Source organism: Chenopodium album, chromosome 25, assembly GCF_948465745.1.
Source record: "Chenopodium album chromosome 25, dcCheAlbu1.1, whole genome shotgun sequence".
In the NCBI taxonomy this organism is placed as follows: Eukaryota; Viridiplantae; Streptophyta; class Magnoliopsida; order Caryophyllales; family Amaranthaceae; genus Chenopodium; species Chenopodium album.
Genome location: NC_137858.1, coordinates 18,461,369 through 18,533,457, shown reverse-complemented (window position 1 = coordinate 18,533,457; position 72,089 = coordinate 18,461,369). Strand labels below are relative to the sequence as shown.

At 38.5% G+C, this 72,089-nt stretch overlaps 4 protein-coding genes across 4 annotated transcripts; 1 reads left to right on the top strand and 3 right to left on the bottom strand.

The window, feature by feature from the left end:
- Positions 1–33,278: 33,278 nt before the first annotated feature.
- On the bottom strand, positions 33,279–34,874 carry LOC145615295 (CBS domain-containing protein CBSX3, mitochondrial-like). The gene is made up of 5 exons (XM_081670359.1): positions 34,450–34,874; positions 34,278–34,359; positions 34,088–34,161; positions 33,883–33,943; positions 33,279–33,778 (listed from the first exon to the last, which is right to left on the bottom strand). The coding sequence occupies exons 1-5, from the start codon at positions 34,708–34,710 to the stop codon at positions 33,636–33,638; spliced, it is 621 nt and encodes a 206-aa protein (XP_081526485.1). The 5' UTR covers positions 34,711–34,874; the 3' UTR covers positions 33,279–33,635.
- A 253-nt stretch (positions 34,875–35,127) lies between these two features.
- LOC145613298 (uncharacterized) lies at positions 35,128–37,259 on the top strand. The gene has a single exon (XM_081668379.1). The coding sequence runs from the start codon at positions 35,260–35,262 to the stop codon at positions 37,084–37,086; it is 1,827 nt and encodes a 608-aa protein (XP_081524505.1). The 5' UTR covers positions 35,128–35,259; the 3' UTR covers positions 37,087–37,259.
- Positions 37,260–37,356: 97 nt separating this feature from the next.
- LOC145613299 (protein BRASSINAZOLE-RESISTANT 1-like) lies at positions 37,357–39,034 on the bottom strand. The gene is made up of 2 exons (XM_081668380.1): positions 38,611–39,034; positions 37,357–38,502 (listed from the first exon to the last, which is right to left on the bottom strand). The coding sequence occupies exons 1-2, from the start codon at positions 38,875–38,877 to the stop codon at positions 37,813–37,815; spliced, it is 957 nt and encodes a 318-aa protein (XP_081524506.1). The 5' UTR covers positions 38,878–39,034; the 3' UTR covers positions 37,357–37,812.
- A 5,288-nt stretch (positions 39,035–44,322) lies between these two features.
- On the bottom strand, positions 44,323–47,019 carry LOC145613834 (uncharacterized). The gene is made up of 3 exons (XM_081668878.1): positions 46,687–47,019; positions 44,930–46,635; positions 44,323–44,770 (listed from the first exon to the last, which is right to left on the bottom strand). Exons 1-3 carry the CDS (start codon positions 47,017–47,019, stop codon positions 44,323–44,325), a joined length of 2,487 nt encoding a protein of 828 aa, XP_081525004.1.
- Positions 47,020–72,089: the final 25,070 nt, after the last annotated feature.

The following is a 72,089-nucleotide window of genomic DNA, read 5'->3' as shown; positions in this document are numbered from 1 at the left end:
GTGTGTATTTTGTTATTAGAAAGAGGTTCGAGGCATCAAAGTGAGTAATTTTTACTCTATTCTTGTAGAAAACATGTTTAGACTTTATTAATTCCTAGTATCATGTTAGGATGTTTTTATTGCTTTTAATTAGTATCATGTTTAGGTTGCTTCCTATTCTTTCTAAGATCATGTTAGTATCATGTTAGGGATAAAGCTTTGATCTTTATTGTTTAGTGACATGCTAGAATTTGTTATTAATCTTGTTAGTATCACGCCTAGGATCTTGCTATTATTATTAAACTTTAATTTATTGTGTAATATGATTATGATGATTGTTATGATTATTAATTGTTTTTATTATGTTGCTTGATCTATATTGTTGTTATTGCTTGATCACGCCTTTTATGTAGGTTTAAACAGAATTTGTATTTGAAATCACGCTTGATAAGATAATTTATAATTTGGTTTAGGCTAATATGATTTTAATTCAAGTGATCGCCAATAATAGTTTTGTTTGTGCATTAATATTCAACCAACATAGATTAAATAGGTTTAGGGTTAACTTATTAATTGCATGTTAGTCAGAAAGCGCACATGAATACGAGTAGAATAAAGTAGAGGCCTATTTTAGGGTGGGTTCAATCTCTTTTAGATTGGATTCGTACTCTCATCCCTGAACATCCAGTCATGGTTCCAGACCTATTGGAGTTAACGATCTCATGGATCGTTAAGGGGTGTAACCTTCACGCTGTGAACGGTTTACAAGTTCCTAAAACTTGTTGGCGACTCTTTTACTCTAGCTTTTTTCCCTTTGGACGCCACCATGCTTAAGTGCATGATCATAGTGGGGTTCAAGTTTGGGATGCTTGAAATATTCCCTTTAGGAGGCAACTTGAAACTCCACGAAGACAATCCCATGTTTTCAACCTTAGAATAAATCCATCTTTTTGGCAGCCCTTTTGAGCCTCATCAATTGAACCTTACTTATTCAACCTACATTATTCCAAACCTTGGGATGGGAATAATGTAAAGAGATACAAATTGAAAATTGGGGGAATGAAACATAAGAGCAGGATGAAAAGTTATTCTAAAACCAAAAAGGAAATATCCAATGCAAAAGAAAAAAAAAAATCATTCAAAACCCAAAATCAAACTTGTCAAGAAAAGAAAAAGAAGATGAAAAACAGAGAGAGAGAGAGAGGACAAGGAAAAAGAAACCTAATGTAGAATATCATACGAAGTAAAAAAGTTTTAATTTAAGAAGCACCAATAGTAAGGGATCGATTATAGGAGTATACTTGAGCATGTCCATTCTTCATAACCCCAAGCCTATCCACGTTACAACCTTGGAGAGGCCCTTCTTGAGGAAGACCATAACCATGTACCAAAATCATCATTCTACAAATATAAGCACCTTAGGCCTTTGCAAATATGGACCTACTATTGAGTTGTTATGCCCATACATAAAATGCATGAAGTATTGAGTAATGTTTACAAAATCATATATAATAATCATATAATTTGGATGATTTGATAGCCATTGGCTTGATTACATCATTTTAGTAAAGCAATCGAATCAAACTAAATTCGATGCTTTCTATATCTTTTGCCAAGAAAAATAGGATGACTATCACTTTCAAAAACAATCATCTTATTCTCTTTTAATAATAGGGTTATTTATTACCAAGTTGATTCATGTACTATATACATTGCCTAGAAAGAAAACGAGTTAATACAGTAAATTGATTTGATATATCGACAGCCTTGACGTCTACTTTAGATGACTTTTAAAAAAACTCTTGAGCATTGGTCTTCTCACTTATCATCAGCAACTAATATGTCCGCCTGCGTGGAATATCTTCATCCTCTCTAAGCGAGGAATATTGATTGATAATGATCGCTACATGAAAATATGACCGGTATCGCTATTATACATATATCTACTGCCAAGTCATCAGGAGGATCAACTATTAAGTCAATAATCCTTGCTTTTTGAAAACATGTCTAATTTTCTTTCTTTATTATTCTATGGAAAATTTGGATTTCCCTTCATTTTTTATGAAAATCCGTCTTTTTTGTTCATTTCTTTTTTGGGGGGTGAGTTGGGATGATCCCTCTCGTTGGCAAACTAAAACTCCAAAAATGGTAACAAATTTTTGCTCTTTAGTGGCTCAAAAAAGCCGTGACATCCCTACTTCCCTCTATTTACAAATTTGAACACGCTAATTATGTTACTAAATCAATGTCATGCAAAGCTTATTACGAACCATCATAATAACTTTAAATGATAAAGGGAAGAATATTACTTCCTACTTGATAAAACAATTCTTGATAAACATATGTGAAGTCCCACAAAATGGAAACGCAAATCTTGGGGCTTTAAATGTGAGAACATCTCCTAACATACGTATACATGAATTCTAAAAGCCACCAAAGTCTACACTTGGGGGCTACAAAAATATCGGTTTCACCTTAACTTTCGTTTTGAAATGATACCATATTTTGGAAAGTGATTTGAATTATTTATTAAACTATTCTTACACTCCATTAAACCAAAGTCTGATAATACTCATTTTCAAACTAAGGTGCTTGTTTAATTGGAAGAACTTCACTTTCAATTAGCAAAATATGACATATACTAAAAAAGGAGATGTTCCAGGTGTGAAGAGTGTAATAACTTATGTGTCTAACCTCTTTTCCGTTGTACTTTGCCCTCTATTTATAGGTGTACGATATCCTTTGTGGAGAGTTCAACCTAGGCAACCCTGCGGACTGACTCCATCGGGCTAATGAGCCCCTCATAGTTGCTTTCTCGGCCATGAGTGCGCACCCTGGGGGCTGGGCGATAGTTTAGTGGGAGCTATCCTATGCAGGAGATATAAAAAGATTAGATATATAAGTGTTTGCTCATATTTTCATATCTTTTTTTAAAATAAGTTTCGAATTATAACTTACCTTCATCAATTTTGGACAAAAAGTCACACGTACTCAATTATGAGCTAGGCTTTTCTTTCCATTTTGGGTCCGGTTTCGAAAATAACATATGTTGATTTGCTTTATTTTCAAAACAAAATTTCATTTATTGGACCCTCTTTAAATTTTGAATTCTTGTTCGAACATGTTTCTTACTCTTAAAAAATACTAATAGTCTTTAAAATTCCCTTTCTGAATTTTGTTTCATTTTCTCAAAATAAATAAATTTTCTCATTTTTCATAACCTTTTGGACAATACATGTATTCGAGCTTGTTCTCGCCTAGTCACCCTGCGAATATTGGCTTAGGATGGTAAACGAATCACATACAAGACCAAAATCAAAGATTGATAAGAATAAAGAAAATATTTGATGTTGTAAATGAACTTTGAGAATAAATTCACCGCAATGATCTTTACAAACGTTTAGACATTAATTAGGTAAAGATTACTAAACCTTAACTACAATTGTTTTAAGTTTATAAACAAGCAAAGAACTAATTTGCTTCCTTGAAACATGACTTTAACTAAAATGCATAAGCCATGTCATTGTCCTGAATATCTCAAAAAAAAAAAAGGGATATATACATAGGTCCATTTCAATATCACGATTATATGAATGGCTTAAACAATAGCAGGTCATTAGAACTACCCCAAATTGGGGGGCTCTAATCCTTGAGAAATAGTAAGAATGTGCATAACCCGACACTTGGGGGCTCCAATATCCATAATAAACAAAATGAGATATTCATGTCATTCGAGAATCGCCTAAACTATAAATGGTTTACATAGATCTTGAGCCTTACAATTTTCAAATGCATCACAATGATTTATTTCCTTTGAAAAATAAGTTTGCAGTTGAACTTGGCCATAGTACAAGCTACATATTCGAGCCATTTTCAAGTTCAACTTTAAAAACTAATCTTAGTGCATAATTGTTGTTTCAATAGTTCAATTTACTGTAAAGATTAGAGAGTACGACTAGTATAGAGCAAAAGAAACAAAATCATGAGTATCAAAACAATAAAGAACTCAAATACATACAACATGCTTGCTCATACATACGAAATTTTAATACTCAAACATTCATCATGAAAATTGTATCAAGACAATTTATTAACATAAGACAAACAATTTCATAAGTTAGAATGTAAAAGAATCATAAGTTCAAAATTAAGGGGTCTTCATTTTAAATTCTCAGTTGTTGCATGAATGGAAAAAAAATTAAAAAATTGGAATTTCGCAAAGAGGATGATATCTACTTTCCCGAGCTTCAATCAGTAACAAAATTTGAACTCAAAAGAAAAAAAAATTCGAAAGTGGCGAAATAGAGGAAAAAGTTGAACAACATTTCATTTTCCCTCTTTTTTGTTCTAACGAATGACCAATATTATTAGACTTAGAAAATTTCCTTTGTTAAAACTATGAATGGTCGAAAATGACGAGGGGAAAACTAGTTCGTTGGACTAATCCTCCCTAAGCCAAACAAATTTATAACCACTCAACTAACCTAAATACAAGTATAGAGGTAAGTCAAGGGTCGAACCACAAGGAACGGTTATGTTCTAGTGTTCTCGATGAGTGCCTAAGCTAGGTCAAAGTTTAAGGATAGAAGGTGACACTAACGACTACTAAAATGAAGAAACCAAACAAATAAGCGCTAGGGAATGGGATCAACAAGTAATCATGACAATTGTACAACTCGGAAATACATGCAAATCATCGGTTGCGAAGACTAATGGCAAGCTCAGTCAAAAGAGTCAACTAGCTATTCTCCTAGAGGTCAAACAAGCGTCAACTACGAGAGACTCTAGCTGGGAACGTCACAAACCAACTCAATTGACAAATGCAAGCCACAAATCAATTGTCCGCATCAATGTGAACTTACAATGCAATCTAGCATAATTCTCAAGGCCTAATCGAATTACACACATGAAAACTGCCATTAATCACTTTAATCTCAACAATCAATCAACACAATTCCCAAATTAAGAACAATCAATCAATCATACAAGTTTCACCCTATCCCTAGCCAAACAACTACTATAACAACATCATCAAATCAACAAACAACTAAAGAAATCAAGAATCAACAAAATATCAAAATCAACTACTTTAAACAAGCATCAAATAACAAAATCAAATCAAATCGAATCAAACAAACATGAATTAACTAATCAAAACAATAAATGAGATAAAGTTAGAAATGCTCATTGATAATAGAGAATATCTTCAACACAATTGTCACCCTTGCATCTTCAATATCTCAATCACTATTGAAATTCCTCACTTTTTCTCTCTTAAATATCTACTCCTAAACTAACCCTAAAACTAGAGAGAGAAGCTCTCAACTAAGCTAAGAATATGATCCAAATCTAAAATGAAACTTGTTTCTAAAATCGGGGTTATAAAGGTATTTATAGAAGGTGCGAAAACAAAAACCCAGCAAGGCAAAACCCAGGAATCGCGCCCGCGCGGGCAAGGAGGCGCGCCCGCGCCCGCGCGTTTCTTGGTTTCTTCGATCTTCTCTCCGTTTCGTGCGTTCGCTAAGGTCTTCGAGCGGACACGCGATATGATGATGATGAACACTAGAAGTGGCAGTCCCAAAAAGCCCTTGAAAGTGGGTTCAATACCCCATCTTCATGAGAGCACGGCTTGAGAGCGCAAGAGCTAGGACTTGGAAGATCCACCTTCTTGCATCTTGAGTTTTCCTATTGTCATGAGCTTGCTCCAAAAGCTTCCTCTACCTTAGTAAATCACCAATATCAAGACCCGAACCTCGTAAAATACCTAAAACCAAAAAAATAGAGCAAATAAAGGAGAAAGGACTAGAAAAACCATAGAAATGCACAAAAGCTACAAAATAAGAGAGGAAAGGTAAAACTAAGACCAATTAAAAGCATAAAACTAAGCATTTATTAAGCATGAAAGCCATTAAAGGAAGGTGAAAACTATCTAAATGCTCAGCAATTGGGTGTCATTTATGACACCCATCAGAAAACAATTTAAACACATTAGTTTAATCGTTTCCAAGATCCTAGTTGTTATCATAATAAAACGAAACATGGGATTTTTAGACCCATTTCAAGCAACATGAAAGGGTCTAAATCTTAGAAACAAATTAGTCATCGAAGTCATCTAACACTGGGAGCTACGACACTCAAAAATATTAAAAGGGGGCTCAAAAGCCCAAAATATAGCAAGATTATACCAGTTCGATGATGTTTTTCAAGAATTTCCTAAACTAACTAGTTTGGTGCAAATCTTGAAATCATAGTTTTATAAGTGAATAATAAGAACTATCGGTTACTGTTATCATTGATAAAACCAATTTTGCACCTTAAGCATGACAAAAATAAACATGAGCCGCAAGAACAATTTCATGCCATTATCAAAGTTTAAATTTTGTTCATAATTTTAGTGCATAATTGTCGTTCCTTCTTTCAATTTACATTAAAATTTACAAGTATCGTCCACATGAGCGAAAAGAAAAAATTTCAAGCACAAATTCGAAATTAAATAAAGAAAAACACGCGTATGCTTGTATATGCTTGTACAAGATCAATACTTTACCATTTCACATGAAATTTGTTGTAGTATATATTTTAAACATGTCACGACAACATAGAACAAACAAGTCAAATCGAAAGCCCCCAACTTCTAAAAGTTAGGGTTCTTCATTTGGCTTTCTCCATTTTATTGGCCAAGTTCAATGTTTGGTATAATCAAAGGAGAAAGATTTACTTTCCTTAGCTTCAAACGACAAACAAAAAAAAAAAAAGGGAAAGAGATTGAAAATGGCAAAATATGAGAAGAAGAGAGTGAGCTGCAGATCACGCTTCTCCAACTCTTTTTACTAATTTAAATGTTGCGCACAACACATCACGTTGCACGTGGCATCCCAGCGCAATCTAGTTTTTTACGTGCACCTGGCACAGCGACCCACTAAGTTGCGCGCGAATACTGGTTACTTAAAAGACTAGTACTCTGTTTTTTCCAATGGTTTTATGCGTTGTTAGACGTAATAACGTGCAAATCATTAAAATCCTTTTAATCGTTTTGCATCCAGTAGTTCTTTTCTTCTTTGATAATTTGCATCATCCTGCATGGACATCGTGCTTTATGCCTGCCCTAAGCATACATTTTGGATGTCTTTCGTAAAAGTGTCTTAAAGTATTCCGTAGACAGATTTGGAATTTTATTACACTGACTTTGGAAATGTCACATTTTTTTCTTTTTTTTTGGCGTGCAGAACAAAAAAGATGGCTTATCGTACATCATATAATTATATGGCGTATGTGCTGCGTTAAATTGCATATTAGCAACGTGATTTACCTTCCGTAATGAAAAACGGTAGAATTTCTATACAAACTTTAGGCGTTAGCTTAACGAGTCGACAAGCGTGTCAAACCATTGGGAAACAAACACTTCCCGATTGGAAGCAAATATGGTTATCTAGTAAGCATTATGGCTTTACCGGACAGTTAGGATGTCGTCCACCCCCTGTATAAAGAGCGGCATGGCAAAGCCACACCTATTTAGACACGTACCCGCAGTTGAGACGCGTGTTTTCATCTTGTGGACAAACTACTGAGGGAGTTGCCGATTTTCTCATCTCTCACTGGATTTGGATATATACCTCCAATCCTGAGACATGTATTTCTATCTTATGGACATCAAATATTTGTTTTGACAATCAAGAGAGTGTTAATCTTTTATTCAGGTGCTAGGCTACGAATGCCGAAGCATACCACATTTTTCCTCTTTTACTTTTTTAAAATCATGGACTAAAGTTTCAATTGCATATTGAGGGACTTTAGACCGCCGATGAAATATTATGAGGGTATCATCTAGAGCTGTCAATTCGGGTAAATGGGTAAGGTTTGAGTCGGGTTTGTGTGGGTCGGGTCATCTCGGGTCGGGTCAATACGGGTTAATGTAAGGACCTATGTGGGTCGGGTTCGGGTTGGGTCATGCTTGAGTCGGGTCACGTCGGGTCATACATCTTTTCGGGTTTGGGTCGGGTTTAGGTCGGGTCAATAAAAGGTCGGGTTACATTCGGGTCGGGTGAAAAACAAGTCGATTAAATTCGGGTTTTTACGGGTTTAAATGAGTTAGGGTCGTGTTCGGGTTCGATTCAAGTCGATTATTTTCGAGTTATAATCAGGTCAGGTCATTATCGGGTTTGAGTCGGGTTCGGTTCAAGTCAATAATTTGCGGGTCATAATCAAGTCAGGTCATTATCGGGTTTGAGTCGGGTTCTATTCAAGTCAATAATTTGCGGGTTATAATAATCAAGTCGGGTCATGTTCAAATTCGAGTATCAAATATTGGATTAATAGGGTTTAAGTTTGATATCAGGTCGGGTCATATTGGGTCCAGTTACATTTTTTTTAATTTTTTAAAACTCCAAATTAAATTACGTAATTTAAAACATTTTCTGAAAAAAAAAATATTAAACAGACAAGTGAATAATAAAATTTGAATTCCCTTAAAAATAATAATAAAAAAAAAAGATAAGTCAAGTAAGATGAGAAAGACCTGCTATTGTCTGGGTCCTGTGTATTTTTATTTTTTTGTTTATTTATTTTTTTTTTGGCTGCTGTCCAGTTCAGTTTTTCTTTGACGAGGATTATGCAAGAGATAAGTTAAGTAAGATGAGAAAGGCCACTTTTGTTTTATAATTGGAATCCATGTTAATAAATTGAAAAAAGCAAACTCAATAGTCAATACGGAGTACTCTTTTTATCCTAAAAATTCCTAAATCCTTAAATTCTAGTTAGTAATAGGTCGAGTTTAAATTCGGGTTGGATCAATAACAAGTCGGGTTGAATTTGGGTCGGGTCAATAACAAGTCGGGTTGATTTCGGGTCGGGTTTAAATTCGAGTCGGGTTAGGAACGGGTCGGGTTGAACTCGGGTCGGGTTAGTAACAAGTCGGGTTGAATTCGGGTTTTGACGGGTTAAATCGGGTTTGGGTCATTCTCGGGTTCGAGTCGGGTTCGGTTTAGGTCAATAATTTACGGGTCACATTCGGGTCGGGTCCTCCCTAGGTCGGTTCATGGTCGGGTTCGGGTCTCAAATACTCGGGTCAACTCGGGTCTAGGGTTGGTTTCAGGTCCGGTTAGGTCGGGTTCGGGTCACCATTTTTTTCGGGTTCATACGGGTTAGGGTTAGGGTCGATATTTCGGGTCGGGTCAACTTTTGACAGCTCTAGTATCATCCTCTTTACTCTTTTTAAAACCAATATATTCTTATAACATGACATTACCCAGGACAACCTTAACTTGTAAAAGCATTTTATACTTGCATAGGGTCAATCTAGATTCTTTAATGCACTAAATCTAGAAAATTCTTTTTTGGTGTTAATTAGCAACTACTTGTCTTGAACATTTAGCGAATTGAGGATAGTTTCGACATTCTCAACACTACTGAAAGGTTCTTTATCTTTAAGGAACTTCGCAGAATGAGTCTCGAATTTATTTCGTTAGCTACTTTGATCATCGTCTATTCTAGACTCAACCAAAGTGGGGGCTAACTATAAACACCTACTTTTAGCCTCTTGTCCTGATAGGAAGTGCGATGATGTTATTAAAACCCGCAAGCTAGATCAAAGTTGAAGTGTTTATGGACTACGAAATGCATTATGTAGTAAGTTAAAACCCATATTTGAGACCAAGTCATCTTAGAGCCTTCTCCGATAAATAACTAGGCCTAAAACATGCTCATACATTTTTAAACTTGATTAATAACGGACCCTAATATGTCAGATGCAATGATTTGATCTAATGGATCTTACATTGTTAAAAACCGAGCCAATAAGATTAACCAACCATCTAATTTCTGTGCAAGGCCTATACAGATGGATAGCCTTTTCAAAGAGTTTTCCAACAGTATATTATAAACCCAATTCCGAGCTAAAATGAAGAAGTTATCATCATAATACTAAACCAGGCCCCTCAAACTGACACCCTTGCACTCAAACAACCATATCTTTTGATACATAACAGATTATAACCTAATTGCAACGGAATTCGAAATTAGACATTTAGAGATTTCAAATGATATCTCATTTTCCTTAATTAGAATTCGCAATCAAAAGTTATGAAAGTTGTAAAAACGTGTTTTTGTATATGGCAAACTACACCGCGAGCAACTGGCAAAGTTGGGCGCACCTGCCAAGCGCAAGTCAAAGAGTTGTGCTAGGCACTCCAGCGCGACTCTGAGATATTTGCGCACCACCTGACGTCGCGGCTCTAAAACCCTAAACATAGATTCCTACGCCTATAAATAGAGATCTTCGTTTAACCTTATACACAATAGAAAAATCAGAATTCTAAACCCTAAATTCTGAAATCCCTAATCTCTTTAGCCCTCTTACTATCATACTACTCTTTCTCTCTCTTTTTAACTACTCTTCAACCCCAATCCATCCATTTGAAGATCTTAGAGGTACGATGAAGGGCCTGTTCACATTTACTGAACTAAGCTGAACTGAACTGAGCTGACTGGAGCTGAACTGAACTGAACTGAACTAATTGGAGCTGAACTGAACTGAACTGAATTAAGCTGAAATAAATATTTTATGAGAGAGGGAAATTAGGAGCTGAAATGAACTGATTGGAGCTGAACTGAACTGAACTGAATTGATTGGAGCTGTGAACTGAACAGAACTGAAATTAAGTAAATGTGAACAGGCCCAAAGAAAGAAGGTCCATCAACATCTAAACGGAGATTTAGCATAAAAGTAGAACGGTTAGTTTCTTGAGCACTTAGATAAATCACTCTTCCTTTCTTGTTTAAATAACTTTAATTGACTAATTAGTGTTGTTTGATCACTTAAAATAAAACTTTAGTTATTTTAATTTTACATAGTATCTTGTGTTAATTAAAGACTAGAATCGGAATAATTAATTATTGTTTTATCAACAACGCCAAGGCGAATCTTGTTTGTTTCATGTTTTTTCACGAATTTGATTAGATAAGAATAACGACATTTGTTGCAGTGTAATATTTATGTGATTAACGCTTTTAAAAAAATTAACGAACTTAGTTTTAGGTATCACATTACGAATATTGTTTGGTGATGAAATTTTGAAAAAGGAAGAGCTAGTAGAGGCCGCACTAGGGCTAGAATAGCGATTCCTCCTAAAAGGAACGTTATGTTAGTACTATTACTGTCAAATCGGTTTGACAGTTCGATTTCGGTTCGATTTGAAATGGGTCGGTTTGAAAACGGTTCAAGTGTCTTACGGGTCAGTTTCAGTTCGGTTTGATTAATTATCGGTTCCGATTTATTCTTGAGCGGTTTTAATTTGGTTCGGGTTGTAAACGGTTCGGTGCAGACGGGTTGCAGTTTGATAACGGTTTGGTGTAAACAGTTTTTATACCGGTTCAAACAGTTTCGGATTGGAAACGGTTTCGAGTTAGAAACGGTTCGGTTCTTTTATGGTTCAGTTTTTTTTAGTTCAATTTATAATTGGTTCAGTTTGTTAACAGGTTCGACTCTTATATGTTTTAACGTTACTCAGATCAGTTGCATTTCGCATTTACTAAATTATGGTTCGGAACGGTTTTTATTTCAAAAAGTCTGTTTTTTATCGGGTCGTTTGGATTTGGGCAATTAAACGATTTTGGTTTGAAATTTGATGTACTTGCTAACCTTTTGCTGGTTAACAAGTTTTATGTTAAGCCCAGACTTCATCACTTCATATTTAGGCATCAAATTATATACAAATTCTCATCGATTTTATAAATACATATCATGTTATTTTCAAGTTTAATCATATTGATCTTACTAGTTTATTACTTTGTGTGCTAAGACCAATGAGTGTAGGTGACATGTTAAGACTTGTGTCATGACCATGTGGCTAGACTATGTGACTAGACTTAAGCAAAGACTAAATTAAGACTTCACGTATATGCATTAAACTGGACAGGCTGTGGTATTTTAGTCATAACTTTTAATCTGTGACTCTGATTGGGACGAAACCAACGCCAAATTAAAGATAAAACTCGGGGCTACAGATCCATAGTTTGTACGACTCGTGGTTCTTCCTAGAACTCCGGCTATGACCAAAACAAGTTGACGCATGTGCAGTATACGGGAATAAAAATCCGGGTTGACTAAAAGAAATTATGACTCGATTTAAGGGAATTTTATTAGTTCAAATTAGTTCAAATTAATTAATTAAACAAAGTCCTTTAGTCATTGGTTAGTTTATTTAGACTTATTTACAAACACAAGTCAAACCAAACGGTTAGTTTAGTCACATATAAGCTATGCACAAGTAAGAGATGCACAAGTAGTTCACATAGTCACAATATGATGCAATGAGTTTGCAACCTAACCATGGCTCTAGTTCTCTAAAGTTCAAGGATATGGGTTAAGTCAAAAAGGTCCATGGTTATGAATCCATATGCATTGCACACAAGCCTGCCGGGAGGGTTGGAGCGAATGGACAGGATTCCGCGAGTTCGTGATGAAATCGAACTCGACTCCATGGTTTGGTGGATTCACAAACTTTACACGTACCCAAATTTGAACTTTGCACATGATAGTGGGATATTCCATTGGGCAGGTGAAGCAGGAACCCCCAAAGGGTTATATCCATATGTAGAACACATATGGGTTCAGAAAAGTGAGAAAAGGACTCAATCAATAAGCAAAATCAAGCCAACAATGCTAGAAATTGTCAAAGCAAGAAGGCAGACTCCTGGCTCGGTATTGGAAGAACTTGGCGCCAGACTACAGGGACTGTCGCTGCAAAAAAGCCTCTGTCACCAAGCGACAGAACTGTCGCCAGGCGACAGAAACTTTTACGGGCGACAAGCCCTGTTTTCTAGACGCTAGTTCCTACATGCCTTGGCAAGTTTCTGTGTTCTTCGAATTTTCAAGATTTCGCATCATCTTTTCGATTCTAGTCATGAAAGATATTTCTCAAATTTCCTACGTGTAAAATTCCTATGGATTGACTCATGGGGTGCTCCCATGAGGACCTTTTAATGCATATGACAATAATGTTAATCAAATCACGCACATGAAATACTTAGAATTTTTCGAGTCTCATCCGCTCATTCTAAATAATTGCCAAAATTAAATAAATTTCAGGAATATAAATAGAAATCCTCCCCAATGGAGTCGCCAAAAACTGTAGGGAATATTTCAAGCATTATGACCCCAAACTTGAACCCCACTGTGATCATACACTAAAGTATGGTGGCGTTCCAAAGGGAAGGAAAAGAGAGCAAAAGAGTCGCCAACAAGTTTTAGGAACTTGTAAACCCAAAAGACAATCCAAAAGGACCATCAACTCCATAAGGTCTTGAACCAAACAGGGTCCAGGGATGAGGGTACGAATCCAATCTACAAAAGAAAGGACCCGCCCTATAAAATAGGCCTCTACTTTGTTCTGCTCGTATTCATGTGCGCTTTTCGAATAACATACAAACATTATATTGAACCTAACCTGTTTATCTATGTTGGTTGAATATTAATGCACAAACAAGACTATTATTGGCGATCACTTGAGTTAAAATCACATTAGCCTAAACCAAATTATTAATTATCTTATTAAGCGTGATTTCAAGTACAAATTCCCTTTAAACATGCATAAAAGGTGTGATCAAGCAATAACAATAAATAAATATCAAGCAACATAAGGATAAAGAATAATAATAAATAATAACGATGATAATAGCATGATAAGGCATAATAAAGCTTAAAAATAATAGCAAGATTCTAGGCATGATACTAACAAGATTAATAACAAACCCTAGCATGTCACTAAACAATAAAGATCGAAGCTTTAAACCTAACATGGTACTAACATGATATTAGAAAAAATAAAGGCACCCTAAACATGATAATAGAACGCATTAAAAACATCCTAACATGATACTAGAAAGCATAAAAACATCCTAACATGATACTAGGAATATTAAACAATAATAAACATGCTTTCTACATTGAAAGAGAGTAATAAGATTACATACTTTGAAGCCTGGTACCTCTTTCTAATAACAAAATACACAAGTTAGTAAACTTCAATGAAAATAATAAAAATTAATTAAATAATTAAATCAAAATCAAATTAAACAAAGTTTTGACTAGATTTGGACCAAACCCTCAGAAATATCAACCTTTCACGTCTAGGGCGAAGGCAACTTCGAACTTGGCTAGGTGTTTCAAGATCTTGTGAATGCGGAATATTGTTTGTAAAAAGGTTGGTTTAGAAATAGAGAGAAAGAATAAGAATTAAGCTATATTGCTTAGAGAGAGAATAGAGAGAATTAATGAAAGTTGATGAAAATTGATGAAAGTTGATGAGAATTGATGAAAGTTGATGAGAATTGATGATTCTGAAAACAGGGATTCGGACCCTATTTATAATGAAAATAGTCCGGAAAAACATAGAATTTGATAAGGAATAAAACTACATGCTGTCGCCAGGAATCGACTCTGTCGCGACGCGACAATGTCTGTCGCGCGGCGACAGACTTGTCGTTTGGCGACAACCTGTATTAGCGTGTTTTCTTCACGCGGAATCCGATCTTTAATCAACTTGATCTACGGAATCCGTACAGAAGATAAAATACGTATTTTTAAGATAATAAAATAATATTTTACTCCAAATAAAAGTCTATTTTAAAATAATTAATTATTAAATCTAATAATATTAGAATTAAAAAGAATCTTCTAGAAACTTCCAGAAAATTATAATTAATCCTAATAGTTTTAGGAATAATAATTAATATTGGGCCCTCCTCTAGATCATTGGGCCGTATTTAAATAATTAACCGAGTCCAGTTTAGTATATTGGTCATAACTTCCTCAATATTCATCAGATGGGCTTATAATATATCGTTGGAAAGGTTTTTTCGAGCCCCATCCAACTACACTATTATTGGACCTTAATTATGGACCAAACTAAACTGGTTTGGCTACTTTCAAATAAATAGAGTTATTTTCAAAAACAGAGAGAAGAGAATTTTAATAAAACTAAACCGCAACACTTGACTTTCAACCACTTTCACCTAATTCGATAATGGTTCGACATGAAAGGCATTCATCACTGGGTTTGGTTTTGGGGAGACACAAATGGGTGTCTACAACCACCCTAACCATATTATTGAAACACCACCGCAACATCAACTATCACCCTTATCTCCCTCTTCGCCGTCGATGGTCTTCACACTCCTCTCCTCACAACCACGTCTCTAGCCACCGTCGCACCGTCACCGTTTTAATTTGTTTTAGGGCTTAAACTTCACCATAATCGAAGCCATGGTGGTCGAATTTGGCTAGAAATTCTAGATCTGAAACCACTATAGCCAAATTCGACTACCAAGCTTTCAATTTCTGAAAAATCTGCTCAAGGACGGTGGTGGTTGTTGGAGTGGTCGATTTCGGTGGTATTTTCTATTTCCTCATTTATTTAATTCAATGGTTGTAATTGTTGCGGTGGTGTTCAAATTGAAAATATGGTGGTTGTTGCATTGTGGTGGAGGCTATATACTTGTAGTGGAGGTTGTTGTTGAGGTTGTAGTGGTGGTTGTAATGGTGAGATGTGTGACAGTGACGAGAAAGGTATGGGTAATGGGTTAGTGACAGGGGTAATGGGTAAGGTCAATATAGTCTTTTAGCTTTCTTTTCAACTTTTCCTTGATAATTGTGCCTAAATAGAGTAGGTCATGTAATAAAAAACAGAGGAAGTATGAAGTAGATTATAAAAGTTTAGTGTATTAATGTATTATTATTGTTCACTATCAGGTTATTAGCTCCTCTTATTTAATCATCAAATTGATATGTCATAATCATGATTTGATGAGTTATTATGACATCAAAATTTCACTTTGATTTGTAGACGATTTGCTTTGTAAGTGGTTCGGTTTATAAACGGTTCGGTGCAAACGGGTTGCAGTTTGTTAACGGTTCGGTGTAAACGGTTTTTACCTCAGTTTAAATGGTTTCGGGTTGGACACGGTTTCGGGTTTGAAACGGTTCGGTTCTTTTTCGGTTCGGTTTGATTTCAATTCGGTTTAGAACTGGTTCGATTTGTTAACGGGTTCAGTTCTTATACGATTTGACATAATTCGGATCGGTTCGGTTTCGTGTTTACTTAAATACAGTTTGGGTCTATTTTCGTTTTTAATCGGTTCGGTTTACATTTAGGTCGGTTGGTTACGGGCAGTTAAACAGTTTCGGTTTGAAATTTAACAGCACTAGTTAGTACCCTCGCTCCTGAACTCATTTTTAGTTTAAGTAGACCAATTTGGGCATGGGTAAACTTATGATTCATGCTAACTATCCCTTGAATCCTACTTGGGAGAAGGCATGAACGAGGTTTATGAGTTTTCCTAAAACTCGCTGGCGACTCCTTACTAGTTTCTTACAAAAAAGTATAATGATAGGATCAACTCTAATTCAAAGGTTTCCCAAACAGTTAGGAATTCAAATCATAATACTTCCTAAAGAAGTTTAAACTCCTAGGCTTTTAAAGGGTCATAGGCATAGAGGAGAAGGATCCCCTACGACGGGCACACCCTCCTCACAAGTCGTTTTATTATTGGAACACCGGTGAAAGGTTATATTATTCTTGATAATTTTTCCATTTTCATTTGAACTTTTACTTTGTGTATTTTCATAATATATACCACATTATTAAATAGAAATACAAATAAATTCAATCAAAAATATGGTATGGCAAATCTCTATTAAAAATTGAAATTATCATTTTTGAACAGTGCTTTTGGATGCATAAAAAAATTATTTAAAAAAATCATGTCAAATTAGGTTGTATTCAGGTTGACCCGAATCCGGAAAATTAGGTTAGGGTTGAGTTTTCTGACCTGAAAAGTTAAACAAGTTAGGTTCCGGTTGGAGATTTTCGACCCGAACATGAACCTGATTGACCAGATCTATTTGACAGCCTTACGTGTCATGACTCTTGACGAAAAGTTAAAATGATAATTGTTGATGTCTCGTGCCCTGACTAATTGTACGGCTTAAGTGTCGTATCGTGACTTAATTAATCGTACGAATTTATGTATTTAATAATGATTTAAATAATTTTTAGTAGCTTTTTAACAATTGAATCCAAAAAATATATCCAAATTTTATAAAAAATAAATCTTTAAACTATATTTATTTTATCCTAAAACATATATCTAAATATATCCAACTCTTTTTTATCTTACTAAAATATATCCAAATAAATCATATGTGTCCTACTGTGGACACCTAAAAATGTCTCCCCAAAACCAAACCCGATGATGAACAACCTTTCACCGCCATTATTGGTCGGGCTGAGTATGTAATCTTTGGAGTGCTTAAATCCATGTTCAATCTCAATACATTTCATAAACCAACCCAATTCTTAGCCCATTTCCCAAAACCATAACTTATTTTCCACATTTCGTGCCTTTAAACCCAAAATAATTCATTTCGTGTCCATTAAAATCATTCATTTCGTGTCCTTTTTATAAAAACGTTTAGATCAGTTTATTTTGGTCCATAATCTGGATCAAATGATTAAATATTTGGATGGGGCTTGAAAAGAGATTTCCAACGATATATTATAAGCCCAAATCCGAGTTATAACGGATAAGTTATGGCCAAAATACAAACTGAGTCCAAACCGAACCTAAGCCCACCTTACCTACGACCCAATGATCATGTGGAGGGTCCAAAGGATTTAATCCCACTCCTAATCCAATTAGGATTAATTGGAAGCTTCTATTAGCTTCTAAACGATCTTAATTATCCTTTTTGAAAAGATAAGATTAAAGCATTTGAAATTGAATAAAACTTTTCTTTTTGAAAGTCCTAATTCTATTCGAATTGAAAGACGTTCAAAGATAGTCAGATATTATTTTCGTGCCTCACTGTTTTTATCTAATTCGTAGATGATTGGATAGCTCTTGAAATTATCTTTTCTTGATTCGACCCCTCTTTTTTCCCTATAAATAGAGGTCATATCTCCCCTTTTTTGAATCATTAACAAGCTTGATCATCAAATTATTCTCTCTTCCTCTCTTCTCCACAAAGAATCATTCTCTCTCCCTACACCAAAAATATTCTCTCCTCTCTCTCATGCTCTAGCCTAAACTCTAGCCACCCTGTTCTCTCATTTTATATCCCTTACGCACTCTAAGGAGTCCATACAATACCCAAATTTCTATACTTAAACCAAGGCGTGAAAGGTAGAATTAACTGAGGGTTTGGACCAAATCAACTCTACTTTTTATTTAATTTAATTTACATTTGATTTATATTTTTATTGAAGTTACTAACAATTTATTCATGATGTAGCAATTCAAGGAAACGCGAAATGTGAGTAATTAATTAATTTAATTACTTATTATTATTTTATATTGCTAGTATCATGATTATTATTATTATTTGATTTGACTAACGTTATTATTGTTGAATTACTTCCAATATTAATGTTGATTCTATTATTATTATTTATGATCACCATATTGCATGTTAAAGGGAATATGTAATTGAATATCACGACTAATAAGATAACTTGGACAACCGGTTTAGGTTCCTTTTAATCTTATTATTAAATCGAAGTGATCGCCAATATTATAGAATAATATGTTGCATTAATATTTAACCAATTTAGCATAATGATAGTTTGGAGCGAATTGAATCTTTGTTTGTATGCCTTTGAGATCGCGGGAATTACTTTTCACAATAAGAATCGAGTAGAGGCCAATACGGGCGAATGTGACTCCATGACTCACTTCGTACCATCATCCCCGATCCTCCTTTCGTGGTTCCGAACCATATGGAGTTAGTAATCTCATGGATTATGAATGGGGTGTAACCTTCATGGGTCAATCGTTGTTGCCTATCGTTGTCCCTTTTCGTGGTTGCCTTTTATGATCCGTGAACGGTTTACAAGTTCCTTAAAAACTTGTTGGCGGCTCCCTACTTTCCTTGTCCCTAATCGTGTCCCTAATCGTATGTGTCAATTCCCACTTCCTATGAGTGCCAAGCATATTCACAACATGCTTTAACGTAGGCACGCTTCGAACGACGCCTACAATTTGGCGACTCCACTGGGGAGGATTCTTGGTTATTTATCGATTTGAGTGATCGGTATTTAATTGAGATGAGTGGAATTTAATTGGCATTGTCACATATTCATATGCATATTAGGTTACCTATTTTTCCACAATAGTACGTGTTCTACGTACGTGGATAGCCCGGGGGATTTAAGCTCTATCAACCCAAAAACGCTCATGGCAATAAGGGTTCATCCGAGTTTTTAAATCCACCCAAACCATGGAGTCGAGTTCGATTTCATCACGAACTCGCGGAGCCGCCCGTTGGCATACACCCTCAAGGGAGGTTGCCTTGCTAACGCGTCCAAACTCTTAACCATGGTACCCTTTGACACCCAAATAAGCTTGACCATAGTAGAACATAGATCTTGACTTTAGGTTGCGAACTTCATTGCATCATTCGTGACAATGTGCTTATTTTTATTTTATTTTTTTCTCTTTTTTTTTTCCTTATCTAACCCTCCCTTTTTTTATTAGAGTCGAGTCATAGATTTTTTTTTTTAATCAACCCGGATTTAATTTTATTCCCGTATACTGCACAAGCGTCAACTTGTTTTGATCATAGCCGGAGTTCTAGAAAGAGTTATGTGTCGTGCTACCTATGGATCTTTAGCCCCGAGTTTTTTATCTGTCATTGAGCGTTGGTTTCGTCCCAATCAGAATCACAGATACAAAGTTATAACCGATATACTACAGCCTGTCCAGTTTAGGTGTCTTTTTAGTGTGCAACCTTTTTATTTTTATTTTTTCTTTCGTGTCAAGCTAGACTTAGCCAAGTCCTTTAATCCGTGTCAACTCGTATAACATAGTATTATAGATTTTTATTTATTTATACCCATGAGTCTTAACTCTTCTAGAATTCTAGTCCTCTTCCTAGTTTCTTGTGTTTTTTTTGTGCTAACCTTAACATGTGTTCTTTGTCTTTGATTGTGGTTGATCTTATTTATGACTAACGGTTGCCAATGGAACGTTTTCACCTAGTAAATAGCATAAACATTAAAATTGGACAAAATTAATCAAGTTAGTTTGTCTTTTAGTCTTCCGTGCTATTTGGTCTTTTGGTCCTTTGTTTTTCACAGCGTCGTCATGTCTAGCCATGCATTCCTACCACGAGTCATAATAAACTCACCTAATCACACATGTTGAGTCGTTGCACACACTTTGTCTTCGAGTAATGCACTATATTGTTTATGATCATATACTATGACCATGCATGCGTCGTTTTCCGTCGTAATAGGAATGAGTTGAGTATTTCCCATTGGTTTTGAAAATTCTTTCATACACTCTTCCTTTCCAATCCGAGTATTGAGTCAATGCATTAAGTGAGCTCATTTTGTTCCATATATAGTACTCGAGTTCAAGAATCACTAGGCAAGAGTTGGAAGAATAAGGGGAACGTCATTCCTTCCTTCTTTTCTTCTAATCAAAGCATCAGCAATAACAAATTTCTTGTCCCTCTTGGCGATAACAAGTAATTCATAAGCATCCATGAAGACGAAGCACAAGGCAAGTTTCCCATACAAGATTTCATACTTTTTTTTCTTCTTTTGTTTCAACCCTTTCCCCTAATGAGTCTGGCATAGGTTCCCCTTATCCATGTGTATTGTCTATGTGTCATGTTTTTTACCTTTTCCATCAATGAGCATTTCTTTCCTTTACTTGATCAAGTCATTCAGCAAAAAAAAAAAAAAAAAAAAAAAAAAAAAAAAAAACAATTGCCGAACTAAACACAAGGTACACCAATGATTTGAGGCACCTTTACAACCCTGTCATTCCCCTTAAACCATTTCAATCACATATCCATTTCTTCATCAACCACTTTGAGCCTCGTCTAACGTTTGGCCTTTATTTCTTCAACCCACATTCACATAACCCTGGGATGGGAAAGTGTGCAATTTGTGTAATATTCAAAAAGCAAGTTCAAATTAAAAAAAAAAGAATAAGTAAATAAAAAAAAAACAATGTCTAAAGGCAAGTGTTCCAATGTCTTTGATATGAACACGTCTCGAATTGCGTCTCTCATCGAGTGCTTGGTACCGTGCCTGAGAAACATGAATGCTAAGTGAGTGATGGACCGCATGATCCGGGATTGCCTACATTGATTCAAATGACCAAAAAAAACAAAAACAAAAAAAAACAAAAAAAAAAAAAAAAAAAAAAAGAAGAAGTTCAAAGCAAAAAAAATATGTGAAAAATAAAACTTGCAAAGTTTTCAAATACACAATTACACATCTCGGGGGGTTTCTCTCGGATCTTGAGCCTTTTATCCCTCTCTTCCTTAAACCATCAGCTTAACCACATTATAACCCTTGAAAGACCTCTTTGAGGTGTACATACACTTGTGCAAAGTTCGGTTAGAGCTACGTTCGGCCTGATTCCTAATGGATACGTAGGCAACCTCACATCGAGGTGCGGCCACATTTATATTTATATCCATGCATGATCGAGTCAAAGAATATCCAATGCTTACCCCTACCCATTTAGAGCTGGACTTGGGGGGCTTGAACCCACATCACTTAGCTTACCCAGCCTAACGAGAGTCATCATCACATCTATTTCCATTACCACAACCTTTGCAGCCAACCTTAGTATCACTTTCACACACTTCACTCACACATACATAGCCATATCATCCTTCCCTTTAAGAACCCTTTATCATGAAACCTTGTTTCAACAATGTTCATGTCATCATCTTTCAAGACAACATTCATTAGAAGAAACATTGTATACTTGCCTAGCTTCCTGACTTGAGCAATATTCATTGTTTCACGCATCGCATAATGTGCTGAGCAACATTTATATATCAAAGATCTGTAATCATGCAAAGCATATCGTGCTTAGCTCCTTGACCTAAGCAACATTCATTATGCAATACACATCGATCACTTCATCTATATACGTGCTTAGCTTCCAGACCTAAGCGACATTCGAGATCATTTTCGTACACCATATATGATGCTTAGCTCTATGACCTAAGTTAATTCATCTATCGTGTCACATGATGTAATTGTCCTTAGCCTCCTGGCCTAAGAACATGTATCATGCATACATTATCTTCAAGACGAGCAGTTCAATCTGACAAGAAGAAAATCCATGCGATTCATTTCTCTTTGCTCAACGAGGAAGTTCAAAACTTCATCCTGTTTTCATGTCTTTTCTTTTGGGGAAGTTCAAAAACTTTTTCAAAATTTTTTCATCGAGGGAAGTTCGAAAATAAATTTTTTTTTCATGTCTTTCTTTTTCGGGAGAAAGTCGGTACCCTCCACTCATGACAAAAATGACGGAAAATTTTTACTGTTGCATCTTCGTTTGCTTGTGTCTGCACACACACTCAAATCATACACACGCACACACACACAATCACAAGCCATACACATGTCATGTCAAGTCGTGTCAAGTCAAACTTGGTCAAATCAGTTGGTCAAGTCAATCATAGTCTACACGAGTCTCTTGGCAAATTTTATTTTGCAGGTCTCAATTACAGCCCACGTCCGGGGACAAGTGGACCATCTACAGCCCACGTCCGGGGACAAGCGGATCATCTATAGCCCACGTTCGGGGACAAGCGAACCAATTACCTCCCACGTTCGGGGAAAAGCGAACCAATTACAGCCCACGTTCGAGGACAAGCGAACCAATTACAGCCCACGTTCGGGGACAATCGAACCATCATCATTTTAGTGATCATCTCCCAAGCGAAGATGATTCACGGCGCAAGGTTCTCGATACACAGAGACTTGCAATTTCATCATCAAACAAGTTTTTCCTCAAGCATGGAAAATTGTCATCTATCGACTTTCCTCAAGCATGGAAAGTATTACCGGTAGGTTTCTTCAAGCATGGAAAGTATTACCGGTAGGTTTCTTCAAGCATAGAAAACTGCCAACATCATCTGTCGACTTTCCTCAAGCATGGAAAGTATCATCCGGTGGATTCCTTCAAGCATAGGAAGCTACCAAACTCATTTGTCACCGATACACTGGTGTCAGATATGCATTTGATCCCTTTACTCTTTTATCTGTGGAACTAACATTTTCTGCAGGTATTGGCGTATACAGAGTGATTTAGGATCGCAGAACATCTAAAATCATTCTCCGTCCCTATCGACTACTTTGACTATCGTTTTTGAAACTGATGTTTCTACAAACTCAGTCAAAGTGGGGGCTTCTGTAGACACCTAAAAATGTCTCCCCAAAACCAAACCCGATGATGAACAACCTTTCACCGCCATTATTGGTCGGGTTGAGTATGTAATCTTTGGAGTGCTTAAATCCATGTTCAATCTCAATACATTTCATAAACCAACCCAATTCTTAGCCCATTTCCCAAAACCATAACTTATTTTCCTCATTTCGTGCCTTTAAACCCAAAATAATTCATTTCGTGTCCATTAAAATCATTCATTTCGTGTCCTTTTTTAAAAACATTTAGATAAGTTTATTTTGGTCCATAATCTGGATCCAATGATTAAATATTTGGATGGGGCTTGAAAAGAGATTTCCAACGATATATTATAAGCCCAAATCCGAGTTATAACGAATAAGTTATGGCCAAAATACTAAACTGAGTCCAAACCGAACCTAAGCCCACCTTACCTACGACCCAATGATCATGTGGAGGGTCCAAAGGATTTAATCCCACTCCTAATCCAATTAGGATTAATTGGAAGCTTCTATTAGCTTCTAAACGATCTTAATTATCCTTTTTGAAAAGATAAGATTAAAGCATTTGAAATTGAATAAAACTTTTCTTTTTGAAAGTCCTAATTCTATTCGAATTGAAAGACGTTCAAAGATAGTCAGATATTATTTTCTTTCCTCACTGTTTTTATCTAATTCTTATATTTTTGGATATCTCTTGAAATTATCTTTCCAATGATATATTATAATATTAATTCCGAGCTATAACGAAAAAGATATGAGCGAAATACGAAACTCTATCCAAAACTGACACCGTCCCACTATTTCGGCCATATCCTTTATTCTAAAAAATATTTTAATCTGATTCTAATTGGGTTAGAAATTAGACTTCAAGAGCTTTCCAACGATATCTTATTCATCTTATTTCAATTTTTGGATCAAAAGATATGATAAAAACAAAAACCGCAAAAACTGTTGTCTATCGCAAGAGTTTTATTCGATTCGAATTCTTATCTTTTCTTGATTCGACCCCTCTTTTTTCCCTATAAATAGAGGTCATATCTCCCTTTTTTGAATCATCAACAAGCTTGATCATCAAATTATTCTCTCTTCCTCTCTTCTCAACAAAGAATCATTTTCTCTCCCTACACCAAAAATATTCTCTCCTCTCTCTCTTGCTCTAGCCTAAACTCTAGCCACCCAATTCTCTCATTTTATATCCCTTAAGCACTCTAAGGAGTCCATACAATACCCGAAGTTCTATACTTAAACCAAGGCGTGAAAGGTAGAATTTACTGAGGGTTTGGACCAAACCAACTCTACTTTTTATTTAATGTAATTTACATTTGATTTATATTTTTATTGAAGTTACTAACAATTTATTCATGATGTAGCAATTCAAGGAAACGCGATATGTGAGTAATTAATTAATTTAATTACTTATTATTATTTTATATTGCTAGTATCATGATTATTATTATTATTATTTGATTTGACTAACGTTATTATTGTTGAATTGCTTCCAATATTAATGTTGATTCTATTATTATTATTTATGATCACCATATTGCATGTTAAAGGGAATATGTAATTAAATATCACGACTAATAAGATAACTTGGACAACCGGTTTAGGTTCCTTTTAATCTTATTATTAAATCGAAGTGATCACCAATATTATAGAATAATATGTTGCATTAATATTTAACCAATTTAGCATAATGATAGTTTGGAGCGAATTGAATCTTTGTTTGTATGCCTTTGAGATCGCAGCAATTACTTTTCACAATAAGAATCGAGTAGAGGCCAATAAGGGCGAATGTGACTCCATGACTCACTTCGTACCATCATCCCCGATCCTCCTTTCGTGGTTCCGAACCATATGGAGTTAGTAATCTCATGGATTATGAATGGGGTGTAACCTTCACGGGTTAATCGTCGTTGCCTATCGTTGTCCCTTTTCGTGGTTGCCTTTTATGATCCGTGAACGGTTTACAAGTTCCTTAAAAACTTGTTGGCGGCTCCCTACTTTCCATGTCCCTAATCGTGTCCCTAATCGTATGTGTCAATTCCCACTTCCTCTGAGTGCCAAGCATATTCACAACATGCTTTACGTAGGCGCACTTCGACCGACGCCTACACCTACTAATAATTAATGGTTACCTATTTGGTGCGACACTTGGCGGAAAATTGGAATGTAAAATTTGATCTTTCATGCCCTGTCTAATTACACACCTTTACATGTTGGTATATAATATTATAAATATTGATTCAATTTAGGCACTTTAATGAGTGACATTTGTATCACTCATTGGCTATCTTCTGTGTTTATTTGTGCTCGTTTTTATAGCCTATTAGCCTATTGATGCTTATATGGTGTGCTTGTTTGTTTGGTGAGAAGAATGTATGTTTGTGTAGGTTTCTTAATGATTTGTATGCATTCCTTTTTTATCCATGTATGTTCTCTCGTTAGTTTCTTTGCCTTTTTGTAGGTTCCATGACAAGTTTTCGAGCTTGTTGGAAGGCATCTTTGGATACGCTTGGAAGCATAGGAGAAGGCACATACCTAAAGAGAGGATAGAAGAAGGGAGTGCATGGCTCTTTCATGAAGTGCGCTAACAAAGCCTTAATGTGCCCTCACCATTTTATGCAATTTTGGAGTTGCTTCCCTCATAAAGAGCAACATGGACACACCAACATGCACGAGTGCGTGTAGCCATCTTCATGTTGGATCAAAGTGAAGAATACTTATGGATCACTGGTTAAGCCACAAAACACAAAAAACTAGCCCGAATAAAAGAACAAAGCCAATACAAGGTCCAATTAACTAAACCCCATCATAATTAGGCTTAAGCCCGTGCTTAAAACCCAATAATGACGGATTTAGGAGCGTCTATTTTAAAATTTAGGCTGCCGCGGAAAATGTCGCGCGCATCTCACAAAGTCGTGCTTGGCAGTCGCGCGCAACTTATTCAGTTGCGCGCGGCACTCCACGCAACTTCTGGAGATGCGCTCGCGAAAGATTCAGAACATCAAAATAATGGAAACTCGAATCTTACCATAAAGCGGCACGCAAGACAAATAGTTGCGCGCACACTCCGCGCGCGACTTATTCACTTGCGCGTGACAGTCGCGCGCAACTCATCCAGTTACGCGCGACACCTGCTGCGGCAGAATGCTCTTAACCCTAAACCTAATCATTCCCTAAAATAAGACCCTAATCCGAGGCTTAAACACACAGAAAGTAACCTAAAATCCTGGCAGAATACTTGTGAACTTGTGCTTCCTAACTCTCTTGTCTTAAACACTCACCCCTTTCGATATTTTGTTACTACGGTGGAGGTTCCCCAACAAGAAGGAATCCACAAGTGTTCTAAACGGAGATCTATCAAAGAGAAGCGGTAAATTCCCGAGCACTTAGTTAAATCACATTTATTTTCTTGCTTAAAAGAACCTTAATTAATCAATTAGTGTTGTTTGATCATCTTTAAAATAATTAATTAATCAATTCCACGTAGTATCTTTCGTTAAATAAAGAATAGAATTGAATAAAATAATTGTTGGTTGATCACTTAAGTCAAGGCGAATATTGTTTATTTTCTTGTTCTTTTCACAAATTTGATTAAATAAGAATAACGACCTTACGATGTAATTCCTACGTGAATTGATGTGTGTAAATAAAATTAACTAACATAGTTTTAGGTATCACGTTGCATATAGGGCTGTACACAGTTTGGTCCGGACCGTAATCAAAATAGACCAAACCGTATTTTAGTGGTTTGGTTTGGTTTACGGTTTATAAATTACGGCTTGGTTTCGATTTTTTTTTTTTGTAAATATGGTTTATGGTTTGGTTTGGTTTTGCAAAAATTATAAACCAAACCAAACCATAAACCAATAAACCATATTTAATATTAATGTAGTTTTTTAAAAAAAATTAATTATTATATATTAAAAAAAATTAAAAAAATAAATGAAAATACATGAAAAATAGATAAAAACTATATAGTCAATACTACTCTATTATTAATTACTATAATAATGTAATACTTCATATGAATATTTATTTTTTGACAAATGTACTATGAATTTTTGTTATGTATTATTTTTATAATGTGTTAGCACTTGATTAGTGGATTGTTATTTTTTATTGTAACTTTGTAGTACAATTTAATCGGTTTGGGCTAATTATTTAAACTTTATTATAAATTAATGAAGTATTATTTGACAATTTTTAGAAAAAAAGTGTAATCTCTTCATAAACCGCACCAAACCGTATTGTTATGGTTTGGTTTGGTTTGGTTTCAATACTAATATGGTTTGTTTGGTTTGAAAAATTGACCAAACCGTATTTTGCGGTTTGGTTAGGTTTGAACTCAAACCGCACCAAACCAATGCAAACCATGTTCACCCCTAGTTGCATATATTGTTTGGTAATGAAATTGTGCAAAGGAAGAGCTAGTAGAGGCCGCACTAGGGCTAGGATCGCGATTCCCCTCTAAAGGGAACGTTATCTTAGTACCCTCGCTCTCGAACTCATTTCTGGTTTATAGACCAATTTGGGCATGGGTAAACTTATGATTCATGCTAGTTATCCCTTGAACACTACTTGGGAGAAAGGCATGAACGAGGTTTATGGGTTTTTCTAAAACTCATTGGCGACTCCTACTTGTTCCTTACAAAAAAGCGTGTATGATGGAATCATTTCTAATTCAAGGTCCCCAAAACAGTCAGGAATTCAAATCCTAGTACACCCTAACAAGTGTAAAGTCCTAGGCTTTAAAGGGCCATGGGCATCTAAGGAGAAGGATCCCCTACGATGGGAACACCCTCCTTACAGTGCGCTACCCCGTATCAACCTGTCAAGCATCAGCGTGCACACGAGCAACGTCGCACACACCATGGCATGGGGCACGGGTGCGCCATGCTTGTGTGCAGGCTCACGGGACCTGCTGCGCGAGTGCACTGCCCCTATTGCGAAGAAGCTTGATTTTTGTGGGTTTTGTTCTAATTTTTAAGGGATTGTATAAATAGTACTTGGCCCGATTTTCTTAGGGTCTTATGCTTATTTTCTTCTAGTTTTCATATCTTTAGCTTGGTGGAGAGCTTCTGTCTCTAGATTAAGATTAGATTAGGATTAGTTTTAGAGAGATAAAGTATGAGATCTTCAATTGTGGAATTGGAGCTTGAAAAACTAACTTGTGACAATCATTCTGGAGATCTCTTTATTAGATCGATGAGAACTTCTCACTACATCTCAATATTTAATGCTTTCTTTATTGCTTTTGATTACTTAATCTCTTAGGTTTAATTAGTTGTTTAATGCTTTGACTAGCTGATTAATGCTTTCTTAGCCATGCCTAGTGAGTAATGTGCTTGTTAGGGAGCTTGGTGATGATTAATTTGTGATGCAAACATGGTTAGGAATTAGTATTTAGGAGTTACTATGATTAAATGCTTTGTTGTGGGTGAGTAAAGCTATGGATCGCCGATAGTGAACCTAGTAGATCTCATCGATCGATTTGTGCTTGTTTGTGCCTCTTAAATTATAAGTATATAACGATAGTGTGAGTTTGTATATTTGGAGTCATCAACCACTATTGATAGGCTAAGGGGTTAGAATTTTGAATCGATGAGCGTGTTAGCTTAGTTCACTATGGCCCTATTCTTTTGAGCTTTTGGGCAGAGCACAGAAGGAGTCAACGAGTAGAGCAGATCTCAGCACAGCAAAGCATAGCAGAGCCGGTTGCAGCAGAGTAGAGCAGAGCATATTTCATTATTATTATTATTATTATTATTATTATTATTATTATTATTATTATCATTATTGTTATTATTATTATTAATATTATTATTATTATTATTACTATTATTATTATTGTTATTCTTATTATTATTATTGTTATTGTTATTATTATTATTGTTATTGTTATTGTTATTGTTATTGTTGTTATTGTTATTATTGTTATTATTATTAATATTATTATTATTATTATTATTATTATTATTATTATTATTATTATTATTATTATTATATCTCAAAAACAAAAGTCATACAACCTACAATAAATTAGTGGGAAGCCGAGATACAATCTGGGGTCCCACTCCTCTAGCTATGGCAAAGCCTACCCTAGTGAAGATATGAGTTGTCGCACGAGCCCCAATGTCTTGCGCCGTTGAGAACCTCTGAACCCGCTTCAATAACGCAACAGCCTCCTTCTCTAATTCCCCAAGAGAAGAAAAGGAGAAGGGAATGAAACCATATACATTCGCCTGACAACGAGCTTCATACTTGACTCGCTTCCGATGAGCCGCATTAGCCATAACCCGTCCAGGAACAAAGTCAAAGGAGAAGACCTTGTGAAATCGACACATACATCACGACCACAATCCCATTAATAAAGAAACACATCGGCAGGTCTGAGAGCCCGTCATTCCCTCCAGAGAATCCTATGTCTACCTCTTTTCTAGCTGAAACCCCATATCTGTAGCAAATATCAACAAGGGTATCCCGAACAACATTATGCCGATGTTTAATACCCACAATACCAGCACACGACACCGCGTGGTCACCGAAAATATCCCCAGTAAAAACCCGAAAACAAGCAAAGCACGGCGTCGAGACAGAGAATAATGGAACACCCATCCAGTAGCATAGGACACATCGGTATGTCTTTGCGTTCGTCGTCTGACCCAACCCAGAAATAGGGACAACCCGTAGCCAAGTAGAGGTGTGAACTCCTTGCTGCAATTTCCACAATGCTGATTGACGAAGAGATACAGAGAAGGTGGATTATGCAGATGTGGTAACCCTTGTGAAATAGATATCTTCTAATTTTTTTCATGAGTTTAGGGGCAGCGACCTCACTAGGATTACTCAAAATGTTAGACTCAACCACTTCATTATACAGAAGCAACGCATCCGCGAAGGCTCGACAAAGACCAACAACGCCAGCATGTCGTAGAAGCTTTGTCTGCAACCCAGCAAACTGTAACCGAGAGGCAAGAAAGGCGTAATTACGAACATCACCTGCGAAACAGACACCAAGTCCGCCAATGCAAATGGTAAGGTGGCAAGCCGCCATTGCTAATCGCCAAACCCAAACCTCGAAGCAGTAACGATACGCTCCAAGGAAGAACGAAGAGCCTTGTCGAAAGTGCGTTGAGCCACCTCAAAAGTACTAGGAGGACAAGTACGCAAAGAAAAGTAGAGTTTAGAAACTCCGGTACATGCCCTAAGCAACAACAACTCACACTGGGGATCATCGAGCTTAGCAAACTTATCCATAGAGCAATGGTCTTGGTCACCCTCTACATTACTAGGTCACCTCCAAAACCGGGATCAGAACTAGCGGGACCACCAAGTAACTTAACACCATGTGAAGGTCGAGCAATATTAGGCAAGACACCCACAAGCCTGCTCCGAGGGTCCTCTAAAGGCTAGAAAACTTCATTTTTTCCACATTATTATTATATTGTTATTGTTATTATTAACACATTATTATTATTATTATTATTATTATTATTATTATTATTATTATTATCATTATTATTATTATTGTTATCATTATTATTATTATTATTATTATTATTATTATTATTATTATTATTATTATTATTATTATTATTATTATTATTACTACTACTACTATTTTATTTTTGATTTTTTTTTGTTATTATTATTATCAACGCATTGTTATTGTTATTATAACCATTAAATACTATTATTAAATATTAATTATAATTATAATAATAATTGTTATGAAATATTAATTATTTATTATTATTATTGTTCTTATTAATATTATTAATTATTATTAAATATTAATTACTTATTATTATTATAATATTTATTATTGTTAATTATTATTATCTTTCTATATTAGTTGTTATCTTTAGTTATTAATTTTTATTATAAAAAATCAATTATTATTATTATTATTATTAAATATTAATTATTTTTATTTTTATTTTTATTATAATTATTGATATTAATTATTTATTACTATTATTAAATATCAATTATTATATAATAATTCAATATTAATCAATATTTTTAAGCAAAGCAGAGCAGATTGAAACAAAGTAGAGCAGAGCATAGCAAGACTCAGCTGAGCAGAGCAGGACTCAGTAGAGCATAGCAGCTCTAAAGAACGGGGCCTATGTCTCCCATATTCTTAATTCTTGATTGAACTTTGCTTTACATGATTAGTTTTAAAAAAAAAAAGTGTTCTCTTTTAGCGTTAGTTTTCACTCCTAAACTCGTATTTTAATAGTTGAGCATTATAAATATTGTTTGATCGTTAGGTGTTTTTTTGAAGTGAAACATCCTTTATCACACTTTAACTTCGATATACAATAATTAGGGTAATATCCAAATATTTAAAAATCTATGCAACATTTTAATTTATTTAAGCACAAATTCTCCAAAAAGGCGAGTGTACTTTAATATATTGTAAAACTGGTTAAAATTATCATAAAAGTATTTAAAGTAACCCTTTACTACAGAAGTTATTATTTTTTTATAAAGGTTGTAAATTACCACCCATAAAGGGGTCTTGTTTTGAAATTACCACCCATTAAAACTTTTATTTTAAATAACCACCCATTAAATTAAAAAACATTTCAGATTACCACCTTTTTTGGAATTCCGGTGGAAAATCCGGTTGAGGGCCCCACCTTATCAACTTCCCTCTTTTTTTTTTTTCATTTCCCTCGACCTAACCTTCTGATTGAAACATTAAACTCAAAAAAACATCTTCTCTCATCAATTTCTTCAACTAATTCATCCAAAACCATCAATTTTTCCCCTTTTTCTTCCTTTAACTATCTATCAACTTTGCAACTACCCCTTAAGGGTTGAATCAGAACCCTTACATTTTTTTTTCTGCAAATTGGGACTCTATTTGTACTTGCATTTGCTGTTGAAGTATCCATCTTGGTGTGTTTTCTGGGGATCAAAAGCGCGTAGGTGAAACTCCTGTCAAATGGTGATGTCAATGGCGAGCTTGAGGTGAGCAATTGGGACCCTTTACAATTTCAGACATGTAGCCTAATTGCAAAAAAACCCCAATTTTAAAGCCCCAAGAACCCTAATTCCAAAATTGAAGAAAACCCCCAATTTTATTACCCCAGGAACCCTAATTCCAAAATTTCAGACATGTACCAGCTGCAATTTGAGGAAGTTTGGATGAAAGTTGGGGCGAAAGTTGTGAATTGATGTTGGATAATTTATAAATAAAAAAAAATCGAGGAGGGAACCATTTAAAAGAGTCAAATTTGCCGTTTTTAGCCGTTATGTGGGGCCCTCAACCGGATTTTCCACCGGAATTCCAAAAAAGGTGGTAATCTGAAATGTTTTTTAATTTAATGGGTGGTTATTTAAAATAAAAGTTTTAATGGGTGGTAATTTCAAAACAGGACCCCTTTTTGGGTGGTAATTTACAAATTTTCCTTTTTATAATAATAAATTTTATCCTGCAAAAAAACTTATAATGTATTAGATTGATCATATTTTATAATATATACTCATGAATTTATACGAAATTACACATTCAAATAAAATTCACACCAATAACAAATTAAAAATTACCATACAAATAGTTAAAGTTACCTTAAACTAGTCGTTTTACAATAAAATTAATAACACCCGTCTTACACAAGACTTATTATTATTTAATACATTTATATCATGAAATTGGATACGTTGCAAATAAATAAAACTGATAAAGTAGATTATCAACAAATTATCAAAAGAAGTATACAACATAAAGGGAGGGGACAAATATTAAAAAGGGAAAGGAAAAGATAAAGGCAAAAGCAATTTGCACTCCTACATTATTGTCTTATTAGTTATTACTCTTAAATAAACTCTTATTATTAATAAAGCACATAAAAAATTAAAAATTAATGAATTTTTGTAAATAAAGTAGGATAATGTATGAATAGAATACTTTCAGAGTGCGAATAGAATTTTCCACAAAATTAAGACTTAGATTTTTTAGGCCCTCAATAACCCCACAAAGGTTAATACATGTATCATTATTGACAATAATGTTAGACAGCTAAATATTATTTGCATGTTGTCAAATTAAATAAATAAATAAATTATTTGCTTGTCACAACTCACAATAGATCATGTTCTGTGTATCAACACGGTCTGTTGGTGAGTGTTATATATAACAAGCCAACTTCTAGGGGCCATGAATCTTAGACAAAGGATCAATTATCCGATTAACAATGCAAAATACAGATTTTATTACAGATTTACAGCTTTTATTTTTGTGCTCATTTGAAGAGTACATTATTTTGCAACCATATTATTACATACATCGCGGTGTAGCAAGCAATCGATTAACTGAAAAAATGCAATTGGAAGCTTTCGGACAACGATTATCCTTAGCTTAAAGCTGCAACTGATGGCATAAGTAAGGCTTTTAAATTCTGAAACATTTCCTCTGATTCGATCCTAGAAGTATTCTCCCTTGATGAATTCGTTGAGCCGCTTCACATCCCCGCCTTGCTGCTCTACTACTGCTCGAACGAGATCCACCATTGATATCATACCAACTATCTTCCCATCTATGACAGGGACATGTCGTATGTGGTTCTCTATGGAATAAATTTATTTAAATCAAATTAACGATGTTTCAACATGTAAATAATATATTGGAAACATTCTCAGAACCATTCTACAGTACCCAAGACCAACTGACCTGTCATTAGCTGCATTGCATGTAGAATGTTTGCATCAGATGTGACTGTTATTAAATTGTCCTGTCAAAAGTAAAATCAAGAATAAAAAACTTTGGACTACTTAAAAGAGTTGGGAGCTCTAATGAAACAGGGTGAAAGTTCATTGCTGGAAATATAGCCCCAACAAATACGACGAAAGTTGCATAAGGAAATAAAATGTATTACCGTTCTGGTCATGATGTCTCCAACCCTTGTATACTTGGCAGGTCTTCCCTCTGCAGCGACTTTCCTGAGATAGTCTTCTCCCCACATCCATGAGAAGCAGTGTTTATTTAACCATTCATATCGAGTACATTTTGAATAAACTTTGTTATTCGGAATAGTGATATAACAGGGGGATTCAGTTATGAAGTACCTCTTTCTGTTATGATCCCTGAAATGAGCTCTTTATCTCCAGGCTTTAGAACCACCAAAGAGCCAATGTCATTCTGTGCCATCTGCATTCAAGACTGTTGTCAGCTGCAGGATACTTTAAATGAAAGTATGCATTTGTAAGAATCTATCGCATCATCACAAAGGATAAATACCTGTGTTACTGCATCTTGGACAGTTTCATCAGCACGGCACCAGAGCCAAGAGCCAGCTCTCTCCCCTCCCTTGGTCATCAGGACATCTGATACTGTTGTATTCTCCAGTCCTTTGTGATTCACCGGAGGAGTGGAAATGACACATCTGAGGCGGGCAAAGACCTTCTTCAGTTCAACTGGATTTCTTCCAAGTGAGTGCTGTAGAATTGATAGCTTAGCTGTCTCTTGACAAGTCCTTACCATCCGATACCATGGTTGCATTTTCGTAAGATAAATATCACCAAAAACTTTGAAGAGATTACAGCAATATAGAGAATTAAAGCTACTTCTAAAGGAAAAACTTGAGTGCCTTGTGCAAATTAACTTGCATATGGTATTACATTCGACACCTTCCTTGCTGAAAGAGAATGCCTCTCAGTATTAAGCATATCCGGACACGCAAGCAAGAAATGAATCACCAAGAGATGTTGATATGATACACAGGAAACCAGATTGAATTAACTGAATGAAGATTTCCAAGACACTCAATCGCAGGCTTACTTGAAAAGATAAGGAGCTAGATCAAACACAAGGGTGGAATCTTAAAGGTTGCAGGTAAAGCATACTTTCTCCTATCTGAGGAAGCAAAGAAGCCAAGCATCAAAAAGGTGAATATAATTAAATCCAAAACGATTACCAAAGTATAATCATACTAATTTATAAATACAAAGCCCTGATGTTATGCTCATCATCACCATATGTAACTAAGCATACAATTCAGATTTCAAAAGATTTTTCTTCTAGTTGGCAATTTAATCTCTCTGTTAATTCATGGCTGGGCAAAGGCAACCATTCCGCTTCAGGCTCCCTTGGTCAGCAGCACCTGCTGCTCCACGTCCTAGCCAAGTGACTCAAGCACCATCTCAGCCACCAGCACCACGGCAAACACCTGCTGCTCCACGTCCCAGCCAAGTGACCCAAGCACCATCTCAGCCACCAGCACCGCGGCAAGCACCTGCTGCTCCACGTCCTAGCCAAGCGACCCAAGCACCATCTCAGCCACCAGCACCTCAGCAAGCACCACCTGTTCCACGTCCCAGCCAAGTGACCCAAGCACCATCTCAGCCACCAGCACAACGACCCCCTTTCCGTCCAGCAGGAGTGGCGCCAGCACAGCCCCAACCACCAACAGCACCACCAACAAGAGAAGAACCTAAATCACCCTCACGACCATCTCAAGGCACATCTAAACCAGCAATACAGCCCCGGGAGACACGACCACCACAGGGTCCACCAGCATCAACATCACAGACTGTCCCTCCGACTCAAGTTACCTCCCGGCCTGCTTCCCCAACACAGGTAAGTTCCAAACTCCAACAAGCGACAAAGGCACTGCCACAGTCACCATCTCCATCACGAGGAGGTGACAAGCCAATTAGGACAAAAGCCACAACAGGGTCACCTCCAACACCTTCTCAAGAAAAGCACTCATCCCCCACAAAGAAACCTTCAACACTCGCAACTGACATTACTCAAAATCCAAAAGACCTCAGAAAGCAAGAAACTTCCCAAACACCTTTAGAAGAACCCAAGCCAGTGCTAGACACAGCAGCTTCACCTAACGAACCCAGAAACCAACCAGCTAATAAAGAGCCTACAATACAACCATCTACCAAGCTATCTGCAGAAGTTTCTAGCCCAAAACAAGAACCCAAACCACAAATAGTAAAAGAATATAATACATCCTACAAACAGCCTAAACAGATACTTAAGGAAAATCATGACAATCCTAAGAAAGAAGCAGTTATTGACAGAAAAGTTATAAGCCCAAAAGCACGAACTATAGAACATCCAGTTGCAGATCAAGACGAGGAGGGACTGCATTCAGAGAAAGAAGTTTTTGACATAAAAAAGGTCTTCAAAATAACTGAAAATAGAGGGCATGATACTGAAAATGAAACCCGAGGTGATGAAAGAGTTGCAAGGTATCCTCATAAGCATGCAAATGCAGGACATAAGCCTCCTTTTCAAAAAGAGATCAAGGAAAACTTGCCAAAGTTAGTGCACAAACAAGGTGCTCAGCAAGAAAAATTCCTGCATCAGAAGCCATTAAGCATTATCACTTTAGCAGGGGAAAACATTGGAGCAACCATGCACCTTAGCTCTGAGTCTATAAACAAAGAGAAGCCAATTCACATTCATAGGGGATACAAGCTCAATTCTGACAGAGCATCTGAAACCACTGAAGGCGAAGGAAGCTCCAGAAAGAGGAAATCTGGAGACACAAACCTCCAAGAGGATTTAGCAACAAAGTCATACGTCAACAACAATGCACAAGGAATAAATAACTCACTCGTCTTCAATAGTTCTGTGACAGAAAGAAACCCTGGTGTCCACGTGGTTTTCACTCGTAACCAAATAGAACCCCAGCTGATACACACAAAGCTAGGTAAAGAGAAGGGAAAGCTCGATACACACAAGGCTGAATTCATCAGCACCCCAGCTGAAAACCTGGCATATGCACCAACCATTAGAAGAAGATGTCTACAAAGTCTCCTCTTGGAGTCAAGTAGCTCCGATCCTGAAAAGCCTCGTCGCCATGGTTGTCGAGTTGGACGCAATCAGAAAAGCAAAGATGGTACAATTAATGTTCTGTAAAAAATGCTGTTAACTACATATCAAAATAATGGGTGCTACTTGACCATAGCACTAGTGAACTCTATCATGTACTGTAAAATATCACATATGATTCAACATGAAATATGATCTTTGAAAATAAAATTAGCATAAATGATAAGTGAATTCAATTGTGCAAAAACAGGCATAAAAAATGACGTCCTTCTGAAGCATTGAAATTAAAAAGAAAGAGTTTGATTCTAATCAAATGCCATAACATAGATTTCTTATCTTGAAACATTGAGTCTACAATAACAAGAGGTAATCCACTTCACGAATGCCTCATAAATACTCAAGAAGAATCAACCTAGGCATGAGTCTACAACTCGAGGTAATCCTCCTCGAAATCGAAAGAAAACTAAACCATCTTATCTACATGTAATGCTTGTGTTAAAACCCCAAGCAACTCAATATATTCTAGTTTCACAGTAAACAAATCAGGCAGAAAAAAATAAATAAAAAAGAAAAAAAATATGGACCTAAAGTATCCATGAAAATTAACACCCTTATGGGCATTAACTCTTAAACTAAAAATTTAACATCCATCATTATCTAAAGCAAACTTCTTGTAGCAAATTAAACCAGAGGGCATTTTGCAATGACAATCCAATCCGAATTCGACCGACTTTCGTTTCATTTCAGACACTTCCAATAGGGTGCTTGGAACATTGTTTGATTGTACTTGATCGAATTCGAGCGACTTTCGTTTCAGTTTCTAGAAGTACCACTTCCAAGAGTGAGTTCAAGATCATCCATTCCAACATCATGAATCCTCTCCCCCTCCCAAGGGGTAACCTGCATACTTTCGGGTTCAGGAGCTCTTGCTCTATCCTCCATTGCATCATTCAATGACATTTTCTGAACCATTGGCCGAACCAAATTAAATGTGGGTGATGTTGGAATTGGAGGTCTCGAAAACCTCTGGAAGCTAATCCATTGACCCGAATCAATCGTAGAGCAGTCAGATTCATCACATTCCGGTATCGTTGGCGGGGTAAAGTTTCGCCGCCTATTAGGACTCGACGGAGCAGAAGCTGCAAACAAGGGGTAATTAAAAGACGCCATAGACTCCTTAGCAATCGCCTCGAAGTTAAAAACCGGCTGTTTCGGAGCAGTTTTCGACGTCGGTGATGACAACAACGGTGTAACAGGAGCACTATTCGATATCCGAAGAGGCGGCAGACTCGACGGAATCGAATTACAAAGGAACGAAAACGGATGAGATTGTGCATTGATCTCATTTCGACTCGGACTTTGAGGAGCAGAGGATGAAGGACTTGGTTGATACGAATGAATTGGACTCTGAAATGCTGATGATAACGGACTCGGTATTTGCGATGAACAAGCACTAAAATTGTTAAAACTCGCCACTATCTCCGGCGGCGGCGGCTTCATTCCCTGAGACACAAATTTCAATGAGATCAAATCCCGTATACATCATTCCGTGCCCGAAAACACGAAAAACAAGCAGATCTGATAAAAAGAGGGACTAAAATTATTAATTACCTTGCGATAAGTGGTGCCATCGGGTTCGACAATCCAACCAGCCTCAGCACAAAGAGCTTTGAGAACTTCATTATTATCACAATGTTTAGGAAGATTGTAATTACCTTGAGCTCTTAACCCTGAAAATATTTTAGCAGCAATTGCTCTTCTCCTTCTCTCTCTCCTCCGATTATTCTCTCTTTCTCTCCACGACGGTTTCCTCCTCGCCGCCGCCGCCGCTGCTCCGCCCACTCCGCCGCTGCCACCACCACCACCCTCCGTCGCCATCTCTCTCACTTTCTCTCGCTAATTTTGAGTTTTATTTTAGAGAGAGAAAGTAGAGAGAGGAAGCAGCACCACGAGGTTTGCGCTGCTGCTGCTTAAGCTTGGTTGGATGTGTGCAAGATTCTCTCTCTTGTTCAACTTTCTCTCTCCTCTTATTACTCTCAATGTCTGCTTCTCTCTATGTTTGCTTTATTGAGGTGCACTTTAGAGAGAGGGATTGGGCGTGGTAGGGTGCATGGTAGTGAGAATGTGGAAGAGTGGTGTTTAACCGTTGATTTGAAGATCAAGGGTTGTGAAAGGAGAGAGAAAGGGGTGTTAGTATGAAAATGAAGATGGTAGCAGAGTAGAGGAGAAGGTGCCACGTGGAGGTACAAATAATTGTCTGGTAATTGTCTTTAAGCGGGGGAGGAGTAGGGTCGTAGGTTGCTGCTGCTACTCTATTTTTTTATACGGAGGATACTGTTGACCTCGCGCATTCTCATGTCTTGGGACCTTCAACTATATTTTATTTTTATCCAACTATAATTACCCACTCCCCATTTCTAATTGTAATACTCCCTCTGTTTTTTTTTTGGGAAATTCTCTTTGATAACACCGAAGTATTTGATTTTCTCAGTGGTAAACAGTTAAAAAACTTATTATCATTGGTAAACTTGTACTATTGTCTACCAAAGATAATTACAATTTTAATTAAAATCTTTAACCATGGTTAGTTTTTGTATTTTTAACAATTAATTTATATTATTTTTTTTTTTTTTTTTGAAAGAATTCATTTATATTATTTTAGTGATGATATAATTTTAAAAAATACAGCCACCCTTCCCCTCCCTAACCGGTGCCACCCCCACCCTTGCTGGCGCCACCAACGCCCAGCCTCCACCTCCGGACAGCGGCGCAGCCCCCCACAACCGCCGGTAAACCCCTATCCAACGCCCTTCCCATTTGCCCCATCTGACATCTTGTCTTCTTCAAGGCTAAATATCAATTTCATTCACACCTTTCATGGTTAATTGCTTCATCTCAACTCTCCCCCACCAACAGCAACCAAAAATGGCAGCGTCACTACTCCAACCACCAAATCGCCACCATCCTTCGCCATTCCTCCACCACCGCCGCTTAAACCTCGCATCACAAGGAAGAAAGCCAAAACTCGCCTTCCTTCGTCGCGACTACGCTAAGCGTCACTACTCAAAGCGAAATTAGGGTTCAAATTAATTCCAATTGTTTCTGTCTGATCCAGACTTCCCCAAGAATTCGGACTTGAGATCCTGATACTTCTATCGGCAAGCTGAGAACCTACACAATGAGAAGAAGTTAGCTAACCCCGGGGTGATCCGGGGATAACCACTCCGATGATAAAGTCAGAAAGTGTTTTAGAAGAGAAGATAAGTAAGAGAGAGAAAGTAGAGAAAGAGAGAGTGAGAGAGTAATTTTTATGCCCCTATTAATGAGGTCTTACCTACTATTTATAATAGCTTACCTTGACAGGTGGCTCTCATCCATGCAGAGCCTTTTGTGCCAAGTGTTGAGCTTCTGTTGCCACGTGTTGAATTTTGGCAGGCCGACATGTCTTCTTTCTGCAACATATCAGCATCTTCTTATAATTATTAAAACCTGGTCGTGTTTTCACAAGATATCGGTCATGCCCAGATATCATCCCATACAATTAGCCCCCCAAGTGAGGACGTATGATCATTCATCATCGTGCTCAGTTTATTGGTAACAAGCTGATCCTAACGAAACAAACTTTGGGTTCCACATCTCATTCTCCAGACTTTTCCTTATGCTGTAAATTTTATTGTAGCAACGTTTCTTGTACTCTGTCAAGTACTGCTTACTAACAAATTTTTATTACTGATCTTGCGATCTTGGCGTTGTCACAATTCATTTTACTTGCTTGATTTGTATCCAGACAAATTAGCTTGTATATATATATTTTTAAGCCCTATATTCTTTTGCTGAGAAGTTTTATATTTGCCTGCTATATTTAGTACTATTTATTATTACTTATGTAAGAGGACAATTTTTGTGCCGTAACGCCGTGTATTGCATTATTTGTATAAACTCCGTCTCCCTCCCCAAGTGACCTTGTATGCCGATAGCTTACAAGGTCATTCATTATAAAATTCCTGGGAGCGAAAAAACTCCGTTTTCCTCCCCAAGTGACCTTGTATGCCGATAGCTTACAAGGTCACTCATTATAAAATTCCTGGGAGCGAAAAAACTCCGTTTTCCTCCCCAAGTGACCTTGTATGCCGATAGCTGACAAGGTCAACTCATTATAAAATATCTGGGAGCGAAAAAACTCGGTTTTCCTCCCCAAGTGACCTTGTATGCCGATAGCTTACAAGGTCAACTGATTTTAATGTGTACGTTATGGTAGTGCAACCGTTTTTCCCTTTTTTTTTTTTTTTTTTTTTTGAGCGGGAAGATTTTACATGTGTCACAAATCCTGCCGTTGCTTTTTGAAAAAATTTACCAATTAACAGCATAATTACCCTAAAGAGGGATGGTCAATCAGATGGGTGGTGGTCGTTATACATCCAACCCCATAAATATACCGTTCATCCTAAACTATCCAGCTGCAAAGGTTGGAAGGATAGGTTTTTCTTTATGTCAGTCCCAGAGGATTTTCCTTTGAGGAGAACTTTTTTCAAGCCTCATCCCCATTTTGATTCAATCCCCGAGAGAGATCTCGGGAAGCATGAAGAAAGGGTTGTCAATCACTTTGACATCTCTGAACATGATGAAGGCGACGGCAAGGTCCGTCTAATTCCTGCGGTGTGGGTGCCGAATGTGAGTTACATTCTGGGCAACGCGCCGTTATCTTGTGTCGGTCTTTGTTGGACTGGCCAGCATGGTATAACTTATCTTTCCAAGTTTTATTATTTTTATTTACCAGTCATTCATTTTCTTATCTTCTCAATAAAAGCAGCATAGTTTACTTGCAACTTACTGTTGCCTTCCTTACCCTTTTGTTGTTGTTTTTTTTTTTTTTAGGTATTGACAAGTTGGACAACAAGTTGCTAGGCTTGTCAGCTGACGGGAAAAGAGTTCTCAGGCGTTGTCCTAAAGCAACCGCTTCTTACGACACCTTAGCCTCAATTTGCGATCGTGCTCCAGCTGTAAGCGCTAAGAGAAGAGCTGAACTAATGGCTGACGACAACGCCAAGAAGAGAAAGCTGACATCCCTTGCCAATCGGCGCGGTGGTGGCATGGCGATTTCGAGCCCTAGACAAGCTGAAGGGCGGGCTGAGAAGAAAAAAGACAAAATGGAGACCGAAAAGCCTCTCTCCCTAAAGCAACCAAAAGCCCTGAAGCCATCGTTAAGAAGGTTATTCAAGGGATCGAAATCGAGGACCTCACTACCGCTGAGTCTCCTCGTCAACCACAACCAACCACTACCGTTGTTGCTCCCACCACTGCTGGGTCTGACTCAAGTATTCCAGATTTAACATATCGGTCCAACCAGTGGATAGAAAGAGTTTCCGGCCGGTTTCCGGATGAAGTCCTGAAAGGCTTCGCTGTTCCTACCGATCATTCTGGGGACCGTTGGCAACCCGAAATAGATGTCGGTCGGAATGAGTCAATGATTATCGACGATCCAATGCAGGGTGGGACCCTTGGTTATAGGCTTCTTAGTAACCTTACACTGCCAATGGACAGACCTGCTGGTCCAATCGGCCCTCTCGCTGCTGCGCACATGCACAACCTGATGAAGGTATGCTTACTTCGCTATTTTTCCTTAACCCATTTCTTGTATTACGCTATGTGTTTTTCATATTTCTATAATTTATTTTATGGTTTCTGTTAATTCTCATTCGGAAATTCTTTCCTGTTCTTAGGCTGTTATGTCTGGTACAGAGCTTGTGGAGATGTACCGTTATTATCAGGAACAACACCACCAAGCTTCTTCCAGTCAAAGTGCTATGGAAGAAATTGCCAAGAACGCTCAAAAGGCCTTGGATGACCTAAGGAAGATAAAAGAAAAAGACGACAAGGAGATGTCGGAATTGAGGGTTAAGGCTGGGAAGGTTGCTGGCTTGGAGTTGGAACTGTAGGGTCTGAAGGCTCAGATTGTTGAAAAAGATAAAGCTATTGAGCGCCTTCCTTCGGTCGAAAAAGATCTCAGCGATGCCAAGACTAAAATAAAAGACCTTGAAGATAAGGTTGCGCAGATGGAAGCCGATAAGCCTGGGATTCGCCAGAGAGCTGTGGGCCGCTATCTAACTTCAGATGAGTTCTGCTCCAAACTCCAGGACCGTTTCGATGGAGGTTGGACTGCTGCTCAGAGATGTGTTGCCCACGCTGCCGGTTGGAAAAAAGATGATTGGGTCAAGGTTGAGAAGGCTTTCAACGAAGAAGCCTACAAGATCCCTTTCGGCTTCAAGGCGCAGCAGTTCTCTGAAGAGGACTTGTACAATCTGGCGCCAAGTGCTGATGACGGCCCCAAAGATCTCAGTATTTTGGACTCCCCAGTCCCTGAGAATACACAAGCTTGAAGGGGCGGGTAGTCATCACCGACATCTTCTTGTGGGTCTTGTATTATCGGGCCTTATCAGCTATAACTGACTTTTATTTGTATTTTGTTTGTGTTAAAACACTTATTTTGACAATGCTGTTCTATCGGCATATACCCCTTTTTTGTGGTGATGCCTGTCGATTGTCAACTTCACTTGTATAAACTTATTTTAATTTTCGTTCGTTGTTTGCTTACTGCACATATTTTTGTATTTCTTAACTTAATTGCATCGTTCTTACTTATTACTCTCTAATTTGCCTGTTTTTAAACAACGTTATGATAGTCATGTTGCCTTGCTAATTTTCAGCATATAAAAAATTGCAAAAAACAAATGTTTACCTGATACTTTGTCTGAAATCCAAAAACTTCCAGTTGGTAACCTCTTTAAAGACGCCAGCTTTTGAAGATACCAGATCTAAAAACCTGGCTTAAGAGATTACATTTAAAACTACCAGCATATTTAAAAACTCATCAGCATACTATGGGTATCACGAATCAGTAATATATTATGAACACCATATCACTCGTTGCTCCCCCCAGTGTACATAGTTCGTGTTAGAACTATGCACACTGTGCCGCGACCGGTTGTTGATGATTCAGATTATAACATTGGTCACCTACTGCTTTGTTGTTTTAGCTAGTTAGGTACCCTCTCGGCGATCACTTTCTGAGCTACGCCTCATGTCGGCGTATACTCGAATTGATTTGGCCGGTATTGTATTTTGAACCAGCAACCTCATGAGTTAACGTATACAACTGATCAGGTTGTATAACTGCTAACTTCATGGAAGCGGTTTTGAGCTGTCCGTCCTACTTAACGATGTTCTGTTAAATGGAGGATGCCTATCTCAATGCATATTGTCTGAATACCTCTTTATTCATCACTCACATCTTTCTCGATATCAGCTTCACATAAAAAATATTCATTACACATAATATTTCTTCAATACAGCTGAATTCCATACATTTTTTAGAGGTGTTCCATCCATAGTTTCTAGGTAAAACGATCCTTGGATGACGATATCTCTAACCCGATAAGGCCCCTCCCAATTTGCAGTCAGCTTCCCGTCTTCATTTCCCTTGCCGGTTGCTGCTGTTATTCGTAATACAAGATCTCCTATACTTAACGGTCTATGGAATACTCTTCTGTTGTATGCTCGTGACATTCTTTCTTTAAAGGCAGCTGACTTAACTGCTGCTTTCTCTCTCAATTCTGGCAAGAAATCCAACTGTTGTCGCAGGAGTAAATCATTTTGGTCTTCACAGTAATGTTGAATCCGGAATGTCGGCAACCCGACTTCTGCTGGTATGACTGCCTCTGTTCCAAAAACTAGAGTATAAGGTGATTCATCCGTGGCTTCTCTTACTGTTGTCCTGTTTGCCCATAATATTTCCGGTATCAAATCTGCCCATAAACCCTTTGCATCTTCGATCTTCTTCTTAATTGCCGTTATGATTTGCTTATTTGCTGCTTCTGCTTGGCCGTTAGACTGTGGATGGCATACTGCTGCATAAGCAAATTTCACCTTATACATCATTAAAAGATCCTTGACTGGCTTACAGTCAAATTGAGTTCCATGGTCAAAAACCATCGCCATCGGCAACCCAAACCTTGTGAAGATGCTTTTCCATATAAACTTTTTCACTTCCGATGCCGTTATCTTCGTCACTGGTTCGGCTTCAATCCATTTTGTGAAGTAATCAATTCCTACTATCAAAAATTTTCTTCCACCCGTGGCCGATGGAAACGGCCCTACTATATCCATTCCCCATTGGGCAAAGGGAATTGGATTTAATATCGGGGTTAAATCGTTTGGAGGCAAGTTGATAACTGGAGCAAACTTTTGACACTTTTCGCATTTTTTAACATAAGCCGTCGCATCTGCAATCATTGTCGGCCAGTAGTATCCTCTTCTCATTGCTTCTCTGGACAAGGCTCTTGCTCCGAGATGGTTACCACAGCTTCCCTCGTGCAATTCTTCTATTAACCTTGCTGATTCGAAATCCGTTATGCACCTTTGCAACGGCAGTGAAAACCCCCTTTTGTATAACTGGCCTTGGTACATAACGAACCACACACTATCCTTCCGCAACCTTCTCAACTCCCCTTTATCTGTTGGCCCTACACCATGAATGATGTATGCCAGTATTTTATCATACCATTGATTCCCCACTTCAACACAGCAAACACTTGCCGACACCTCATCTATCACCTCATCTATACTTCTCTGCTTTAAAATCTCAACCATAACTGTCCTTTCCAAATCATTGAAGCTTGAACTTGCCAGTCTTGCCAGTGCATCTGCTTGAGCATTTTTCAATCTCGGAACTAATTTGATCTCAAAGTACTGTAACTGGGCTGCTAACTGCTTCATTTTCTCCAAATACTTCACCATTGCTGGTTCTCGAGTCTCGTACTCCCTACTAAATTGACTTGATACTAGCTGAGAATCAGTTGTCAAAACAAGCCGTTTTGCCTCTGCTGCTATTGACAACTGCATTCCGGCTACCGCAGCTTCATACTCGGCCTCGTTATTTGTCGCCTTAAACTTGAATTTCATGGCGTACTCAAACATTTTCCCATCTGGGGCCGTTATCACAATTCCAGCCCCTGCCCCCGTTGCTGTGGCTGATCCATCAACCGATACCTGCCATGTTCCCAACTCCTCTTCTTCGTCTGTATATGTGGTTTCAACAATAAAATCTGACAACGCTTGAGCCTTAATTGATGTCCTGGGCTTGTAACTGATTTCATACTCCGACAACTCAACTGCCCATGCCAGTAATCTACCAGATGTATCCATTTTGCGCAATGATTTTTCTAAAGGATGATTGGTGAGCACCTCTATCGGATGTGCATCAAAGTAAGGTCTCAACTTCCTGGCTGCCACTATTACTGCCAACGCCATTTTTTCTATCACTGGGTATCTGCGCTCTGCCGCATTCAAAACATGACTGACAAAGTAAATCGGCTGTTGTTGTTTCCTCCTTTCCACTAACAAAACGGCTGACACTGTTTTTGGCGACGCCGAGATGTATAACTGCAACACTTCTCCCTTCTCAGGCCTGACAATTGTGGGAAGAGATCTAAGATGATTCCTCACTACTTCTAAGGCATCACTTTGTTCTTTTCCCCACTCAAATGCCTTATTCTTTCTTAGTACCATAAAAAACGGAAGTGCCTTATCAGCCGATTTGCTGATAAATCTGGTTAACCCTGCCATCCTACCTGTTAACCTCTGTATATCTCGAATGGTTTTTGGTTGTTTCATTTGAAGAACCGCATTCACCTTATCTGGATTCACTGAGTAGATTGCAGCCCTTGGTGTATTCATGGGGGTGTAGGTGCTGTATCTCATTGGCAGCCTCGTCGGTCTGGTATCTTGCCGACTTCCTCCTCCCCTTCCTAGGGCAGGAGCTCTCGGCCTGCTTCCTCCAGACGAGGTCCCTTCATACTGACTTTGCCCCCTTCCGGCAGTGACATGTCTGCTACTCGTCTTCATTAATTCTTCACTCTTTATATAATCATGAGCTTTGCTGAATGCCGCTGCCAATGTCGGCAGGTTCTTCCTTGTAAGATATCTCTTAAAATCTGAATCAATCAATCCATTCATTAAAGCCATCACAGCTATTTCCTATTGCAATTTCGGAATGGTGTTTGCCTCATTGTTAAATCGCCTGATATAATCCCTCAAGGATTCGTCCGGTTTCTGTTCCACAGCCATCAATTCTCCAGAGGTTTAAAGCTTTGGTCTTTATTGCTTAGTGACATGCTAGGATTTGTTATTAATCTTGTTAGTATCATGCCTAGGATCTTGCTATTATATTTAAGCTTTATTATGCCTTATCATGATTATGACTACATTATGCTTATTATTATGTTGCTTGATATATTTTATTTTATTGCTTGATCACACCTTTTATGCATGTTAAAGGGAATTTGTACTTGAGATCACGCTTAATAAGATAATTATTAATTTGGTTTAGGCTAATGTGATTTTAATTCAAGTGATCGCCAATAATAGTTTTATTTGTGCATTAATATTTAACCAACATAGATTAAACAGGTTAGGTTTAATATAATGTTTGTATGTTATTCGAAAAGTGCACATGAATACGAGCAGAACAAAGTAGAGGCCTATTTTATAGGGCGAGTCCTTTCTTTTGTAGATTGGATTCGTACCCTCATCCCCGAACCCTATTTGGTTCAAGACCTTATGGAGTTGATGGTCCTTTTGGATTGTCTTTTGGGTTTACAAGTTCCTAAAACTTGTTGGCGACTCTTTTGCTCTCTTTTCTTTCCCTTTGGAACGCCACCGTGCTTTAGTGTATGATCACAGTGGGGTTCAAGTTTGGGGTCATAATGCTTGAAATATTCCCTACAGTTTTGGCGACTCCACTGGGGAGGATTTCTATTTATATTCCTGAAATTTATTGTGGCAATTATTTAGAATGAGCGGATGAGACTCGAAAAATTCAAAGTATTTCATGTGCGTAATTTGATTAACATTATTGTCATATGCATTAAAAGGTTCTCATTGGGGGAGACCAATGAGTCAAAACATAGGATTTTTACACGTAGGAAATTTGAGAAATATCTTTCACGACTAGAATCGAAATAACGCTGCGAAATCTGGAAAATCCTAAGAACACAGATACTTGCCAAGGCATGTAGGAACTAGCGTCTAGAAAACAGGGCTTGTCGCTTGTAAAGAGCTTCTGTCGCCTGGCGACAGTTCTGTCGCTTGGCGACAGGGGTTCTTTTGCGGCGATAGTCCCTGTAGTCTGGCGCCAAGTTCTTCCAATACCGAGCCAGGGATCTGCCTTCTTGTTTTAACCATTTCTAGTACTGTTGGCTCGATTTTACTTATTGATTGAGTTCTTTTCTCACTTTTCTGAACCCATATGTGTTCTACATATGGACATAACCCTCTGGGGGTTCATGCTTCATCTGCCCAATTGAAATCCACTATATGTGCAACAACGGGTACATGCAAAGTTTGTGAATCCACCAAACCATGGAGTCGAGTTCGATTTCATCACGAACTCGCGGGGTCCGTCCATTCGCACCAACCCTCACGGTAGGCTTGTGTGCAATGCATACGGAATCATAACCATGGACCTTTTTTGACTTAACCCATATCCTTGAACTTTAGAGAACTAGAGCCATGGTTAGGTTGCAAACTCATTGCATCATTTTGTGACTATATGAACTACTTGTGCATCCTTGTTGTGCATACTATATATGTGTTAACCGTTTGTTTGACTTGTGGTTAAGACTAAATAAATTGACTAATGACTAAAAGGACTTTGTCTAATTAATCAATTAATTAATCTCGAATTAATTAAAGGTTAATAAATTAATCAACTTGACTTAGTACGACTTTAGGCATGTTCACTTAGAGTAAAATTACTAGAAACAGTCCAGATTGATGTTCCAGCAATGGCACAGAAATTTGGGCTGTGGCGCCTCTGTTTAGTGTATGTCGCCTGGCGACAGTTCTATCGTCTGGCGACAGGCTTTAAACAGTGGTGACAGTCCTGTCATTTTAGCGACAGTCCAGTTTCTTGCTCGAGTCATCACGACGAGTCTAATTAAACAGTCTACTAATCAGTTTACCGGTTTATTAATGGTTCAAACCACGTCCAAGTCTTTAATTGAGTCTAGACACTTAAAGTCCAATGGTCATACACTAGAGTCAAAGCATGTCACTCACACACATTTATAAAGCACACACATAACATGTTTGTCACACTATGACCATGTCTAGAGAGTCTTGCATGCGTGTTTTCCGTCATTTTCTTTTAAGGGGGTAAGTCGGATATTAATCCTCCAATTTAAAAAATTCATTAAACCTTCCCCTAAAATATATATCCTATTTTTGTTTTTTCTTTTTAATTTTTAAACCATAAAGTCAAGTCAATTAGAGTCGAGTATTAAAACAAATATGGTTTAACTTACAGCGCGTGGACAAGAAAGGAAGGGCGTTTAATCAAGGACAATACTTTTGTTCAAATCTTACTTTTTGACAAACCGGTTAGTAGGAAAAGGAAAGCTAAGAAGATAATGGCTAGTCAAGAAGAGCTTAATGTAGTCAAGGGAGAGGTAGCCAACTTGGCTGAGATGCTGAAAAACTTAACGCTGCAAATGAATGACCCTGCGAGACAACAACAAATGGACCTAATCCAGGAAATCTTGGGCAAGTTGTCCAACGACTTTAGATTCCAAGGGATTAGCTCACAAGGGGTCTCGGTGGATAAGGACCTTCTCCCGCAGAAGTTCAATCCCAACGACATCCCTAAATTTAAGCCTATGGATAACCCTTACTTTCATTTAAGAGCATTTGAAACCATAATGAATATTAAGGGGATAGACAAGAAAGCTTTTCATTCTGTATTTTCTTTGTATTTCGAAGCTGTATGTCAACAGTGGTACTTTTCACTTGATAAAGAAAAGACCTCTAGTTGGGAGTCTATTGTAAGTGCTTTTATTGAAATATATAAATGCAATATTCAAATTAAAACTGATCATAGAGAGCTTGAAATTCTAAAACAAAAAGAGAATGAAGGCTTCACTTCCTTCTTTAATAAATGGAGGGAAACCACTGCAAAATTGGTTGAAGTACCTAGTGAAAAAGAGTCCGTCAGGATGTTCATTAAGAACCTCCAAGAGAAGTACTCTAAACATCTTAGGTACCAAAGCAATTTGCACACCTTTAAGGCCGTCTATGATATTGGTATTAATATTGAAGATGACCTAGCCAAACAAAAAGCTGCTAACAATAATTCCAACAGTGGCTGGAAGGGTAAGAAGAACGACAATCCTTCTTCTTCTAAATCCACCCACTCAAATAACGTTAGCACCTTTAATTTGAATGAAGTCCTAGCTATGAACAACAATCAAGGACAAAAGAAACCATTTAGGAAGAACTATACTCCTATTGGTATGAGTTATGACACCGCATTTGACCGCTTACATGCAAAAGGTCTTATAACTCCTATTGGACCATTTGGGGACCCACCTGTCGAAAGGAGAACGACTAGCTGGAACCCAAATGCACACTGTAAATATCATCAAGGCAGGGGCCATCCTACGGAAAATTGTTGGAGGCTAAAGGAAGCCATTCAAGACTTGATTGATAGTAACAAACTTCCATTGCCCCCTGCAAGTTAGAAGCCAAGCATCAACACCGCACCACTGTCGGATTCCTTGGCTATTTCTGACGAAGAAAATCAAGTGGACCCATCTAGTCTCATAAAACCTATTGAGACCATTGAAGAAGAAATCTTCGAAGATGCCGTTGATTCTCATGACCAAGAACCTGCGACCAAGCAGGACGTTTATGCATTAACACTATTATTGGCGGAAGTGCACAGGTTATTGTTCCAAACCTATGAGGTTTTAAAGGAGAAAAACGAGTTGCTCAAGAGTAGACCTCCACCCAAGGAGAAGAAACCCTTTTCTCTCCAAGTAATTGACACTCCCAAGAAAAATAACAAACATTATACTCCCATTGGGACGTCATATGCTAACATGTTCAAAATGCTCTCCGAGAATGGTAAGATCCAACCTCTCGAACCGAGACCATTTGAGTCACTAAAGAGGACATACAAATATTATTGTTCATACCATCAATCAGGGGGACATACAATAGAAAATTGCTTTAAATTCAAAGAATTGATTCAACGACTGATTGATGACAAGAAACTAGTCCAACTCCCACAGGATGCCGCGATCAATGGAGTGTAGGACAGTGATGATGAGGATGTCTACCTCAAAGATATCGAAGAGACTCCTCTATCAACAATATACCCAGTAAGTGACATTTGGGACGAAGAAGATTTGCCCATAGATGTCCTCACCAGGTCCGGGAGAATGCAACCTCCCATTTCAACGCAACCTATGCCCACCATTCAACAAGTTCCCATACCAATCATAGAAGACAACGATGTTGTCAAACAACTAAAAAAGACTAAGGTTGAAATGAATGTATGGAAACTCTTAGCCACATCCCGAGATCATAGAGTTGCAGTCATGGATGCCTCGGCTAAAGTAGGCATAGATTCGGACACCACTTTTGAGGGACTAGCTAACTTCCTCACGAGTGATCTTCCAAGCCCAATCAACTTGGTTACTTTTTCGGATAAAGATTTACCACCGGAAGGTGACAAGCACAACAAGGCTCTAAACCTCACAGTAATATGTAAGAGGATGAATGTTCTTATGACCCTTGTGGATAATGGTTCGGCAATCAATGTTTGCCCACTTAGGACCGCAAGAATGTTAGGAATAAGAGATGAGGATTTGTCCCCCTCAACTCAAGGAATAAGGGCTTATGATAACTCACGCCGTCAAGCATTAGGAACAGTCACTATGAACATAACGGCGGGTGCAATTGAACATGCCACTACGTTCCAAGTAGTGGACATTAAAGCATCCTTCAACTTGTTATTGGGACGCCCTTGGCTTCATGATCTAAAGGCCGTCCCTTCATCTCTTCACCAACAAGTGAAAGCCATAGTTGGAGGAATACCAATCACCATCGATGCTTCATCTATGAGGATCAAAACAGTGGAAAATCCACTAATCAATGTATAACACGATGAAAATGATGAAGATTTGTGGGGCTTTAGCGAAGAGGTCTCCTTAATAGAGGAAGATGAAAGGACCCCTCTTCATTACGACCTCCACTCAAACATGGTAACTAATGCTATTCTAAGAAAACAAGGACACTTTCCTGGAATGACTCTAGGAAAGAAGAAAGGAATAGCTAAGCATATGGGATTACCTGGCCTCCCTAAGTTGGATACTTTTGGACTTGGTTTTGAACCAACTCGCGAAGATCTTAAGCGGGCCCAGGAAAAGTCGAGAGCACGAAAGAATGCTCATGCACAAAAGAGAGACCTATGGAACAATATCCTCTCACTCTAAATGGACAATTTATAAGAGAAGGAGAGGATTACCCTTGTCATGAATTTCCTGAACCTTTCATTGTAAATGGCATAAGACAACCAGGGTTCGAGATCTTTTTGGACTGTTACTTCCTAGACGAGATCCCAACTCTAATTCATAAGGAGAAAGCACCCCCTTGCTTTGACTTTAATGTCATGGGACTCCTCTTTGGAAGAGAAAAGAATGAGCCAAGATATGTGGAAGACAACTCTTCAATCATTCAAACAGTCCTTCAAAGTGAAAACTTTGATTCCTCGAAATTCATCACTCCTATAGAAGATCAAGAGCGAGGATGGCGCAAAACAGTGAAGGTGACCACTACAAATGGAAGGAAGATTTCAGTAACTACAGGACAAGGGCCAATGTTCGAAGAATCGTCTGAGTCAGAGTCCGAGTTAGAGTCTTCCCCTATCGAGTCTTCCAAATCTTTAGTTGTAGCACCCCCACCTTCTATTTCTACTCCTAGGATAGTTGGCAATCAAGTCCCAACGGACATTTCTTTATTCGATGTAATGATTTCTGAGTTTAATAATATGTCTTCTTCCCCTTATTCCTCTTGTTTTGCTTTATCTAAAGATGACGAGCATTGCTTAACTAATGATGAAAATGACAAAGAAATAATTAAAGCAATGGAAACACTTGAAAATAAAACACCAATAATTGAGGACACAGAAACGGTTGACATTTCAAAAGATCCAACCATTAAAAGAGAAGTTAAAATCGGACTAACACTAAGTAAAGATGAAAGAACCGATTTAATTAATCTACTCAAGGAATTTATTGATGTATTTGCTTGGTCATACGAAGATATGCCAGGCATTAATACAGAGATAGCTCAACACACAATACCATTAATTCCAGGAATGAAACCTGTAAAACAAAAGTTACGTCGAATGAAACCCGACGTAGCTCTTAAAATAAAAGAAGAAGTACAAAAACAAATAACTGCAGGTTTTATCAGGGTATCTAAATACCCCGAATGGGTCGCCAATGTCGTCCCAGTTCCGAAAAAAGATGGTAGAGTTCGAATGTGTGTCGACTATCGAGATCTAAATAAGGCAAGTCCAAAGGACGACTTCCCTTTACCACACATCGATATTTTGGTAGATAATACAGCGAATCATGCACTTCTCTCATTTATGGATGGATACGCAGGATACAACCAAATTCTTATGGCCAAAGAAGACATGGAAAAGACAACGTTCATAACACCTTGGGGTACTTACTGCTACACGGTAATGCCATTTGGGTTGAAAAACGCGGGTGCCACTTACCAACGAGCGGCGACTGCCCTACTCCATGACATGATGCATAAAGAAGTGGAGGTTTATGTAGATGATATGATTGTAAAATCTAAAGACCGCCCAGGACACCCAATAGCCTTAAAAAAGTTCTTTGAAAGGCTAAGGAAATATAACATGAGGTTAAACCCTTCTAAATGTGCTTTCGGAGTAACCTCAGGAAAGCTCTTGGGATATGTCATAAGCTCTAGAGGAATAGAGATAGACCCAACCAAAATTAAGGCACTCATGTCCATGCCACCGCCCAAAACCGAAAAGCAAATTCGGGGATTCATTGGCCGGTTGCAATACATAAGTAGGTTCATATCCAAGCTAACCACAATATGTGAACCAATATTTAAGAAGCTTAAAAAGAACGTGCCAGTTATATGGGATGACGAGTGTCAAAAAGCCTTTGAAAAGATCAAAGCCTATCTCTCGAATCCTCCTGTATTAGCTCCAGCACTCCTAGGAATACCTCTAAGGTTATACTTAACCGTTACAAAAGAAACAATGGGAGCCATGCTCGCGCAAGAGGTAGAAAATAAAGAAAATGCCATTTACTACCCAAGTAAGAAAATGCTCGAGTACGAGACACGCTATACACCACTAGAAAAGTTGTGCCTCGCATTGGCGTGGGCCACAACTAAATTAAGACATTACATGCTTGTACATACCGTTTACGTAGTATCACGAATGGATCCCCTCAAATATCTATTCGAAAGATCTACACTTAACGGGCGTATCTCAAGGTGGATAGTAAATTTAGCCCAATTTGACATAAGATTCATGCCTCAAAAGGCAATCAAAGGATTAGTAGTATCGGATTTTCTGGCAGATTTCCCAATAGAAGATTCGACACCATTGGAAGAAAACGAATTTCTAGATGAAAGTTTAATGATGATGGAAGATGATACATGGACTTTATACTTTGATGGAGCCTCAAACCAAAAGGGATGTGGCGTAGGAGTCTGATTAGTATCACCTAAAGAGGAACACGTGCCTATATCCATAAAGTTAGATTTCGACGTTACCAACAACGCAGCCGAATATGAAGCATGCGTGGTAGGCCTCGAAACTGCTTTAGCCTTAGGAGTAAAGAAACTCCGGATATTTGGAGATTCTTCATTAATCATTAATCAAATCTCGAAGAGATGGAAGGTTAGGAGTGAAAGCTTAGCTCCCTACCAAACATATTTGGAAACTCTCACTGATCAATTAGAAAAAGTAGAATACACCTATCTACCTAGAGAGGAAAACCAGTTCGCCGATGCCTTGGCAAGACTAGCCTCAATGGTTAGGATTCCTAAGGAAATTAAGCAAATGCCTTTGACCATAGAAAAAAGGCATAAACCAGCATACATTCAAGCTATAGAAGACGATGAAGTGATTCAAGAGGAAGAACAAGAAGAAGAACCATGGTTTACAGACATACTAAATTATGTCACCAAAGGAGAATATCCTCCTCATGCTGACAAAAGGACAAAAAGGGCACTAAGGCTTTTAGCTTCCCAGTTTGTACTCATAGGAGATGAGTTACACAAAAGGGTACCTAAAGGTCGAGCTTTATTATGTATAGACAAAAAAGATGCTCAAAGAGCTATGAGAGTAGTCCACGAAGGAATATGTGGAACACATGTTAATGGCAAAATGCTAGTCCAAAAGATAATGCGAGAAGGATATTATTGGACTACCATGAATAGGGATTGTCATCAATATGTAAAAATATGCCCAAATGCCAAATTTATGCAAATTTACAACATGTTCCACCATCTCTCCTCTATACATATACTTCACCGTGGCCCTTCTCTACATGGGGAATAGACATAATTGGAAAAATCACACCTCCCGGAACAGGAGGTCATGAATACATCCTAGTCGCAATAGATTACTTCATAAAGTGGGTAGAAGCACAATCATATGCTAAACTCACCGCAAAACATGTAGCACTCTTTATCGAAAGAAACTTAATTTGTCGATATGGAGTCCCACATGAAATGATAAGTGACAATGGAACTCTCTTTCAAGCTGAATGTGAAGAATTGCTACAAAAATATGGTATTCAACATCACCATTCTTCCCCTTATAGACCTCAAGCAAATGGAGCAGTTGAGGCCGCTAATAAAAATTTAAAGACGATTATCGAAAAAATGACTGAAAACTATAAAGATTGGCCTGACAAGCTTCACTTCGCATTGTGGGGTTATCGCACGTCAATCCGAACATCAACAGGGAATACGCCATTCAACCTGGTATATGGAATGGATGCCGTACAACCTGTGGAATTAGAAATACCTTCTCTACGCATTGCGTTGGAAAGTAAATTGATGAAGTCGAATGGACTAGAGCACGGTATGAAGAGTTAATTCTACTCGATGAAAAACGACTAGAAGCTCTACATCATACCCAATGCTATCAAACCTGCATGGCTAGACATTTCAATAAGAAGGTCAAGACTAGAAATATCAAGGTTGGGGACTTGGTATTAAAAGCATTAAGGAAAAATGTTCTGGACCCAAGAGGCAAATTTAGGCCTAATTGGTCCGGACCATACATTGTCAAAACAATTCTGTCAGGTGGCGCGGCTAAGTTAACTGACATGGATGGTAACGAGTTTTCAAATATGACAAATCTTGACCAACTTAAGAAATACTACCCATAATTACTTGAGTAAAACACTCAAGAGAGTTACGTTTAGCCTGATTCCTTAAACAAAGGATACGTAGGTAACCCCAAAAGGGTGCGGCCACTTTAATTTTTCAAAATCTCGCATCCTAGAGTTAAACAATTCATATCTGCAAAATTTCACAACTAGCGCCAGAAAAAGGACTCTGTCGCCAGGCGACAGAGGCAATTCGTCAGCGACAGATATTTGGTTAACAGCGCTAAGTTTCTGCAAGTGCCTGGGCAGATCTTGTATATTCTGGAAATTTGTTCGACTTCCGTACTCGAATAAATTCCCCGAAAAATAAATATTTTAATTGTTTTCATTGCTTTAAATGTAAATTTAATTTAAATAAAAAGCTGAAATTTTATTAATTAATAAAGAAATTACATTATTGATAAAATAAAGCTTAAAAATTAACTAAAACAAATTAAAATAGTTTAATAAATCAAAGGAAAAGCAATGCTCTAATCTTTCTTCTCCTTCTTAATTCTTTTCCAATTTTTGTCCGCATTCTCTTCCTCTTCATCCATAACTTTTGCTAGGAGACATCCATTGGAAGATCTACACTCTATTTTAGTATAGATGGTCTCCCCCTCCGCTAAAACTCCATGTTTCTTTTCCAGCCAAGCCTTCTTTTCTGTAGAGTCAACTTTTCTTTTTCCTTTGTCTTTCTTAGAACTTTTCTTTTTTGGCATAATAGGAGTCTTAAATTCGCTTCTTTCTCCTAGGCGTTCTTTAGCAGGAACCTTCTTGTCACCCAGACAATTCTTCACATAAGTCTTCTCAACCTTGACTTGGGATTTCTGAAGTTTTCCATCAAGCCATTGCTTTACACTATTTGACAAACAAGGTGGAACCCTGTGGGCAATCACCTCCCATAAAGGCCTACCACTCCAATATTTGTCAAAGCGCTCAACTTCTTGCGACACAGGAAATTCATAAGGACGACGGAGATCTCCTGTAGGGATGGTTTGTGCAAGTCCATATTGTCTCTTAACTCTACAAGGGAAATAAAAAGTTAACTTTGATAAGCTAGGGAGACGGCAGTATGCTTGGCTGTTACAACCAACCATCCTCTCAATCTTCCACCAAGGGATAACCCAGTTCAGGGTAAAATCTCCAGCAGCAAACACCTTACTCCACTCACGGCGACCTATCCTTAAAAATCGCTTCTTTCGCCGAACCACGCAATTGGGAGTGTATTTTTCAATATCATCGGGAGGATTAATAAATTTTAGCCTCTCCATGAGCCATATCTATAAACATACATTTGATTAGCATCGCAATGTAAAAATATTTTTAATTCCTTGTAATTAAGAATATTATTATTTTATACCTGTAATAAAATCGGAGAACCTCGAAGAGGTGCTTTTGGATTCTTTCTCAATGCATCTAGCCACAACATGGTCTCTCTAACAATTAGTGGCATTGGATTTCTCCTGGATTCAATTTGTTCTATAACAGATATGATTATTGCTTGGCCTTCATTATCTTTACCACTAATTAAAAGAAGTTGGTTAAACATGCAAAAGAGGAAAGCTCTTCTTTTATAGACATGAAAAAATCCAGAATTAGGTTTGTCAAAGTAATAATGTGAAAATTCTCTCAAATCAACCACATTGCCATGCACTATATTTTTTAAGTCCATACCCCTTAGATCAAAGAAACGCTCGAAATCTTTGTAATAATATTCACTTACTCTAGGCATTACCGCAAGATCTGTGGAATTAAAGCCTATAATGGCTCCAAATTCTTCCGGTAAAGGGCAAATTTCATCATGGAAAAATCTAAAATAGTGAGTATTAATATCCTAATATTCTACGGCAGAATAAATAAAGTCTATGTCAAGACTCATCCCCTTTACACCATACATACCCCCCATATGGAAAAAGTCTAATTCTTTTTTCTCTTTGGAAGTTAAAAGACGACACCACTCATTCATATATTCGCAAAAAGTTCCTTTAGCTAAAGGCATGATAGTTAATTTACCTAATTAATAATCTGGTCAAATTATGCAGAAAACGTAAGTTATGGGGGCTATTTATAAGTTTTTTCACAGCAGAATTCAACTCCTGTGAGAATTAGGATAATTGACTCTGTCGCTAAGCGACAAGTCTGTCGCGTGACGAAAAAAGCTGTCGCGTGGCGACAGATGTAATTACGCAGCGCCAGTATTTTTTCAGTAGCGACAGTTGTTACGCATTGAAAACCGTATTTTACTTACTCGAAATTCAACTCTGACTTGACTTATCTTTATTATTATTATTTTTCTCTTTTATCCATACACATTTTTTACCCTTATTATTATTTTATTTTTATTTTAATTAAGCTTAATTAATCTTAGGCTTATTTTTAGTGACTATACATTTTTTCCTTCATTTTATTTTTTCATTTTTCTTTTGGGGGAGAAAGTCGGTACCCTCCACTAATATTAAAAATGACGAAAATTTTGCGCAAAAATTACACTTTCACACACACTCACACGCACATAAAATAAAATGAAAAAAATAAAATAAGAAATAAAATGTTTAATAAATAATAAGTGCATATATACAAAGTGTCTAATACATAAGAATAAAAATAGACAAAGTCCTACAAAGTCAAAATAAATAAAATACAGGTACAACTACGGTGCAGGAGGTCGCAAATGGTAAGGGACACCAAAAGTATCAAAGAAAGTCCTACTCCGTGGAGTATGTCCATCACCATCCCCCGAATCGCCAGTCGCCGGAAACTGCAACTCAAGGCCAGGCCATCTAACCTCACCCTGGTACCCAACGGAGAGAGGCTGGGGCTGCAAAGGCTGCTGCGACGACGAGCTAACCTCGTACGCCCCACCACCCATCCCACCTCGGCCTGTCGGCCCGGTCGGAGCATCCTCAGGAGATGATGCTGAGTCCTCCACAGTGGCGGCCTCATAACGACGACCCCGACCACCTGAAGTAGTCCGACGACGCCTCGAGTCGGACCTAGTAGTCTCTCTCCTAGGCTCGGGTCTCGACCGAGTGCGTGGAGAAGGAATAGGCTGTCCCTGCAAGAGTAAATCAAAGTTAGCAAACACAAGTAAAAGGCAGGATAAAGATGCTAAAAGTAAGAAATAATACCTCCTCAGCATCGTTGCTACGACAGGTAGCACGGTTCCGCAACCTCACGAGCTGGCTGCGAAAGACGTCTATGCACCTAGCCATAGCTGTCACCACCTCGCGAGAAAACTACCAAAGCAACTAAGTCAGTAACAACTATAAGCAAACATAAAGTCAAGATATGTGAAGTTACTTACTCGAGTCTGGTGACGGGGAATAGAGCGCTCCACAAACCGCTCTCCCTCTGGAGCCGGTGGAATAAGCTCCTCGATCGACCCGTACATGCCCTGGTAGCGTATGGACATCCTCGGGGGAATGAACTCCCTAGGACCAGCCTGATAAAAACAAGAGGTCATGAAGTACTTGGGGGCTACCTAATAAAAGACAAGTCAAGTAAATAAAAGCATACCGCTGCCTCCTCTGAAAGGACAAGAGCCGGCGCTAGCAACGGTAGTAGATCCTCCTCGTAACTCTGCTCGAGGAGAATGTGGGATCTCCAAGGAGTACCCCGAGAAGATCCGCTAGCTCGATCTCGCTGCAAGGCATCATGGAACATATGCCGGGGTAGAGGAGCAGGAACGACGAAGACGTCTGAGGAGTGCTGAATGGCTACCCTCTCCCCTAGGTATACCACCGCGTCGTACTTCCCCAGAAAATAACGACGCTCAGCAGTGTACTGCGCCTCCAGCGCAGGAATAGGAAAAATAGCCCAAGGTCGGTAGACCGGGCTGGGCTCCTGCAAAATTATTATGTAAGGAACTAATACCAAAAGGCGATAAAAGAAAAAAGAGCAATTGTTATAGAAACCTACCGAGAGGATCATCTCTCAAAGGCGTAGCACCTCCGGTGGACCTCTGCGGCCTCCCCAACTAGCAGCAACAGGGAGCACGCGAGGAGAAGGCCTCGCAGGCGCAAGTGAGGGGAAATACTCGTAGAACCAGATCTATATGAAAAGGCAAAAGTCAGTAAAGATTATGCTTCTAACCTAGAGCTAAATCTCAAAAGGAAAAGAGATATACCTCTACGACCCTCCAGAAACTAGAAAGTGCAACCTCTCCAGACAAGGCCCTGTGACGGCAAGAACGCCGCAGGCGCAATAGTAAGTCCGCATAGGCCATGCTGGCCCAGTCATATGTCCCGACCAGGTGAAGGTCGCGAACGGCAGATAGGTAGTAAAGAAGTACTCTACTACCTCGATCAGGGGAAAACGTCCCTGACAGCAAGATTAACACAAAGATGCGCACCCGCTGCTCTCGGGTGGTGGCATCATCCTCTAAAGCTGCAGCAAATGTGCAGCGATGAATGCATCGGGAACTCATCTGTCCTGACTGAGCCTCAGCCTGGGCCCGAATAGCAATCGGCCCCAACAGCTCCTGAACGTCCGGCGAATAAACTGTAATGTTAGTGTCGAATGGCAAAGGAGTGGACTGGAACTCTAGCCCCGTGATGAGGCTGAAGTCAGCTGGAGTGACCGTCATCTAACCCCAAGGAAAGTGGAAGGTGTTGGTGGTGTCCCAAAAGAACTCCACCAAAGATCGAACGACGAGGTTACCCTCGTCGTATGAAAACATGGCCCGGGTGGCCAGAAGAAGAGGAGTCAACCCACATGACTCCCAAAGCCGACGTAAACCCTCATCTCGACTGATGAAGGTGTCGTAAAGAAAACCAATGGTGGAATTACCCGAGCCATGGCTACGGGTCCTCCCACCTGCAAGACCACGTCGGACTCGCTCCGACAGATGGTGAACTGGTGCGTGAAAAAGGGTGCGCTCGTCCCAATCTGGCATGAGACCCAGCCTGGAAGTAGAAGGAACGTCCTCGCCCTCGCTAGTAGGCTCGTCCTCTCGGCGCGAGTCTCTCGATCGAGAGCCAGAACCACGTCGTCTAGCCATGATAAAGTATGTAAAAGTAATTAATTTTAAGGCTTTACAGTATCTAAGGTTCGCCTAAGCCGCATGATACTATGTTCGCAAAACAAAGTGAAAGGAATGGTGTCCTTGGAACAAGTGTATTATTCTGATAGCGGGTTCAGAATTATTAGAAAGCTAATATATTCAGTAAGGTCAAGTGATCGGAATGCCTGGGTGGAGGCCGCTTCCGATCAGTAATATTAATATAATTAATATTACAGCTTAATCTTGACTGAACCCTTCGGGTCACACCCAAGCAAATATATGCGAACCAACTCGACGAATTAATTCGGAAGAAATTAATTCGTCGCCTGAGTGTTAAATATTTAGACGTCGGTAATTTGAGCTTAGAGCGTCGAAATCGATCGTCGGAAGTCGAGTCAAAATGATAAAAGACGAGACGCGCAAAATAATAATAAATCGACCATATTCCCAAAAATACCCGTAGCATCGGAGTGCCCCGAGCATCCGAATGCTAGGGGCAAGATGTCCTACCAAAGGTGGCTAGCAAGCACCAAGCCGAGCCATGGCTGGCTGGTGCGAGCTAGCGCACCGTGCTAGCAGTCACGGCCAGCCGCGGCTAGGCACGGTAGCAGCCGCACCGCGCCACAGCAGCAGCTGGTGCGGGCTGGGCTCGGGCTTGGCTCGGGCCATAGGGCCGTGAATAAGGGGAAGCTTGGAATATGGGAGTAAGTGGGTGAGGACATGTGGCACAAGGAGAGTATTGAGTGGGGAGCAAGTATGGTCCCCTACTCTCCATGTGGTCCTCACCAACCCATCTCACATGGTAATGCCACTTGTAGATTTATTATTAGTTTGCAATTTTAATTTAATTTAGCTTTAAATTAATTTGTGGAATTTCATGATCCCACATTGATGGGATAGAAATTCCCACTCATACTTCTCTCTATAAATACCAACCTTGGGATTTGGAGTAAAGTGCTTGAGTGGGAGTTAAAAAGAGCATTCCATAATTTTTGGGAAAACTCTTAAACTCATATAACATTCGGGTTTTGGTCGGACCTTGCTAACCCCAAGGTAGTAGACCTTAAAGTTGTGTTCGCCCATTTGTGGGTGGATACCGTCGGAGGCGCGGCGCTTGACGTGCTCGTAGCTTTCAAGTAAGAGCCCCGGGTTTTGGGCGAAGCTCGCTTGGGAGTGGTTCCTCGGGTGGGGTTGTTTCCGCGGTGAGTCGGACTCACCAAACCCCAACAGCGGTATCGGAGCCCCGCTCGTTTATTTTTATAATCATGTTTTTCAAGGTTTATGTTTGGCTTAATTTTCTGGTTTATGTTACTAATTAAATTAGTAGCTCGGTTTTATTTATTTAATCCCGTTTTTAATGTCAAATTTGGCCCAGAACCCAGATTTTCGCCCAAGACCAGAAATGCCTTTTTCGAGGGGTTTTTCGTTTTTGACGAAAAATTTTAAGTCTTTTCTAACCTTGAAATTAATGGCATAAATTGTTGATTATATGGTTGATTATTTGCATTATTTTCTGCATTTTTATGTCCCCTTAAAGCACACTTTCTTGGTAGTATTTGATGCTTAAACGTTGATTTATTTTCACATAATTGCAAACTAATTGCTTTTTAGTGTGAAAATTTTATTTTTTGAGGCTTCCTAAGTGTTAAAGATTCAATCTTTATTTGTGATAAGTGATTGAAACTTTGAAAACCACTAAATTCCATGTTATTTTGAGTTGAACTTTGTTGTTTTAATCATTTTGAGTTGATTAGAAACATAAAGTTTCGATTTTTGTGATAGAAATTTGGTTATCTTCATGTTGGAAGATATAATTTTCAAGGATTCACAAATTTTAGATGTTGGAATTTTCATTTGAACATTAAAGTTCATATTTTTCCAACTTCCCTTTACTTTGTCTAATTCTCAAGTTTAATTTAAATTGATTAAATTGAAAGTGAGAAATTGCCTCAATTTTATTTTGCACCAAGCTAAACCAATTTAATTAAAGATGGTTCTTGGAATTATTTTGGTTATTGCACTTTTAAAATTTTATTAAGTTAGATTTGTTTAAAATTTTATTTTGCTCACTAAATTAGTTCTAAAATTAATTTAGAATTAATTATTTTTGTCTCGCGAAAAAGGGATCAAATCCCAAGGTTGTGGCACGCAAAACGAGGCAATGCACCACCATGGCGAGCCGGGCTGCACAGCAGCCCGCATGTGGCTGCCAAGGTGGTTGCGCCGCCTCGCTTGTGGGCCACACGCGCGGCAGCAGCCACGCACAGCAGCAGCACACGCGCGGCAGCAGCAGCCACGCGCGGCTGTGTTGTGGCAGCAGCTCGCGGCCGTGTGCCGTGGGCCGTGTGTTCGTGGTTTTGGCGTGTGCGTATGCTTGGTGCGGTGAGGTGACTAGCCGTAGTAGGCTTGATGTTAATTATTTTGCTGTTTTATTTATTTTAATTAATTTTGTTTATTTTAATTAAAATTTTGGGAGGCTAGGCCTCGGTTTTGAGCGGCATTGGCAAAATTTCATTTTGACAAGTTTGGGTGCTACCGACTTAATTAATTAGATTAATTAAGGAAATGCGGAATTTAGTGGGAGCTTCAATTATTAATGACGTAAATTATATAATCGGTTAAACAACTTTGACTAGTTTTAATTAGGCGTGTTAATCGGATTAACCACCTAGATTAGTTACTAGTGCGCGCGTTGTTTAATGCATTTTACTTTTTTTTAATTTTGTAAATTGCATGGGCCATTCACAAATAGTGAATGGATGAATGGAATATATATATATATTCTCTCTCTCCACTAGTAGAATAAACTAAATGGGAAGCCCCAAATGGCAAGCGGTTTTTAAAATCCGCTTCGAAAAACCCACCAAAAAAAAAATAACCTCATATATGAAATGGCAAGCGGTTTTGGGTCGAACCGCTTGCCATTTACCCAAATGGCAAGCGGTTCGACCCAAAACCGCTTGCCAGTTACCCAAATGCCAAGCGGTTCAACCCAAAACCGCTTGCCATTCCTTAAAAAACCCTAAAACTAAATACGGGCCCATTCATTTCTCACGAGCTCTCTCCACTCAGCCTCATTTCTCACGCCTCTCCTCTCACGCACATTCTCTCTCTTCTCTCTCCTCTCCCCTCTCCCCTCTCCCCTCCATTGCTCACGCCTCTTGTCCATTTCTCACTCTTAATTTATTTCACGCTTCTTCTTTGTTCATACACCATACTCCATTTTTTTTTCCATACAACAACAACAAGGTTTTGAGCTCGATTACGCAGATTTGGAGTTCAATATCGTGGGTTTGGGTTCGGATTTTTGGGTTTCGATTTTAATTTTAATTTTAATTGTGGGTTTCAATATTAATTTTGGGGATTCCGATTTCGATTTGTGGGTTTCGATTTCGATTTTGTGGGTTTCGATTTTAATTTGTGGAGTTTGATTTTCTGGGTTCCAATATTAATTTTGTGCGTGTGCGTGTGAGTTCAGATCTTCCAGCTCGGCGTTAGGGTTCAGATTGCTGCTTCTCAGGTCTGTCTCGCTTTAATTTCCGGGTATTTCGTTGAATTTTTAGCTAATTTTCGAGTTTTTGAAGTTTAGATCTAATTCATCCTAATTTTGCAAAACTTTTGTTGTGTTTAAGTTAAGATATGAAATTATTGTTGTTTATTTCTAATTAAATTTCTTGCATTTTGTATTCTTTGATCTAGTTATTTTTTTAATTTTTTATAATTGTTGGCTGGAATATGCATCTACCCACAGATCTAGATTTAATTTATTTTATTTTGTGCTTTTTTTTTAAGTTTCAGATCGAAAGGGTGGTGCGCGTGGCTGAGGGTTGAAGGCTAGTGGTGCGTGTTCGAGTGGGTCGGTTGCAGTAGTGGGCTGGTGGCGTCGTGTGGTGGCGGTGGTGGCAGTGCGTGCTGCTGTGAAGGCTGATTTATTTTTTTTTTGGCTGATTTTATGACTAGTATCAATTTTTTTAATATGTTATTTTTTATGAAAATGTAATATTACAACAATTAATGAATGAAAATATTAATTTTTGTACATGTATTTTGATCGTGTATCAATATTAGTAAGATAAAGCAAAAAAAAAAAAAAAAATTATTTTTTATACCCCTAATGGGCAGCGGTTTGGCGCCAAAACCGCTGCCCATTCTCTTCAAATGGCAAGCGGTTCAGAACCGCTTGCCATTTCAATGGACAATGGCAAGCCCCCTAAGAGCAAGCGGTTCAAAACCGCTTGCAATTTGGGGGTTTGAACCGCTTGCCATTTTGTTTTTTCTACTAGTGCTCACAGGTTTTATGAAATGGCAACTAGTGGGACCCGACTAGAATAGAAAATACGGACTACGTGTCGTTATGTATTTTTGTAAATCTAAATACGGTCTACGCACCGTTAAGTATTTTTGTACTTTAATATTTAGATTATTCCTAGTTGTAGACACTAGTTTTTGCATAGTTTGGTTAAGTCTTGAAGACGGCGTATCTTGGAAGAAAAAGCCTTGAATTGCAAATGAAGACCTTTTGAAGATATGAAGATTTCAAGGGGTCATGCTAGTTGCCAATATGCATCTATAATTTCGCTTTATATTTTATGCTTATATATATGTGTGTGAATTATTCGTTAGATGCATGTTAAGGTTTTCTTGATGTTGCGATGATTAGTTAAGTTCACTTAAATCAACCAACATAGAAATCCTAGGTCCCTAATAATATTGAGTAAAACTTGCCTTTCCAAAACAACACTTACTAACCGGACGATGGTGATGGTAGGCTACGCCAAAGCGAGGTGCCATCACTTCTCTAAGGGGCATAAGGCACACCGGGTGTGCACGTTGGTTTTGGTTTAACTCATCGGTATGAGTGAGGAGTCCTCACATACCGTGGCAAAAGAGATACATCGTCAAAGATGCATTAGATGCGACGATTGTCTAACCAAGAGTGGCTTAGAGCCATTAGCAAGGCAATGCTTACCCTAGAAGATTGAGTGTTTAAGACAAGCCAAAGCATGCTTAACCACTCTTTGTTTCTTCGGATCTTGGAATCGCCTTATTTTCACAAAATAGGGACAATTTTTATGTGTAAATAAGACGTTAAATAAGTATTGAAAATTTGCATGAATAAAATTCAATCTTATTTAAGTATTTTTGAATGGTTTTTCATTAAAATTCTTTCAATTGTAGAATCATGTCTTCAACCTCAAACAACCAGTTTTCATTACGCTCAATTCTCGACAAGGAGAAGTTGAGTGGTACCAATTTCCTTGATTGGCAAAGGAATTTGCGCATCGTTCTTATGCAAGAACAGAAAGAGTATGTCCTTGATGAGGAAATGCCCGAGGCTCCCAATGAGGAGGTAACTCAAGCGGCCCTTAACCGATGGCAAGTGGCCGATCGGGATGTCAAGTGCGTAATGCTAGCCACTATGTCTCCTGAACTTCAGAAAACCTTCTTTGAGAAGGAATCGGCCTATGAGATCATTTCTGAGTTACAGAATATGTTTCAAGAACAGGCTCGAACTGAAAGGTTTGAAACCCACAGGCAGATCCTTGAGACTAAGCTCAAGAAAGAAGAGCCAGTCAGCCCACATGCGCTCAAAATGATCGGATTATTTGAGAACATGGGAAGGCTTGATGCGGGGTATTCAACCGAAATGGCTATTGACATCATTCTCCATTCCCTTCACAAAGGCTATGACCAGTTCAAGATGAACTACAACATGCATAGCATGGAGAAAACCCTCACCGAGCTTCATGGGATGTTGAAGCAAGCTGAGCAGACGCTCAAGGATGAGTGAAAGCATGATATGCTCATGATTAAGAAGGGTAAGCCGTTCAAAAGGGCGGGAAAAAAGAAGAAGGGCTTCAAGGGGAAAGGGAAGAAGAACTTTCCGCCTAAGCCGAAAGCTACCAAAGACAGCAAGGAGAAAAAGGTAGCATCTTCTAAGTCTGATTCCGAATGCTTCTATTGCAAGAAGAAGGGACATTGGAAGAGAGACTGCCTCAAATTCAAGGAAGATAAGAAGAACGGAACCGTTGCTTCTACATCAGGTATTTACGTTATAGACTTTAACTTCACTAGCTCGGCTTCATGGGTATTAGATACCGGATGTGGCTCACACCTTTGTTCCAATTCACAGGTACTAAGGAACACTAGGAGGCCAGCGAAGGGAGAGATCGAGCTCCGGGTAGGAAATGGAGCAAGGATTGGTGCTATTTCTGTAGGATCTCTTAGTTTGTCTTTGCCCACGGGGCTAGTTTTGGAACTTGACAATGTTTATTGTGTTCCCTACATTACCAAAAACATCATTTCAATTTCGGCGTTGGACGCCAAAGGTTTTGAATTTCGAGTTAAAGACCAAACATGTTCATTTTATCTCGATAATGTTTTATATGGTACGGCACATTCAGAAAATGGTCTTTATGTGTTATCTCTAGACAAAGAAATTTATAACGTTAATAATCCTGCAAAGAAAGCTAAGACTACACAGTCTAGTCAAACTTACTTGTGGCATTGTCGCCTTGGCCACATTAACATCAAACGCATCAAGAAACTTCTACAAGAAGCTATTCTTGACTCATTTGATTTAGAATCCTTTGAGAATTGCGAAGGATGTTTATTAGGCAAGATGATAAAGCAACCATTCTCCAAGTTAGGAGAAAGGGTCGGTGACTTGTTGGGACTTATACACACCGATGTATGTGGACCAATGAGTACACCTGCAAGAAGTGGTTATCGGTATTTCATAACCTTCACGGACGACTTTAGTAGATATGGTTATGTCTATCTAATGTCGCACAAATCTGAATCGTTTGATAAATTCAAAGAATTTCAGAAAGAAGTTGAAAACCAACACGGTAAGAAAATCAAAGCACTTCGATCGGATCGAGGTAGCGAATATTTGAGCCAAGAGTTTGATGACCATCTGAAAGAACATGGAATACTTTCAGAGTTGACACCTCTGGGAACTCCTCAGTGGAATGGAGTATCTGAAAGGAGGAATCGAACCCTGTTAGACATGGTCCAATCGACTATGGGTCTTAGTGAACTTCCAATCTCTTTCTAGGGACATGCACTTTTAACTGCGGCACTCACACTGAATCGTGCTCCGTCAAAAGCAGTGGAAAAGACTCCATATGAATTATGGACTAATAAACCGCCAAGGTTGTCTTTTCTCAAGATTTGGGGATGCGAAGCATATGTCAAGAAACTCATTTCTGACAAACTTCATCCAAAATCTGATAAGGTTTACTTTATGGGTTATCCAAAAGAAACCAAAGGGTATTACTTCTACAACAAATCCGAGAACAAAGTGTTTGTTGCTCGTGATGGCGTCTTTTTGGAGAAGGAGCAACTCTCCAAAATGACAAGTGGGAGGAAAATCGAACTCGATGAAGTTCGAGAGGACGAGCAACAAGGACAAGTTGACAATCAAAGTGCTTACCAAGCAGCTGTTGACCTTGGTCAAAATCAAAATATGCAAAGTCAAACTGACAATGCAAATGCTTAGTCCATTACCCTACGTAGGTCGACTCGGCCAAGATCTCAACCTGACAGATATCTCGGTGTTGTATTAACCGAAGATCAGGACATCCTAGTAGTGGGTGGAGATGAGCCGGCAACCTACAAGCAAGCTATGACGAGCCCCGACTCTGCAAAATGGCAAGAGGCCATGGAATCCGAAATGGACTCCATGTTTGAAAATCAAGTATGGGACTTGGTTGATTTACCCGCAGGTTACACACCTATCGGATGTAAATGGATTTTCAAGATGAAAACCGACAAAGATGGAAATGTATTTATTTACAAAGCAAGACTGGTAGCAAAAGGTTACAGGCAAATTCACGGCGTTGATTATGATGAAACCTTTTCTCCAGTTGCTATGCTTAAGTCCGTTCGAATTCTTCTAGCGATTGCTGCATATTACAATTATGAAATATGGCAGATGGACGTCAAAACCGCCTTCCTCAATGGGATTTTGGAAGAAATTGTGTATATGACACAGCCTGAAGGTTTTGTCGACCAGAATAATCCTAAGAAGGTATGCAAGCTTAAGAAGTCCATTTATGGATTAAAGAAAGCAAGCAGAAATTGGAATCTGCGATTTGATGAAGCCATCAGTAAGTTTGGTTTTATCAAGAATCCAGATGAGTCTTGTGTCTACAAGAAGGTCAGTGGGAGTGACATCGCCTTACTAGTCTTATATGTCGATGACATTTTGCTCATTGGAAATAGCGTTCCACTGCTAGAGTCTGTAAAGGCTTGGCTAAGGAAATGTTTTTCAATGAAAGACTTGGGAGAGGCTCAGTACATATTAGGCATCAAGATCTATAGGGATAGATCAAAAAGGATGATTGGAATGAGTCAGAGTACTTACATCGATAAGGTACTGGCTCGATTCCAAATGGAAGGAGCCAAGAAAGGGCACCTACCCATGTCACATGGCATAACCTTAAGCAAGAAGCAGTGTCCAAAGACACCTGATGAGCGAGAAAGGATGAGTCAAATTCCGTATGCTTCGCTTATCGGATCGATCATGTATGCCATGATATGTACTAGGCCAGATGTATCGTATGCCTTGAGTGCTACGAGCCGATACCAATCAGACCCAGGAGAGGCGCATTGGACTGCGGCCAAGAATATTCTGAAGTACCTGAAAAGGAACAAGGATAAATTCCTGGTCTATGGTGGTAAAGATGAATTGGTTGTTAAGGGATATACCGACGCAAGCTTCCAGACAGACAGAGACGACTTCAAGTCACAATCAGGATACATATTCTGTCTCAATGGAGGAGCGTTTAGTTGGAAGAGTGCAAAGCAAAGAACAATCGCTGATTCTACAACTGAAGCTGAGTACTTGGCAGCATCTGAGGCAGCCAAGGAGGCAGTTTGGATTCGCAAGTTCATTGATGAACTTGGTGTTGTACCCTCGATCAAGGGTCCGATAGACCTCTATTGTGACAACAATGGAGCTATTGCTTAGGCTTGAGAGCCACGAGAACATCAGAAGGTCAAACATGTCCAGAGGCGATTTCATATGATTCGGGAATGGAAGTCAGAAGGTGAAATCAGAATTTGCAAAGTTGGAACGGATGACAATGTAGCCGATCCACTAACTAAACCTCTGTCTCAAGTGAAGCACAACAAACACATTGAGGCAATGGGAATCAAGCATGTTGCGAACTGGCTTTGAATTCCATTTTATAGTGTTTTAATCAAATTTTGAACAATGTTGATGTAAAGCACCATGATGAACCATTCAGTTTTTGGAGTAATTAAAATTTTCATTTAATTTAAATCACTCCGTCTCTATTTAATTGTGGTTTAGAATTAAATAATGAGTCCATTCGATTTTAATAAATATTCAAAATAGGGTATCAAGTCAATGGCTTGGAAAGAAACACCTATTAAGTGAACATTGAATATTTTAATCGAAAATTATCCCTAATCAAGGTCATATTTTATGGACGAATGATGACCATCAGAGATTAGTGTGTAGTATGATTTGTAGCATCATTTCTTGTGCTATGAGGGTACAAATCATTTTCACAGGTATTGGTTTAGAACCATACTGGATCGACCTATGAGGATACTTTAAGAGATTTAAAAATCGTCATAAGTATTTTCTCATTATTACTATCGGAACTCTTTTCCTTTGACCATGAGTAGTGGGAGATCTCTTGTTTGAGTACTGGTCCCCTTTGGTATCCGCCAAACGTCTGCCGTAATTGGGGATTATAAAGACAGATATCAGGCGGGTGAGTCCTCTTAGTAACTGAAGCTACATTACAAGACTGGAAATGTCCCCCTACTAACAATAGGGAACATGTCTTGTTGTTTACAAGGCCTCTCAAAGAGCGAGACTGTGAAAAATGCATGGCTGTGCTCAGATGGATTTTAGAAATCATCTGCTTATTGACAGTCAAACTCAGATTTCGAGAAATACTTCTGGACGTAACAGAGATGACTAGTAATCTTACTCTGTAGTTCATGAAGAGACATGAAGAGACATAGGATAAGGGCTATACACTAAATGCACACTTGTCCGGAAAGACAAGTGGGAGATTGAAAGGAATGGTGTCCTTCGAACAAGTGTATAATTCTGATAGCGGGTTCAGAATTATTAGAAAGCTAATATATTCAGTAAGGTCAAGTGATCGGAATGCCTGGGTGGAGGCCGCTTCCGATCAGTAATATTAATATAATTAATATTACAGCTTAATCTTGACTGAACCCTTCGGGTCACACCCAAGCAAATATATGCGAACCAACTCGACGAATTAATTCGGAAGAAATTAATTCGTCGCCTGAGTGTTAAATATTTAGACGTCGGTAATTCGAGCTTAGAGCGTCGAAATCGATCGTCGGAAGTCGAGTCAAAATGATAAAAGACGAGACGCGCAAAATAATAATAAATCGACCATATTCCCAAAAATACCCGTAGCATCGGAGTGCCCCGAGCATCCGAATGCTAGGGGCAAGATGTCCTACCAAAGGTGGCTAGCAAGCAACAAGCCGAGCCATGGCTGGCTGGTGCGAGCTAGCGCACCGTGCTAGCAGTCACGGCCAGCCGCGGCTAGGCACGGCAGAAGCCGCACCGCGCCACAGCAGCAGCTGGTGCGGGCTGGGCTCGGGCCGGGCTCGGGCTTGGCTCGTGGCTTGGCTTAGGCCATAGGGCCGTGAATATATAAAGAATCGCGCAAAAACGCAGAACAGGACCCGCTGTGCGCCCGCGCGTGTGCCCTCGCAGCGGTCTGTGCGCCCTCGCAGCGGCCTGCGCTCCCTCGCAGCGGCCTGCGCGCCCGCGCATTTGTAGGTTG

What these genes read in the sequence shown, in the direction of transcription:
- LOC145615295 (XM_081670359.1), bottom strand. Translation starts at nt 34,710, where the DNA reads ATGCAACCATGGTATCGGATGGTAAGGACTTGTCAAGAGACAGCTAAG. An exon ending in GAGACATCATGACCAGAACG is followed by an intron (nt 33,944 to 34,087) that starts GTAATACATTTT and finishes TACTTTTGACAG; the next exon opens with GACAATTTAATAACAGTCAC. An exon ending in TGCAATGCAGCTAATGACAG is followed by an intron (nt 33,779 to 33,882) that starts GTCAGTTGGTCT and finishes TTTATTCCATAG; the next exon opens with AGAACCACATACGACATGTC.
- LOC145613298 (XM_081668379.1), top strand. Translation starts at nt 35,260, where the DNA reads ATGGCTGGGCAAAGGCAACCATTCCGCTTCAGGCTCCCTTGGTCAGCA.
- LOC145613299 (XM_081668380.1), bottom strand. Translation starts at nt 38,877, where the DNA reads ATGGCGACGGAGGGTGGTGGTGGTGGCAGCGGCGGAGTGGGCGGAGCA. An exon ending in ATGGCACCACTTATCGCAAG is followed by an intron (nt 38,503 to 38,610) that starts GTAATTAATAAT and finishes TTTGTGTCTCAG; the next exon opens with GGAATGAAGCCGCCGCCGCC.
- LOC145613834 (XM_081668878.1), bottom strand. Translation starts at nt 47,019, where the DNA reads ATGGCTTTAATGAATGGATTGATTGATTCAGATTTTAAGAGATATCTT. An exon ending in ACTCAGTGAATCCAGATAAG is followed by an intron (nt 46,636 to 46,686) that starts GTGAATGCGGTT and finishes CGAGATATACAG; the next exon opens with AGGTTAACAGGTAGGATGGC. An exon ending in GTCAAGGATCTTTTAATGAT is followed by an intron (nt 44,771 to 44,929) that starts GTATAAGGTGAA and finishes ATGGGCAAACAG; the next exon opens with GACAACAGTAAGAGAAGCCA.